This window comes from Elephas maximus, chromosome 3 (assembly GCF_024166365.1).
Source record: "Elephas maximus indicus isolate mEleMax1 chromosome 3, mEleMax1 primary haplotype, whole genome shotgun sequence".
NCBI lineage: Eukaryota > Metazoa > Chordata > Mammalia > Proboscidea > Elephantidae > Elephas > Elephas maximus.
In genome coordinates, this window is record NC_064821.1 from 73,933,203 (window position 1) to 74,005,078 (window position 71,876).

Here is a 71,876-nt window from a genome sequence, read left to right on the forward strand (position 1 = left end):
ATGGGTGATTTTTACTTTGTGTGTCTTGACTGTATTTTCTGACTTTTCTATCATGGGCTTGTTATAAGGGGAAATAATTTACTTAGAAAAGCAACACATTTTAAATGAGCAAACTGTTTTGACCAACAATTCCACTTGCAGGAGTTAACTCCACAGAACACATAGAAAGATGAATGATAGTAGGTGAAGGTGTTCATTTTCTTTTTGTGAAAGAAAATTATATGTTTTGTTTATGCATCACCAAAAACTCCTGAAAATGCAGGTGTACCCAACTGGTAACAGCTATTGACTCCTGGGTGTGGGATGAGGGGACTCTGCTTTCTTCTCTTGTATTTATTTGAATTTTTTTTTTTTTTTTTTGCAATGAGCATCAGTTTTTTTATAATTAAAAAATAAAAGCAAACAATCAAACAACTTTCCTAGTCTTTGCTGGCTGTTCTTGGTTCTCCCTGCCCAGAATCTGGCTGGGGGTGGTCAAGGGGCCTTGCCATGGGGGCTCAGCTTTCGTCTGACCATCTTAGAGAGGGGCTACCGCTGGTTTATAAGATCCCCCCTCAACTTGCAGATGGGGTGATCTCATGATTCCAGCTTTGAGAGAAGCTGGTTCCAGCCTGCAAACATTTTTCAGTGCCATCTTTGTAGCCGGCAGGCAGAACCATGGGGCATGACCCTTCCCTCAAGATGCTCATGGGCTAGAGCAGGGGGAGACCCAAAGTACTTCAGGGACCCAGAACAGTGACACCTGCTGGGACAGCTTCTCCTTGAGTGGAACTTGAAGGATGAGTCAGATTTCAACAGGAAGCCCAGGGAGAGCCAGTACAGTCTAGGGAGAGGGAAGAGTATTACAAAGGCAGGTGTTGTTAAGGACACTAAATATGGTTAACATCTCCATTCTGGGGTACTAATAGTCCAAGCTCTGATTCTTACATTGTACACACAGTTTCTTCCTCCTCCAGAGGTGTGTCTGCCATTCACCTGTGGAGGGTGTGGGTGAGGCGTGAGGACCTGAAGCTTGGGTCAAGAGCAGGGACTAGATTGGCTTGATCACCAGCAGTCACTGTCAGTTTCTACCTGGTCTGTGTCCACACAGTTACAGCTGCTGTAACGCTCCCAGTATGGAGCCATAGACATTCCCCCTTTCCTTCCACTCCCCTCAGTCTTTCCCCACTGCTTGTCATGGTACCTGGAATCCCACTGCTGGTCACTTTTCTGGGAGTGGTTCCTACCATGAATATACATAGGTCAGGGAGGGAATGACATCTCAAACCATAAGCCAGTTATCCTGAGGAACGCAGGAGGGGTAAATTTTGATGGCAGAGTGAAAGGGGTAAGCAAGGCCTTCCAGGAGTGACAGAGAGAGCCTCCAAAGAGGAAGAGGGATGGTGAAGTGGGGGTGGGTACTGTTAGGCAAACCCCACGAGGCTACCTCAAGCTAGAGCCTTAGAACCAGGGGTTGTCCTGTAGCTCAGGGCCACCTATTCCTTTCGCTGAACCAACGAGGAACAGAGACATTGAAGGTGGAGACAAGGGAGCTGTCCAGGGTCACGGGTGAGTCAGGGTGGGAGCCAGGGCCCACACCAGGTTTAGCAAGGCCAGCCCAGGTCTTGACCCACAGCCCCACACCTGTGAGAGGCACACATGTCCTGCCATTGCTGGGACCTGTCAGGGCCTCTCCCAGGTGGCAGCAGATTGCTGGGCCTGGGAACCTTGTTCTTGCTTGGTAGGTCTGGCAGCTTGCTCAGAGAGGGGCTTCAGCCTGGGGGGTGTGGTAGGCAGAGGGAGCAGACCCAGAGGATCAGCCTATAGGGATGAGGGGGCACAGGGCCTCTTTTCTGGGAAAAAGACTCCAAAGTCCCCAACCACTGAGGTCCCAAGCTGACTCAAGTTCAGTGGGATCAGGGGACCCCCTTGAGCCCTCGCTTCTAATGCCCTTGCCTACCTATGACTCCCTGTGGCTCCAGCAACTTCCCTGGGCTGAGACTTTGTCCCTGCTGTGGCTGGTGCCTCCTGTAGCTGTGGTGCTGGCTCTGGATCCTGTTGCCAGCAAGGGAGGTACCAGGCATGGGGAGGCACCAACCCGTCCTGCCCAGAGGAGGGCCAGAGGGGCCCAGGTCAATTCTCCTTTTTCCTTGGGGAAGAGGACAGGGGAAGGCACCCAGCTCTTTGTGCCTGGACTGTGGGGGCCCTGGCCACTCACCTCTCTCTGCCCAGGTTCCAGGTTCCCAAGGGATGGGAGGAGACACCAGAACCCACAGGGGGAAGATTGGAGGTGGCATGAACAGAACCAATAGCTGTGAGTCAGGAGACCAGGGTCTGGGCCTGACTAGGTGACCATGGGATGGTGTCTTCCTGTCTGTCTCAGTTTTATCTGTAAAATGACAGGACTGAGATTGGTGGTCTGTAATGCTGACTAGCACGCCCAACTGGGCTAAGACTCTGCCCCAGGGAGGACTTTCTGACTCCACCACCCCTTCATCCCTGCAGTCCCCAACTCCAATAGGCACACCGTCCCCACTGATGGGCATGCAGCCCCCCACCATTCCCTTTGTTCTTCTTAGACATGGGGGCCCTTCTGCTCTGAGCCTGTTCTTCTTCGCCTTGCTCTGCCTACCTCCTGTCTGCCTTTGTGCTCCTTTTCCTTGCTAGGCCCTCTGAGCTGGCCGTTCTCTCTCCCCTGAGGGCTGACTGGGATGCAGGACACCTGGGTTCTGGTCCGAGCTCAACCACATGCTGTATGACCTTGAGCTAGAAACTAGCCCTCTCTGGGCCTTAGGAGTGTGTGGAAGAATCCCCCAGGCCCCTCAGCACTCAGATTTGGTCACATTGAGGTCCACAGTTTTGGGGAGCTCACCAGGACCTGGGGCTCTGTGCCTCATCTCCAGCCTCCTGAGAAGTGCCCCCCCCCCCCGCCCGGGTTGGGAGGCTCTCAAGCTTCTGGTCCAAAGATTTGACCCTTCCTTGCTTCATCAAATTCCTGAGACGAGGTAGGGGGGATTTTGTAATGGTCAGAAATATGACAGAATTCACGCTACTTTGGTGAATACTGCCTGAGGGTTTTAAAAGCTTTTGAGTGGCCATCTAAGACACTCCACTGGTCTCACCCTGCCTGGAGCAAGGAAGAATGAAGAAAACCAAAGACACAAGGGAAAGATTAGTCCAAAGGACTAATGGGTCACAACTACGACAGCCTCCACCAGACTGAGTCCAGCACAACTAGATGGTGCCTTGCTACCCTCTCTGATTGCCCTGACAGGGATTACATTCAAGGGTCCTGGACAGAGCTGGAGAAAAATGTAGAACAAAATTGTAACTCACACACACACACACAAAAAGAGACCAGACTTACTGGTCTGACAGAGAATGGAGAAACCCCAATAGTATGGTGCCCGTACACGCTTATAGCTCAGTAATGAACTCACTCCTGAAGTTCACTCTTCAGCCAAAGATTAGACAGGCCCATAAAACAAAACAAGACTTAATAGGCACACCAGCCCACGGGCAAAGACAAGAAGGCAGGAGGAGACAGAAAAGCTGGTAACGGGGAACGTGAAGTCGAGAAGAGGAGAGTGTTGACATGTCGTGGGGTTGGTAACCAGTGTCACAAAATAACGTGTATTTTTTAATGAGAAACTAGTTTGCTCTGTAAACCTTCATCTAAGATACAATAACTGTCAAAATCTTGAAATTAGATAAAAGACTGATCTACTCTATCTAGGGTTTTAAAAAAAAAAACCTCAAATAATTTTGAAGCTAGAAAAGGAAAACAAAGAAAAATGAGCACATTTCAAAATAAAACTCTCCTCCCCACCCGCCATTTTTTTGAGGCTGTGCCTCCTGACTATATCTGACCATATCTATCTCTTCCTGCCCTACCTCTCACGCCCTCTTCCCTTATGTGGTTTAGGATTCCCCAGGGGAGACTGGGTAGAATCATCAGTGTCCCAGAATAAGGAGAATAACTCCACCCCCAGTCCATGTAAGGAAACCCTGGTGGCGTAGTTGCAAGTAGTACGGCTGCAAGCCAAAAGGTCGGCAGTTCAAATCCACCAGGCGCTCCTTGTAAACTCTACGGGGCAGTCCTACTCTGTTCTACAGGGTCGCTATGAGTTGGAATTGACTTGATGGCAACGGGTTCGGCTCGGTTCGGTACCCCATGAGAAGCCCCTGACGTGGGCCTTTGCGTCTGACCTCCTGGTGGTTCACTTTCCTTTGGCACGGTTCACTTGCAGTGGTGAAGGCAGGAGAGGCAGGCCGGCTGGGGGAAGCAGGACTGCTGCCCAGGTGTGGGCAGTCAGCCTCCCAGCCTCCCGGGATGGCCTCTCCAGCATCTGAGCCCAGCTCTGTGCTGCCGGGAGCTCTTCTCTCTGTTGTTTTCTGTCCCAGCTGCCATTCCAGAGAGGACAGGGAACTAATGGCCTTGTTAGGTGCTGAGAAGGCTGATTCCCAGCCTTGCTGAGTACTGGCTGTGGGTCCTCTGGGAAGCGATGTTTTCCCTACTCCAATACCGAGATTGTTAGATAAGGTGTAAAAAGCGCTAACGCTTCTGCTGACCACAAACAGGGATCCTGCATGGAGTTATCGTCTTTCTATCAGTTCTTTCCGGCCTGAGAAAGATCCCTGCTGACCCTTCTCTCCTCCCTGAGGCTAGGCTGCTTTTGTCTCTCCTCTTTGCTGAGTTAAATGTGGGGTTTCTGGCATCAGCCTTCCAACCCCAGATTTTTCCTTCAGGGATTCTCTGGACATTTACACAAACATACCTCTTGGAGAAATCCTGATTTCCTAGAGGCCCCAGAAGGGTATGCAAGTTATACCCATAGGGTTACCTCTAGCCATCACTTCTTGGACCTGGCACTGAGGTGGAGAGGGGAGAGGGAAGGAAGGACTTGGGGGCTCACCTCCCAGAAGGAATAGACAGTCTGCTGAGCTTACTCGACATCCATTCTAACTTCCTTCCAGTGTGTCTTTTGTACTCCTGAGACTGGAGGGGCATGGCTTTGGGAGGGGGTCGGGGGGAGTTGCAGGGATCTGAGCGCACAGGAGGAGCTTGAAGATACTCTAGTCTCAGAATCACCCCCATCACTTCTCTGTAACCCGGGGTGTTCTTCATCAGGCAATCAGAGATCCCTCCTGCCCCATCTTCCTAGAGCCTCAAACAAGTCAATGCCTGGGGTTGTTCCTCTCTTTTCTCCCCACCTCCACCTTTTTTTTCCAGGCCATAGGGGAAGACCCACGTGGTGCCGGAGAGAGCACCAAGTCTAACCTCCCTCACTCTGCAGATGAAGAAACTGAGGAATGGACCTTCAGGGTACGAGGTGAGTCAGGGGAGAGCCAAGATAGGCTCAGGACCGCTGCTTTCATGGATGCTGCCCCGCACTACAGGGACACTGATGGCTCTTCCGTTTACAGTGTGCACAGCCTGTGTATCCACATGCTGGGCCTTGCCTGGGTCTGGCCAGGCTGCCACCCCATCGGTCACAGGTGGGATGGACCTCATTCCACATAGCAGACCGAGGGGCCCTCCTGGCCTGTTGTTGTTAGCTGCTGTGGAGTCAGCCCCGAACTCCTGGTGACCCCGTGCACAATGGAATAAAAACGGTGCCCGGTCCTGAACTACCCCCATGATCAGTTGCGAATTGGACCCTTGTGATCCACAGAGTTTTCATTGGCTGATTGTTGGAAGTAGATAACCAGGTCTTTCTTCCTAATCTGTCTTAATCTGGAAGCTCTGCATGTTCAACATCATAGCAACATGCAAGCCTTCACTGACAGATTGGTGGTGCATCGGTTGGGAATCAAACCCAAGTCTCCGGCATGGAAGGCGAGAATTCTATCACTGAACCACCACAGCACCCTCTCGTTGGCTGCCATTGAGTAGGCCCTCAACTCATGGCGACCCCTGCACAGCGGACCCTCAACTCATGGCGACCCCTGCACAGCGGACCCTCAACTCATGGCGACCCCTGCACAGCGGACCCTCAACTCATGGCAACCGCTACACAGTGGACCCAAGTGCTGCTTGGTCCTGTGCCACTCCCGTGATCAGTTGTAGATAACCATTGTGATAGGTCTCCTGGCCTAGATGGCCCTATACCCCTCACAGGACACAAGATAAACTTCTTAGGGTCAGAGCCAGCCCAGAGGTTCAGAAAACACACACAGCTCCAGGCATGATTCGGGGAGGTAGCTGGAGGGAGAGGGAGGGCCTGTCTAAGCGCAGTGCACTTTACAGATTACCAACAAATCATAGGTTGGTGTTATTATCCCCATTTTCCAGATGTGAAAACTGATACCTAGAAAGGGCAAGTCTTTTTTTTCTAAACCCACATAGTGGTGAAGCCTGGATTTGAGCCCAGGTCTTTGTGGCTCCAGAGCCCAGGTTCTTGCAACTGGCCTGCTCCAGAGACTATCACCACCTTCCCCCAGGCAAAAAACTGATAGTCTTCCCTGGCTGGTAAATTTCAGACAGGGTTGTGATGTGAGTGGTGCCTCAGAACTCAGTTCTAATCCAAGCTCCATCGCTTACCAGTGTGGGATCCAGAACTGTAGACAAGTCATGTCCTCTCTCTGAACCTTGTTTCTCCTTCTCTGTAAAATGGGCACAATACCATCTACCTGGGTTACTTTGTGAATTAGCCATGCTCATGTATGTACGCTGCCCCGGACAAAGTAGGCAGACCTTTGTGTCTGTCAAAATGAACGGAACTGACCACTGACATTCTATAACTTTAATTTAATAAAAATTCATTATAACTCACAAAATGGGTAACATTTTAAATAAAAATACTGTTGGGAGTGACCCAGAGATCTGGTAGCTAAAGTGGTGGGGTGAGGATTCTTCCTGCCCAGGGGAGGTCCCAGTGGACAGCAGTTGTGAGGTGGGGGCTCCCCAGGAACAGTTATTCCCTTGGAGTTGATGTGGCCAGAGACCCCAAGTGCAGAATCTAGACTCCAGGACTAGAAAGAAAGGCCAAGGCTGAGGAGACATTTTGGCTTGGTTCTGCAGGCTCATTCCTCAGTGCCTGTCCATGGGCAAGAGCCATAGAACAGGACACCTTGAGGCTCTGTTGCCTCAAAACCAAAGACTAGAGGTGAACTCCAGTCTTTCCTGGGTTCTTCATGGTTGGATACTGCAGCAAAAACCAAGGATGAGCTTGCTCAACATCCATTCTAACCTTCTTTAGCTTGCCTTTTATACTGCTGAGACTGGAAAGATAAAAGCTACATTTCCCAGACTCCCTTGCAGCTAAGGTTCTGAATCTGACTTAGGTTTCCCTAAACAGAATCCCTGCAGAGATTTGGATTTGAGAACTGAGTTCAGTGGGAGAGAGGCAGGCCTCAGAACATCCATTTGCTGGTGTGAATGGTGGCAGAGGAGGCACAGTTCTGCAGACAGTGGCTTCCTGATTCCGTGGCTTCCTGCAGACCAGGGCAACTTTCCTGGTCACAATACAGACATGAGGAATCTGGGGGCTGGGAGTCGTTGCTGGAAATTCACCAATGAGCCTGCTCCTCCAGCCCTTCCAATGATCTTTCAAGTCTCCAGGGACCTGGTAATAAATCCTTTGTCTGTTTAAACTAGCTAAAGGGGCTCCTGTTGTCTTCAACAGAATTTTAGCTGAAACATATATCAAGTCTGAGGAGGGATCCCAGCTAACAGCCCCTCCCACTGATCAGGTCTTGACTAAAACAACTGCTCCCAACAGCCTCCCCACACCCGAGCCTTGTCACGGAGGCCAGGCTGGTGAGGGCTGGCTGGACCCTTGTCGAGAGGGACTTTGATCATCCAGTGATGCTTGTTCTGCAAGTGCCCTTGGGCAAATGAGCTGTGCGGCAGCCTCAGGGTGTGCTATCAACCTGTCCTTTGGCCTGTGGGCAGGAAGGTGGTGGCACAGTGACTGTCACATGTGTGCCCAACCACTGGGTGCCTTCTGCAGGTTAGCACCCTCTCATAGCATCATCTCTGACCTGCAGGTCGGCGGGAAAAGTAGGAACCATGTAGCTCATGGTATGGGGATGACAGGGGAGGGTGGTTCTCAGAAAGCCCTAGAACCAGCTACTCTGGGCTGGGGTCAAGGGTAAAATGGCCCATCACCAGCTTGGTGAGGTCCATCGCCAGCAAGTCTTAGGCCACAGAGCATATGAGGGTTCTGTGACTGTTTCGAGCTGCCATCTGCTGGCACCACCTTGACATATCCTGAGTCCAGGGCACCTGGGCAGGAGGGAGACATAGGGAGAGCTCCCTGCCCCTGAGACAACGGGGATGAGGGTTGGGCATCGGTTGACCAGAGAAGGAGGATGTCACATCCTTGGATAATGCTGCCTCCCCGTCAAGGTCACAGTTACAGAACATGAGTGCTGGAAGAGAGCTTAGGAATCACGGAGTGTAACCTCCACTTTCCAGACAGGCAAATGGAGACTGAAGGGTAAACTGGCCTGAGGTCTCAGCATGGCCAAACCAGGCTGGACTCCAGGCCTTCTGTCTCCTGGGCAGGGCTCTTACTGGTGGCTGTGGCCCTGGGAGGCTGTGGCCTTGCTCGGTCCATGCTAGATGCGGATGGTGTTGATCCGCAGTGGCTGCACGTTCTTGCCATTGGCATGGCTCTGGCCGGGGCTGAAGTAGGAGCAGAGCTTGCCTGGAAACTTCTCGCGGAAGGTGTAGAGCCAGGACATGTCATCAGCATTGTAGAAGATGAGGAGGCCTTGGTCGTAGTCCAGGAAGACGCCCACCTTGTCGAGCTTGTCGCGGACATTGAGCCTCGTCCAGGGCTCTGTGCAGGCACTATACTGGTTGCCATCGTGCATGACGATGCAGTAGAAGCCACGGCTAGGCTGGATCTGGATGCTGCCCTTGCGGCTTGCAGCCTCGTGGGCCAGCCCAATCACCCACTGGGTCTTCTCTGCCACCACCACCTCCCAGTAGTGGACGCCGCTGCTGAAGGCCTCGGAGCCCAGCACCGACACCTCAACGTCGAAGCGCTTTGGCGAGTCCTGTAGCGGCTGTGGGTGCAGGTTGCCATAGGCCACGATGGTACAGTCATCAGACAGGATCAGGCGCTGGTGGGCGGTGCCTGGGTCCAGGGTCAGGGCGGCTGGCACTGTGGGGAAGGAAGAGATGATGAGTGGAGAGAAGGCTGTGGACCCACTATGTGGTGCCTTTCTGAAGGCAGGGTTCTGGTCCTCAGGAGGCCACTGACTTGCTGTTTGACCCTGAACACAACCCTGCCCTCCAGGTGGAAGAGTGATGGCTGAAGTCCTTCCAGATGTAAACCTGGCTCCAGGGAGCAGGGGCGATGGCTCCTTGTTCACAGCCCTGTCTTCTAGTCGATCTCTCACTCTCCACCTTCCTCTCGGGTCCAGTGCCTTTGCTCAGGCTGTTCCCTCCCATCTCCTCTCTGCTTGTTGTAATTACCCCATGAAGCTCACTTCAAATGGTCCATCCTCTGAGTCCACCCTCAGATCCAGCTCTCTCTTTGAAACTCCTTAACTTTGCTTTTGCTCCTCTCCTGATATGGGGTATAGCCTTCTGTGTCCCCTCATTTGCACCAGAAGGGCAAACCACAAAAAACCAAACCCGTTGCCATCAAATTATAGTGACCCTATAGGACAGAGCAGAACTGCCCCATAAGGTTTCCAAGGAGTAGCTGATGGATTTGAACTGCTGACCTTTTTTGGTCAGTAGCCATAGCTCTTAACTACCGTGACACCGGAAGGGCAGGAACCATGTATTGTCCAGCTGGGTCCTCCCTCATGTGCCCAGTGCCTAGCAGAGTACCTGCCATGGGACAGGTTACTGGAAAGTCTTGCCAAATTAAATTGACCCTGTTTGTTTTGCTCTTTGGGAAGATACAGGCTGAGCCACCTGGCTCTGGGCTGGCCACGCAGGCTTAGCAGGTCTGGCTCCCAAAGTCTCACGAGCCCTTGTCACTGCCTCTGTTTATTCTTTCCCCTCTGAGGGAGCTGATGACCAGCCAGAAGGAGAAGGGGGAACCTGGGATTGGCTCTCGTTAGCCTGGCTGACCATTTCCAGGCACCAGAGCAAGACAAGGGGAGGAAAAGTGGGGGGAAGGAATCCTGCCACCAGTTCCCTCTGAAACGCGCTCTCTGGTTCTCCCTTACCTGGTAGAGCAAAGCCATGGTTACATGTGCCTGGAGAATTACCCCGTACTTCAATCACCCCTGTTGGCTGCATACATACATGGAAACAAGATGCTTCAATGACGGCGACTGTCTCCAACAGGGAAAAACAACCAGTCCCTGAACTGTGCCCCTGTTCATACACCCCTTAGCAAACTGAGTCAATTTAGTTTTGCATTTTACCTCCTCTTTCCTGTTCTTAGAACTTGGAGGGCTGTGCAGAAACAATTAGCTCTATGAATAGAGGGGTCAACGAAACACAATTCTCTGTCCAGGGACATAGAGGAGGGGGAACCATGAGAAGAAAGGCACTAGGCTAATGGAGGAACGTCTCGCCCTATAGTCTGACTGATTACAGGACAGCCTGTCGGAGTCAGAAATCTCCTGCCCCTTGGAATATGGAGAACTCCCACAGTGGGGTGGGAGGTGGGGTGTTGATGGAATATGAGAGGTGTGCGTGAGGAAGACTGAAGCACGTAATTAGATACAGACAGGACCACCCTTATGCGGCTACGGTGGGAGGTGGGTTATACTCGGGTGTCTATATCAGAGGCTCCTGATGAAGAGGGGCAGAGCAGGCCCATGGCCAAGATGTCCAGGATGATTTGAAGAGACCAGAAACAGGTGAAATTATGGCTCAGGGCAGAGGATCAGGGGAGACTAGCAAGCAGGAACTCTGGAGCCGCCTCAGAATCTTAAGCCTATGTAGGGCCACACAGGACACTTCTAGATGCCACCGACAAGTGAGGAGGGTGCTCTAGGAGGCAGCTAAGTGGGTTCTCAGGGGCTCAGTGATTGAGCTGGCTGAAAATGAGCCTGCAGGAGGAAGGACACCCTGAGGGCACTGAGCGCCAGCTCTTGGGGAGTTAAATGACACTGTCAGAAGCCTGGGGGACTGGATGAGGGCAGGGCCCTACCCCTCATTGGGCAGTTCTAGGAGCCTTGGTGAGGCAGTGATTAAGTGCTTGGCTACCAACCAAAAGGTCAGGGGTTTGAACCCAGCAGCAGCTCTGTGGGAGAAAGATGTGGCACTCTGCTTCCTTAAAGATTTACAGCCTTAGAAACCCTATGGGGCAGTTCTACTGTCTTATAGGGTCGCTGTGAGTTGGAATTGACTTCAAGGCAATGCGTTTGGGTTTTTTTTTTTAGGGGCGGGACCTGCTGTAACTGGGCTGTGCTGGCATTGTGGGCAGGACTAGGGGCAGGGCCTGATTTCCAGTGAAAAAGGCCCCACCTCCCATGGGGCAGGGCCTGGCACTCTCATTAGATGGGGGCATGGCCTGGCTCTCAGAAGGCTTTTACACCCCAGGGGTGAGGCTGGGGCAGGGCCTGACACTCTGGCTGCGGGCCACCTCACCACAGACAGAGGGTCCTGTCTTCCCGCCCTTCTCCAGCCTTTCAGAGACAGGGTTGGCAGGAGTAAAAGCCTTCAGACCAGCGGGACACAGAAGAGGGGATGGCAGCGCCCTTCCCGCTCTGAGAAGCCAGTGTCTGTGCAGGGGCACACCCAGCCTCTGACCTCAGGGAAGGTGACACACAACATCAAAAGGCATTCAGGAAGGAGCAGACACTGCTGAGGCCTCAGGAAATGTCTTCCAGTAGCAGAGAACTCCCTCCTGGTTCATAGCCCCAGATGCCATCGCCATTACCATTACCAAGGGAGTGGCTTGTGCTTCTTTGTCCTCAAAGACTCAGCTTCAAGCCTGCAGAGGCCTGACAGGACAGGAAATGCTGTCAGCTCTTTCCGCTGACTAGGCCTTTAAGGAATTTGGTCCCTCAGGCCTTCCGCCCACTCAGGCCCTCAGCAGCACAGTTTGGGCATTCCCAAGCCACCTTCATACCCACTGAATTACTCATGTGAGCATCATAGTAGCCCCAGAGGCACAAATTATTGTACCAATTTTTCAGAAGAGGAAACTGAGGCTCGAAGAAGCCTTCCTCTGAATTAAGTGGCTTGCTCAAGGAGCTACTGGGGTGCAAACAGTTGGAGCCTGGGCTGGGGTCTCATCACACCATGTTCTTTCCATTATGTGCCCCCAGAAAGCCTATTTAGCAAGACCCAGGAACCATCCGATGCATCAAGATAATAATAACAGGTATCAAGCACTTACTAAGTTCCAGGATTAATATTTACAAATAAATGATTTTATTTAATTCTCACACCTATGGTGGGAGACAAATGCAACTATCTCTGTTTTACAGATGAGGAAGCTGAGGCTTAGAGAGGTGAGTGATTTGCTGTGGGTCACTCAGCTAGGCAGTAAACACACTAGGACTCATAATGACTGGATTCAGGTAAGCAGGGGGAGAGGAGAAGGCAGCCCAGGAGTGGGAGGTGGCAGGAGCAAGGGGAGCAGTGTCTGGTGTCCTTGGGACAATGGGCTGCCTGGCTTGGTTGGGGAGGAAGTCTGTGCCTGAGAGCTGGGGTGATCAGGCTGGATAGGTAGAGAAGTTTCCGATGTCAGTCTGAGGGGGAGGGTGGGGCAGGGGAGAGGCAGGGGAGTGGCAGGTGCTAGACAGGGTTCTCAGGTGACCCAGTAGGAAGCCTGAGTTGGCGGGGGGACCAGGAGACTGCTAGAATCTATGGGCTAGGACCCTGGGGACACCTTCCCCTCCCATCTGAACATAAAGGCCCTTGGTGCTGGCAGAGGAGCCAGAGTGGCTTCACAGGCCCCACAGCCAAAGGAAGGGGCCCAGCCCAGCAGGCTGCTATTCTCTGAACTCCCCAGGGGCTGCTGTCCTCGGCAGGATGTTCAGGGCACACACTACTGCTCCCTTAACCTCTCTCCTGAAGGCAGCTTTCTCTGGGGCAGTGGTTCTCAACTAGGCACTTCTGCCTCCAGAGGACATTTGTCAGTATCTGGAGACATTTTTCACTGTCATCTCCCTGGAAAGGTGAAGTAATCAGAATAGATTTCCCACCAGCTCCCAGCCCAGCACTGTCCCATCTGCTTAGATGCCCACTGATTCTGCCTCCCTGGGACTGGAAGATGAAGTGTCTGGACTCCTAGCAGACCTTGTCCTTCCAGCGGTGCAGCAGATCCCACCCTGGGGCAGCAGTCAAGGCCGTCATAGTAGCAACTCTCTCCTTTATCCTCTGTTCTGCCCTCTCTACAGAGTTTTTCCCATCAGCCCACAAATGGGCTGTTATTTATTCAATTTTAAAAAACAGCTGTGGCCATATTTTTTCTCTCTTGCCCTTAAAAGCATTGTCTGCACCTGGTGTCTCCACTTCCTCTCCTCCCATTCTCTCTTGGATGGGCTCCCATCAGGCTCTTCACCCCTATCACTCCACCAAAACAGCTGTTCCTTTTTCAAGGTCACCAAGGACCTCGTGTTGCTAAACCTGGAGAATGGTTAGTTCTTGGTTCTCCTGCACTTGGCTTAGCAGCCTTTGACATCACTGACCACTCCTGGAAGGACTTTCTCTGACTGGGTTCCAGGACATGCCCAGGTTTCCCTCCTACCTTTCTGGCTGCTCCTTCTCATCTTCTTGGCTGGGTCTTCCTCCCCTCCCTGACTTCTAGAAATGACCTGAGGCTCCAGATGCTAGCGTGACCCTCTTTTCTCTCTACTCTCACTCCCTTTTGGGTCTCACTCCCTAGATGATCTCATCCAGGCTCATTGCTAACGATGCCGTACTCCAGGTTTGTCATTCGAACTATCTTCTCAACATGAGCGCTTAGAAATTTAATAGTCATCACAAACCTCACAGGTTTAAAACTGAACTCTTGACCTCACCTCTAAAACCTGCTCCTCCCTTGCCTTTCCCATCCTGGTTAATGGTAACTCCATCCTTCCAGGCGTCTAGACTAAAAACCTTGTACTGTAGTCATCTTTGTCTTCTGTCTTTCTCTTACATCTGAGATCCTGTCCATTAGCAAATCCTAATTGGCTCTACCTTCAAAATATATGCTAAATCCAGCCATTTCTCACCACCTCCACTGCTACCACCCTTGTCCCCGGCCACCATCATCTCTCATCTGGATTGTAGCAGTAATTTCCTAACTGGTTTCCCAGCCTCCACCCTTGTCCTCCTTCATTCTATTCTCCACCCAGCAGCCAGAGGGATCCTTCAAAACCTTAAGTCAGCTCATGTCATGCCACAGCCCTCAGCCTTCCAGTTGCTCCTATCTTGCTCGGCGTAAAAGTCAAGGTTCTCACACTGGCCTACAGGCTCTCATGGCCTCCCTCTCTGAATTATTATTATTATTGAGGGTGGGAGGCCTACCCTCCCTCTCTCCTTCACTCACTCTACTCCTGCTGCACTGGTCTTCTTACTGTTCTTTGAACAGGTCAGACACACTCCTGCCTCAGGGCCCTTCCACGTGGCTTTGCCACTGCCAGAAACAATCTGCCTTCAGATACCCACATGGCTCACTCTCCTTCCTTCAGTCTCAATGAGGTCTTCTAACTGGACCCTCTATCTGTCTTTATCCTACCTCAACATTCCCTAACCTCCCTCCTTAGCCTTTATCATAATCTAATAAACTATTTACACCTCTCTTATGCCCTAGGATGTAAGATCCATGAGGGCAGAGATTTTTGCCTGTTTTGCTCACTGCCGTCTCTCCATCAGTTAGAACAGTGCCTGGCATAAGGCAGGTGGTTGATATATACTGTATGTATAGGATGAATAAATGAACTGGCCAGGGCCTCAGTCTCTTCATTGGGAGAATGGGCATACTAATGGAGCTGACCCCATGAGGTTTTTATGAGGGTTCATTGAGCTGAGTGATTGTGCAGGTGCCCAGCACAGGTCCTGGAACACAGTAGGTACTCAGCAAGGGGCTGTTCTCACCCCTCTGCCTTGCCCCTGTGCTGTGGGCTGAGACAGGCTGGGACAGGCCCCACCTGGCTCCAACCCATGGCAATCCTCGCCTCTCCCTGGGCACTCTCAGAGAGTAGCAGGCAGGGTCTTACCTGGGTGGATGTCTTGGAACAGGGACTTCCAGATGGTGTACTGCAGGGGACCCGTGTACTTGGAGGTTGGAAAGTCTTCGTATGTTAGGTTGGTCTCGTGGATCTTCCCCTTGAGCCTAGGAGGAAAGCAGGAGAGCAGGCTGCATTTGGGGGTGGATTCCTGTTTCCATACTTATTGCTGAATGTGTTAACCATTTGCACCACACAGGGGACTGGAAGGGCTATAACAATACAAAGCCTTTATATAATAATAAAAATATTATTACTTATTAGATATAATATAAATATTATTATAAATAAATAACATATAGCATAAGTAATACACTTAATATAAAAATAGTTGCATAATGTAAATAGCATAGTATATTTACACCTTCTCCTCACTTACCGACTATCTCCTTACCCAACATTTCGCATTTACGACCATAGTTAAAAATCTACTATCCGAATATTTTGTGCATTAATGACAAATGTGTGAGGCAACAGTAACACTGGCTGTGACAGTTAAGGTTATGTGTCAGCTTGGCTGAGCCATGATTCTCAAGTGGCTTGGCAGTTATGTAATAATCCAGTCACCTCCATTTTGTGATCTGATGTGGTCCTCCTCCATTTTTGCATAACAACGATTTTGCATAATGTCCTGGTCTTTGGAACCTAACCATGTCGATAAGTGAGGAGAGGGAGTATAAACAATATGATTATAAATATATGTAATATATAAATATATAAATCCTTTAGCTCAGGCTCTGGCACACAGCAGGTGCCCCATAAATATTTGACGACGGTTTGAATGAATGAAGCCTCTGCTAACCGCGCATCTGCCTCCACTCCCACCACCCTGCATGGCTGGGGGAGGGGATGCCTGCTGGGGAAGGCCCTGGCGGGTGGGCACTTACCGCTCAGACACCGAGGCCACCCCGGCTAGGAAGGCGTGCCGGTCGGTTTCAGCCAGCCGCTCCTGCAGGATCTGCGCGCCCTCCTGCACTTTGCGCAGCTGCTGGCTATAGCGCTGGACTTTCTGCTCTATGTCGGTCAGCGTGCGGGCCGTGTCTGCCTCCAGCTCCTCCAGCATGGCCTTCTGCCGCTCACGCAGCAGCCGGTGCAGCCGCTCGAAGGCCTCACCGATGGTGGTCCGCAGGCTCTTGGTGGAAGACTGTGGGGAACAGTCATCAGGGGTTAGGGCAGGGGGAGTGGGCGGGGGAAGCCCTGGCTGAGAGGAGGAAACCGAGACCCTGACAGGAAAAGAGGAGAGAGCGGGAAAGGGCACATTTGGTGGAGGGGATGGGGCATGAAAAAACACGGCAATACGAAAGGACATGGCGTGGCCAGAGACAGCAAATAGTTCTATGTGGCCCATTAGGAAACTAAGAAGATGATCCAGGTGAAATAATGAAGCTTGAATTAGAGGTCTAGCAGAGAAAGGGAAACAGTTTGAAAGATACTTCAGGAGGGAGACTCTTGGTGATTGGCCAGCTGTAGGGGTGCAGGAGAGAAAGGTGTCAAGGATGATGCTGAGGTTTCTGGCTTGGGGTGGGAGGGATGGGGAAGCTGGGGTGAGGAGTAGGGGACAGGGAGAAGATGCTGAGTTCAGTCTGGGGTACAATGAAGTCTTTGTTTTTAAAAAATCACCCATGGGGCTCAAGGAAAGACGACAGGGGGCTCACCACTGTCAGACAGCTTTATAAGCTACCGGGCCACCTTGGAGGACACTTGTGCCACCCCACTACCCCTGAGACCACCGCTGGCTAAGGAAGGAGAGCTGGAGGTTAGGGCCCTTTCTGGAGAAGGTAAACATGGACTTCTGTGGTTCTGTTTGCCCCTATGGCACTGCCAGGCCCAGGAGGGGACAGAGTGGCGATAGCCTGGAAAAGAATTTTGGCTCTGGGTCTCTAGCTGTGGCAACCTTAGATGCCTAAGATCTCTGAGCCTCAGTAATCTTCTCTGTAAAATGGGTAACAAAAGCTACATTTCAGGGTTATGGTGAAGATTAAACAAGGGAACATTTATAAAACACGTAGCACTTTTTGAGTTGCAGAGAAAGAGCTTGGTTATTAAAAAGGGATCCATTCTAACGGGCATATCCCAGAAGTCTTCACTGAGGTGGCTTCTAAGCTGGGGCCTGAAGGATGTGCAAGACCTCAGCTGGGGCTGGGAGAGCAGGTAGAGGAAACAGCACATGTAAAGGCTTAGAGTCAGGACGACAGCTGCAGCCGTGTGTGGGGCCTGCCTCTGCAATTTCACTTTGTGGGATTCTGGCCGGGAGTTCACAAAGTCAGAGACCCCGCTGTGTTCAGTGCCCAGTGCTCTGTGGGAGGCTTGACAAAGGCTCAATTAGGGCCTGTTCCCTCCCTGCCGCACTGCCGGCCTGCAGGAAGAAGTGTTGGCAGGAGGCCAGCCTCCTTGCGCATGCCCGCCCAGAGCGCCAGGCAGACAAAGAAGGGTGGAGAGGCTGGGATGCACAGCCAGACCGCTCTGGCCTCCCTGAGCCCCTCACCCAGGGGCCTGTGGCTCCTGTGGTGGGGGTGGCACATTGCTGGTGGTGAAATGGGGCCTGTCCTCCCACATTATCAGGAGCTTCCTGCCAAAGGCCCCTAAATCCCATGGTCTCCCTGTCTGGTTCTGCCTCATCGACTCTGCAGCAGTGTTTAGCCAACTGGCCACCCTCTACTAACAGGAAGTTCTGGTTCAGTTCCCACCTCTGTGGCTGCCTCTCTGTGCCTCCCATGTTCCTTTGGGCTTGCCCGGCACACCCCTCCCATTCTCCCCTCCATGCCTGCCCTTATCTTCTACACCCACTGCTTTAAGGTAAACACCAGAGTCCACCTTGATAGCCCTGCATGTCTCCTGAGCAGTACACTCATCTTCCCAACTGCCTCCTCAACACATCCCCCTGGGGTTCCATGGGGTCCCATGGGATGTAGGGCTGAGGAAGACATTCCCACCTATGAGGGACTCATTGACTAGCTGGGGAGGAAGAGGTTGGTGGAGAAAAACAATGGGGCTGGAAGAAGAAGAGAACACTGGGGAGAAGAAACAGACCATTAAAACAAAACAAAAAAAAAACCCAAAAAACAACAAAACCCATTGCCGTTGAGTTGATTCCGACCCATAGCGACCCTCTAGGAAGAGTAGCACTGCTCCATAGGGTTTCCAAGGCTGTAATCTTTGCTGAAGCAGACTGCCATATGTTTCTCCCGTGCAGCAGCTGGCGGATTTAAACGGCCGAACTTTTGGTTAGCCATCAAGTGCTTAACCACTGCACCATCAGAATCACCAGACAGGTGGGGAAATGGAGGCTGTGATGTCTCCCCAACTTACTCGATTCAGAAGTCAACTCCATGTCTTTGCCAACAAACTCACCACCAGAGTATCCTTCTGGTGCAAACTAGGTCACAGCTGATGCTGTGTTTGGGAACCTTTCTTGGCTCCTTGATGACTAGTAAAATGCTGAATGCCTTAGCCTAGCATTCAAAGCCCTTCTCAATCTGACCCCAACTTACCTCCCTAGAGCCACTGCATTGTAATTCTATTTGCCTGGAATGATCCCCCAAACCCTTTATTCAACTCGCAAACTCCTACTCATCCTGCAAGACCCAGATCAAAAGCTACCTCCTTTTTGATTCCTACCCTAACTTTTTCAGGGAGTTGGATGCTCCCAGAGCATTTTGCAAACACTCTAATATGCTGTCCCACATTTTATGAGTGCCTCCTGGGTGGGAATGATGTCTTCTTAGACCTGCACCACTCATAGCCATTACAGGGCCTGGCACAAATCTGGCAGTCAGGAACTGCTTGAGGGGGGAAGGAGGGAAGGAGGAAAGGAAGGAAGGGTCTTGCTCAAGACTGCTTTGCAGAGATAGGTGCAGGCTCCATCCTCTTCCGAGGTTGGGGGCCCAGTGTCCTCAGGACAAGGAAGGATGGGTGTGGAAAGAGGGAGAGACAGGGAGAGGGCAACTCAGAAGTGCAACCTCAGAGTGACAGCCATCCCAGGAGCCCTAAGCATGTCCCAGTTGGGTCCTCCCAACCTATCTGGCTTGCTCGCCACGAAGCCATAGATCTTGCTGAGGGCATTCCAGGGGGACAGCCTAGCATGAGGCTGGAATATGACAGACTGGCTCTGACAGACCTGGATGGTATGCTTCCAATTTGTCACTTACTAGCTTTGGGGTCTCAGGCTTGTCCCTCAAACTCTCTGCCACCAGCAAAGTAGGGATAACATTTTCTACCCCCAAAGGTGATTTTTTTCCACTCATTTATTCAAACAACTATTTATTGTGTGCCAGGCACTGTGCTAGGTCCTGGGGAGTCCTGCCGTTGTGGGGGTGACATTCTGTGGGTTTCTGTGATACGTGGGAAATAGTTCCCAGTAGACTATTCCCACCTATGAGAAAGACTCAGCTCAGTTGCTGTGTGCCATTTACTTTTGTTCTTTCTAGGGCAGAGCCACCTGCACCCCACCCCCGACCCTTCACTGCCATGGCTGGGAAAGCAGCCCTCAGCCCAGCTTGCCACATCCCTGGAAACAGGAGGAACTGGGGCCATTTCAGAAAAACACTCTGCTAAGAATGCATCACCCCACCAGGGCTGACCAAGGAAAACACAGGGTCTGAGGAGGGAGATCAGACGGGCCCCAAGGCTGGGCCACTGGAGGGGCAGGCGCCGCAGGAAAGCCAAGTCAGGCACCAGGTGAAATATGACCTCCAAAGCATCCATAGGCATTTCTTGTATAAACACCCCAGTCCAGACAGGAAGCGGGGCTGGGGGAGCTGGAGGGGGAGGTGGCCCCACAGGACCCCCCAGAGGCAGACAGATGGACAGGAAAGCGGGGGAGGAAGAGGTCAGTGGAGAAAAAACAATGGGGGGCGGGGGAGATGGGGAGAAGAGAATGCTGAGAAGAAACAGACCAAAATCTTTCCCTCTTATTCAGACACGGACTTCCATTTGCTTCTCATCACCTGAGAAGTGTGGAATCACCAGACAGATGGGGAAACTGAGGCTTTCAGAAGCAACTGAACCGGAGTCCTGGGACTGCTTCTCATCTGTTGCCCGACAAGGGTCCTGCCCAGAGGCACTCAGGAATGTTCTCTGAAGGAATATTTGTCCTGACCTTCCTGAGACCCCACAGCGGGTCAGTAGCCAAGTTGGGGCAAAGATTTGGGTCACTGATGGCCTCTCCGGGCCCCAGGGTGACCTCCAGAGGCCCAGAACATTCTTAAGGCTCTGTTCTGGCTGCTGCTGGCATCACACCTCTGCTAACAGAGTGGAGCCAGACTTAAATTGCCCTACAGCTTAGCAGCTGGGCCCTGGCTCCCAGTTCTTGTTCTAGAAAGACCGGGCAGAAATCAAAGCAAGTTAGTGAGATATCTGTGGGGGAAACTCAGAGGGGGCCCCTCAGAAGTGTGCTAGGATCCAAAACTTCCAGACTGAAAGGAGCTGAGGAGAGGCCCCATTGTACAGATGGGAAGACTGGGGGCCCAGAAAAATATGCCATTTACAAAGTCACATAATGAGTTTAGTGGCTGGATCAGAACTCACACCCTCCACTCAGGTCAAGGAAAAAAGCTTTTATTTTCGAACCACTGTAGTAGAGAGAAAAGGAGGCCTGGTGGTGTGGTAGTTAAGCACTCAGCTGCTAACCAAAAGGTTGGTGGTTTGAAACCATTAGCCACTCACAAGAGAAAGATGTGGTAGTATGCTTCTGTAAAGATTCCAGCCTAGGAAACCCTATGCGGCAGTTCTACTCTATCCTATGGGGTCGCTATGAGTCGGAATTGATTTGATAGCAATGGTTTTGGTTTTGGGTTTTTGTAGTAGAGGCTGCAGGGTTTGGCCCTACTTTTCAGAGTCTATATCCCCAACTAGATCAATAAGCAACATCATGATAAACGGAGAAAACAACGAAGTTGTCAAGGATTTCATTTTATTTGGATCCACAATCAACGCCCATGGAAGCAACAGTCAAAAAGTCAAATGATGTATCGAGTTGGGCAAATCTGCTGCAAAAGACCTTTTTAAAGTGTTCAAAATCAAAGATGTCACTTTAAAGACCAAGGTGTGCCTGACTCAAGCCATGATGTTTTCAATTGCCTCATATGCATGTGAAAGCTGGACAATGAATAAGGAAGATGGAAGAAGAATTGACACCTTTGAATTATGGTGGTGGAAAAGAATATTGAATATACCATGGCCTGCCAAAATAATAAACAAATCTGTCTCGGAAGTACAGCCAGAATGCTCCTTAGAGTCGAGGTTGGTGAGGCTTGTCTCACATACTTTGGACATGTTATCGGGGGCATCAGTCCCCAGAGAAGGACATCATGCTTGGTAAAGTAGCGGGTCAGCAAAAAAGAGGAAGACCCACAACGAAGTGGATTGACACAGTGGCTGGTGCAGAACCATGCAGTGTTTTGTTCAGTTGTACACAGGGTGGCTATGAGTGGAAACCCATTCCACTGCACCTAACAACAACATATCCCTATGGCCTGAGGTAAAGAAGGGATATGGCACCCCCACAAGCCAGGAGAAGGGCCTGAGAGATGAACTGCGAAGTAACATGCCCAGGGTTGGCTCCTCAGGCAATGGGTATGTTTAATAAGGGGGTTGGAAAAAGAGACTGGGTACATACTCCCAGCCGTGCAGGGGTCAGGGGGCTTCCAGAGGGTCCCTAGTGCCAATGCCAACTTCCACCCAAAGTGGGAAGGGAGAAAGGACCCCCAGTCACCTTGGCCTTGGAGGTCCCCACCCTTAACCCAGGCACCAGCCCCAAATCCTTGCCCTCTGTTGCCTGGGGCTGGGCCCCATTTACCTTCAGGGAAGCCCCACCCTGGGCCGCTGACCCCACAGGTCCCGCCCCCCCACGCCAGGTTTGGTCTGCGAAGCTCCGCTCCCACGCAGGCCCGAGGCCCCGCCCCCACCTCCGCGGGCCCGGCCCCGCGCCCAGACCAGGCTCACCTTGGTCTCTGCCACCTGGCGCTTGAGCAGCTGCAGCGCCTCCGTGTGCTCCCTCTCGCTGTCCTGAAGGGCCTGAAGCTGTTCCTTCAGCTCTCTCTGCAACACACACAAGGCCGGGATGGGGACGAGGGCCAAACCTGGCCCAGGCCGCGAACTGGGGCATCGGCCTCCTAAACATGTCCAGAATTCGTCCCAATCTTTCCAGCTTTCACTTTAAGTTTTGCAACACCCTCCTCTCTGGCTGTCCTGGGAGCTCTGTCTCTCTCTCCCAGTCCACCTCGATACGCTGCCCGCCCTGATACGGCTGCGTGGATCCCTGCTTAGAATCCTGGTGGAAGCAAAGAACCACCGTTCATTGCTACTACTAACTGCCATTATTCTCTCTCTAGGCACTGTTCTCAGCCCTCTGCTTGTATTAATTCATTCAGTCCTCTCAATAATCCTGAGGCACTATTATTAGCTCTATCTTCTGATGGAAGAGCAGGTACAGAGAGGCCAAGAAACCTGTCCTAAAGCGAATGTAAGGGTGAAGCCAGAACTGGCGCCGAGGCAGTCTGGTTCTGGAGACCATGATCTTAACACCAGGTAACAAGTTTTCTACAATGATGACACCCATGGTGAACAACAACAACGAAAATCCATGATAAACAAAATATTAGAAATTTAAATAAGGACAGAATCAGTATTCCCGATTTTTCCTTTTGCCTCAGTTTCCAACATGGCTCAGTATGGATGGCACTGTCACTGATCTTGTCTTTATTTAAAAATTTGATATTTGGTTTATCTTGGATTTTTTTTTTTTTTTTTGCATTCATTTAGATTGAAAAAAAACAAGAACACATTAAATGTTATTCATCTGGATTACCGAGTTTTTTGGTGCCCGCGTAAATCCTACACCTGAAAGCGAGTGCCTCGCTCTCCTTGCCCTAGTTCCATCTGTCTCCATCACCTTCCCCTCCCGCACAGCAGCCATTCACCCAAAGAGGCTTTCTTCCTGTTGCTCCATCATCTCGAGCTTGTGTTTCAGCTCTAAGACTCTGCACTTGCTGTTCCCCCTGCCTGGTGCACTCCGCTCTCTGATCTTCAGGTGATTCCTTTGTATCATTAATGTCTCAGTTCAGAAGCCACCTCCTCAAACAGGTCTTGCCTGAGGACTGTTTCACACTCTTCATAGCACCTGCCACTGTATGAAAGGACCTTGCTCACTTATTCGACTTCTTGTGTATTGCTCATCTTCCCCACTAAGATGTGAATTTTATGAGGGCAGGAATCTTGTCTGCCTCGTCCACTGCTCTATTCCCGGTGCCTAGAATAGTGCCCAGCACACAGTAAGTCCTCAGTAAATTTATTTGTCAAATGAAAGAATGCGGTGTGGAGTTGGGCGCTCCCCAGCACAGGGTCCAGCCATCTGTATGTATCAGGCATCTAGCCCATTGTAGCATGTTCTTCCTCCATCCCCATACTAGTCCATGAGTCCTCCAGGGTGAGCCCTTAATGTGCCCTCTCCATATCCCCCCACCCAGGAACAGCCTGGCACTGAGATGGGGTTCAAGGAAGTTTGCTTTTTAAATGGGTTTCCATGGAAATATTTAGCTCTGGCCAGGGCCTGGTTTCCCTAGTCAGCCTGGGCTGTGAGTGGTGCCAGGGAGGCTGACTTACCTGTTCACACTCTCACCCCCACACTGCCCACTCATTCATCTTGTAAGAGCAGGCAGGGCCCTCCAAAAACATCTAGTTCTTCTAGTTTTACATCATTCACTCAACACTCATTCATTTAACAAATATTTATTAAGCACCTATTATGGGGGCACTGGGGATACAGTAGTGAACAAGACAGACACAGTCCTTGCCCTCAGGGATCTTCCAGTCTAGTGGGGAAGACAGACCATAAACAAAGAAAATAATAAAAGAACCAGATAATCACCAATCATGGTGTGTGCTGTAGAGAAAATAAGGCAGTGTAAGGGGGGGTGGTGGTGGTCAGGGAAGGCTTATCTGAGGTGACAACACTGTTGCTAAAGGACAAGGACGAGCTGGCCATGAAAATAGGGGTAAGATAGAAAAATGGGAGCAGTTGTTTTGTGAGAACGGAAAGCTTGTGCAGACATAATGGCTGGAACTCTGGCAGCCATCTCAGAACATGAGGCAACCTTAAAGATGGAAGTCATGTGCTGAAGAGGGGCAAGAGGAGCAGAAAGAAGAAAGAGCCTGGATCCCTGATGCTTGTGGGGCAGCCACACCATCACTGAATTCAGTGATGTGCTGGGAAGCCAGATCTCTGAGGAAAAAAAAAAAAAAAAGCCCTCATTTGTTGCATTTGCCAATTTCCTTGGTGTAAATGCTTCCACAATGGCCAATTTTAAGCTACCAATGTGAGGTCATTGAACATGGAGTTGGCAAGAGATGCCCACAATCAGCTCTCAGGAGCCAGTGGGAGCTGGCTCCAACACATCACTATGTGGATTCTTTTCCTACAGACTTGTTTAACATGAGAAACATATCTCCGTCTAATTGCAGGTTCATAAGTCAGGTCTCTATGACAAACAGCTGAAAGTCTTCCATAATAGAGGGATTCACGTGCCTACTGGAGTTGACGACTCTGTTCACCTAAGAGTACAGAAGAACTGCTCCCCAGGCCCTTCTTGCTGGCCAGCCTGGGGGCCTACCCAGCTTAGACAGAACCTGAGATGCAGCTGTTTGAGGAGGACAGCCAAGTGCTACCATCTCCCTCCCTTGGTGGTCTCCACGAGTCCATGTTAGGCCCAGGCGCCCAGGCAGCTCTTCAGCTATTTTGAGAACACTGCCCCGGAGGCCACGTTCCTCACGTTGCTCAGGACACCCAAGGGACTTGGACAAATTCCTCCTTGCCTTCGGGGCTGGAGAACAACAAGAGCTGGCCTGCCCTCTCTCCTGGAGCCCGGGAGCTACAAAACACTCATTCGCCCGTTCCACAAACGTGTGCTGAGACCTCTTGGGCCTCACATGGTACTGCGTCAGGGCCAGGGAGAGGGATGATGCCCCAGGCGGCATGCAGACGAGCTGTGGAGACAGACAAGGACGCAGACACTTACATCACAGTACATGCTGGAATAGTGGTTGTGAGCTGATGTCGAGTCAGCCCCTGACTCATGGCGACCCCATGCACAATGGAATGAAATGCCCCCGGCTTGCGCCATCTCTGCGATTGGTTGTGGATCAGAATGTTGTGATCCATAAGGTTTTCACTGGCTGATTTTCAGAAGTAGATTGCCAGGCCTTTCTTCCTAGTCTGCCTTAGTCTGGAAGCTTTGCTGAAACCTGTTCAGCCTCATAGCAACATGCAAGCCTATACTGACAGATGGGTGATGGCCATGCATGAGGTGCATGAGCTGGGAAGCGAACCCAGGTCTCCCACATGGAAGGTAAGAATTGTACCTCTGAACCACCACTGCCCCCATGGAATAGTGTTAAGGGACCAAACCTGCTCCTCCTCCTATGTTCCCCATCTCAATGACGGGCACTCCCCCACTGCAATCCAAGGCAGAACTCTGGGCATCTTCCTTGACACCACCTCCTGCCAGTCCAATCGACCATTAAGTTCTGCTCTGGGATCTGTCCTCTCCTCTCTACACCCACTACCCCTGGTTGGGTTTTCATCACTTCTTTTCTGGACTTTGGCCTCAGGCTCCTCCCTGCACCTGTAGTCCTCCAAAAGAACCACACAGCAGCTAGCGTGATCTTTCTAAAGGAAAGAGCTGCCCATGCACCCCTCTGCAGGATTTCTGTTGCCTGGGAAGAAGACTACTGTCTTAGCTTGGCATTCAAGGACCTTCAGAACTGGCCCTGACCTTCTTCTACAGCCTTATCTCTTGGCCAGACCTACTGTCTAATACGGTAGCCATTAGCCACCATGTGGCTATTAAAATTAAACAAAATAAAAAATTCACTTCCTCAGTTGCACTGGCCACATTTCAAGTACTCAAGAGCCACATGTAGCTAGTAACTAGTGGCTACTGTATAGGACAGCACAGATATAGAACATTTCCATTATCCTAGTAAGTTCTACCGGGCAGCACCTCTCTAGATGCACTAACCATCTTGCAGTGCTCTCCTCCAGGCTTTTGCACATGCTCACCAACATGTTTTTTCTCTACTTGTTGAACTCTTACTCAACATTTAAGGCCCAGATCAAATGTCACCTCCATTAAGAATCCCTATCCCAAACTCCCTACACTGCCCTCAGACAACCAGTCCTCTGCATGTCCCATACCCTACGCTTTCACCATCATTGCACACATTGCATCTTCACTGCAAGGTTACCTGTCAATCCCCCGACTAGATAGTGCTCTCATGAGGGAAGGGATGGTGTCTGATAGATTTTCATACTCAGTACCTAGGGCAGGGCCAGGCATAGAGCAGCGTTGGTAAGGGTTTGCCGAATGAACCTGTCCAGGGAAGAAGCTGGGCTGTGGTCCGCCTGTGTGGTCACCTGTGGAAGGGTGGGAGGGGAGAGAGGGCCCCAAGCAGACCGCTCTCTCCAGGTGGGCTAAGTACAGACCCTTGAGAGAACATCTAGCTTAGGAAAACCAAACCCAGAATCCATATAGCAGGATGTAGGAGGCACCCTGAGCTCTGTCCCTACAAGGGACTCCTTCCAGGCCTGGGATCAGACAGACTTGGGTTAGGAGGCTGGCTCTGCTACCCACTAGCTGTGTGACCCTGGGCATGCCACCTAACCTTTCTGTGCCTCAGTCCCTCATCTGCAAAATGAGGGTAATAATACTTCCTGGGAGTTTTTAGCCTCAGTGAGCACAGAGTCTGGCATACACTGGGTGCTCTGGAGATGGAGTGGTCACCATGTACCAAATGAGGCTTCTCAGTTACCTCTCTATAGCCACACCCTTCACTGTGTCCAGGCTCCTCCCTGCCTCCTCAGATGACAGAGCAGGAAGGGACCCCAGGGATCATCTGGCCCAACCCTCTAGATTTTCAGAACAGGAAACGGAGGTCCAAGAAAAGGACTGGCTGGTCCACAGCCACACAGCTTGACAGAAGAGAACAAACTGGAAAACCTGCTCCCAGCAGAGAGAGGTCAGACAGAAGACGGGAACCTGCTTATAAACCTGAGTGATGGCATAACCCCAAGGAAGGCCAAGGAGGCTTCGGACCAGAGGAGCCAGAGCTGGGCGTGGTTTGGGTTTGAGTTTCACAGGTGTCATATCACCCAATTTTCACAACAACTCCAAGAGGTTGGTGCCATCATTACCCCATCTCATAAAGGGGAAGACTGAGGCTCAGAGAGGCTATGCAGCTTGCCTAAGCTCACACAGCTAGTAAGAGGCAGAGGTAGGCTCTGAGTCCACTCTGCCTCCCAATCAATTCAATGCAGCAACTGTTTCTGAGCACTCAGGTTGAATGGTCATGTTTTGCACTGGCCACTAGGAGGGCTGAAGACACAGTCCTTATCCTGGGGGAGCTCACAGGTAGTGGGTAGACAGAAACGTGAGTAGGTAGAATATAAGGGGGAACAGGATAAACATGGAAGGACTTCCTAGGATCAAATCCAGCTGCCCACCACCTGGATATGTTTGTGACAATCTCCCTCCACCTCAGTTTCCAAATCTGTACAGTGGGGTTTATAATAGCACCTACTTCATAGGGTTGTTGTGAGGATAAGTGACTTAATTCATGACCTGGCATGATACGCAGGGTGTGCTCAGTCAATCTTAGTTGTTGGCATCATCAAATAGTGATTATAATTGTATATGAAATAGGGACTCTGAACTGGAGGAGGTTCAAGGAGAGAGTTTATTTCTGTTGGGAGGCTCAGGGAAGACAAATGGGGCCAGGGCATTCCAGGTGGAGGGAACTTGTTGGGGGAGGGGCCCACCTGGTGTGTGCAGGAAGTGGAGTTCAGTACAGGGTGAGAGTGGAACAGGTGGGCTGAGTCACAAGCCAGAAAGGCCAGTTGGGGCTAGCTGGGGCAGGGGTGGGAGGTGGAGGAGGCCTTGAACGTCGTCAGCCTCGTGGAGTTAGACTCTGAAAAGCCTCATCCGAGCTAGGGGCAGGGCTGGTGGAGGAGCCTGGGGAGGGACACACCGCAGGGGCAGAGCCACAGCTCTCTGACCCTCCCTCCCCAGAGGGGGCGGGGTCATGGCTGCTGCAGAGCTGCACACATAATATGCAAACATGCCAACTGAGAGGTTCTGGGGCTTATGTTGGTTTGGGGAGGCCAGGATAGGGTCAGCAGCAGGGGGAGGACAGACAGCCAGGGCTCAGATGGTCCCCCAAGCCCAGGCCTCTCCTGCCTGGCCACCCCTCTCCCCAACCCGGAAATAAAGCTGCTGCCAGAAACGATCTCTGGTTTTGGGTACTCTTCTGCACCCTAACCCCTTCATCAAGCAGTGGTGCCCAGGGGAGACAGCATGAACTCTGGAGTCAGAAAAACCTCCGTTTGGATCCTGGCTGTGTGACCTTGGGGCCCATTTCTCAAGCCTCATCTATAATATGGGGCTAAGGGCTACATCATGGGATATGAAGAGGACTAAAAGAGATGACATCTGTGAAAGGCCCAGCACTGTGTTTGGGACACAGTGGGTGCTCAAGGCTCCCCCTTTCTGTGTCTCTGTACTACTCTCTCCCTCTCTGACCCAAGGATGCCAGCAGCCTTGACACTGTCACTGAACTTGTCTGTCCTTTTTCCTTCTCCCAAATCCTCTTATACTCCCAAAGCCCCAGATGCCCCTGCACCTCATGATAGACCTGAATTCGTCCATATCTTTGAGCCCTAACCCTCCCTGTCCATTTTGGAGCCTCCCAGTCTCTGACAACACTCCTAGCTGCCCCTCCTGTCTCCACGCTCTCCCCTCCAGTCCAGCTTCCACCCTGCTCCAGGGTGCACTTTCCTGCAGATCTGACCACATCACGCTCCGCTGTTCCCCCGCATCTTCAGGATCAAGTCCAAGGTCCTTGTGGGGCCAGGGGGTCCATTCAAGGCCATTCATGAGCTGGTCCAGCCTCATTTTCCTGTTCTCACCTGCCCTTCCAGCCACCATGTATCACTTAAACATGTGCTCCCCTCCTTGCCTGTCCTTGGTCAGGCTCAGATAACTGAGTCCACGTTCCAGTTTCAGTGACACTTAATGGTTGTATGACCTTTAGCATAGTTTCTGATCCTCAGTTTCCTTATCTGTAAAATGGGGGTAATGAGACCCACCCCATAGGGTAGCTGTGAGGATTAATAAGATAGAGTGCCTGCCAAAGTACATAGCCCGGACCCTGGCACAATATGCACCCAGGAAATGCTGATTGTGGATGTTTTTGTTCCCTCTGCTTGTAATGCCTTCTCTTTCCACTCCCTGGCCCAAAGTACTTGGCATATCTGTCAGGACTCAGCTCAACTCTCAGCTCCAGGAAGGCCTGGGACAACACTCAGTTACAGCCAGAGCAGCCTGTTTGCAACCTAGCAGTCTACTAGATTAAGGCCAGGTCTAGTCTGGCCCTCTCCTGGGTCCAAGACAGGGCCTGGCCCTCAGTAGCCACAGCAGGAACATTGACTGGATACATTATTGGATGAATCCATGAGTTCAAGACTGAAACCACCTCCAGATTCCCCACAGCTGCCCAGAGCATTCAAGCAGAGCTCAGAGTCAGCATCCAAGCAGAGCTCAAGGTCAGGCAGGTAAATGATGCTGCTAAGAGTTGGGAGACCTGAGCTCTGGTCTGACCTTGGGTAAGTCAGTTTCCCCATTTGTAAAGTGGGGAGAGGGTTGAACTGGGTAGTTTCTGAGGTCCCTCTTCACTTGGATGCTCCCTGAGTCACAGCGTTGATGAAGAGGTTGAGTTCTGAGCCAGACACACCCAAATTTTAATCCCAGCTCTGCCTCCTACTTGCAGTGTGATCTTGGGCAAGTGACTGAGCCTCTTAGCTTCAGTGTGTTCATCTGTAAAATGGTGCTGATCATAGTCCCACTCAGGAAGTAGGGAAAGGAAAAAAGGCTGTCATGAGGGTTAAATGCCTATCACATAGTGCCTGGCTCTGATTTTTTAGTTTTTCTTAGAGTTATTATTATTATTTGTTATCACTCCCTACCAGATCCTTTTCTCTGTATAAAATAAACATCCCAGGACCCCCAACTTCAACCACATGTTTCTGCACTGTGGCCTGTGCTCAGCCGAGGTGTCCTAGATGAACAGGGACACCTGTGAAGAGAGAAGTGGCGATGACAACAGCCAGCCCTGGGTCTAACCCACAACCAGCCTCGCCCCTGTGGAGGCTGCTGTTTGCCCATAAATCCTGCCCTTTCCTGGGGAAAAATAACAGCAGAAGCTGCTTCCCTGGGACAAAGATAACCCGGCGGCCTTTCTGCTCACAGTACAAAATAAAGTGCCTTCGCCTCTGTCATCTATTTGAATAGGCAGCAAGTTTCTCCCTGTCTTTATGCAAAAAGTGGGGAGTCTTGTTCTTGTTTCCATTTCCCGCATTGGGAAAAAGGTGCAGTGAAGGCAACGCCTGCCACTTAGCTGGAAGAAGGCAGATGCAGGATTTGAACCTGTTCCTGGAAGCCTGCTCTTTCCTGTTGTGGCTGCCTTGTGTCTCTGGATCACACACTCTGCTCCAGGCTGATGCACCACTCTTTTCCTTGGCACGAAGGAGGCTTTGGGAGAGGCTCCAATGGTCACATGAGGCCTGGAGGAGGGGACTGAGACTGAAACTGATCCCCTCTCTGGGGGGTTTGGAACCTGAGAAGGCCAGAGAGCCAGATAACAAGCCAGACCAAGATGATCCCAGCCACCTGCCCTCGGCACATCAGCTGGCACAGACAGATTGTACCCTTAGCCCAGCCCTGATACAAAGACAGGCAGGGTGGGTGAGAGACAGCTACCTAGCCCTCAGAGATGGCTCAGAGGTTATGAGTGGCCCAATCAGACTGGGTTCAAATCCTGACTCTGCTGTTTACCTGGCTCACTTAATTCCTCTGAGCCTGGTCCCTCATCTGTAAAATGAACAAATAACAGTAACCACTCGATATGGTGCTATGAAGATTAGGTGAGGTGCTTCAAGGAAAGGGCTCAGCATAGTCCCAAGCATGGGGCAAGAACTCAGAAGCCTCAAGCCCCTCTTAGATGGGTGCCCCTCCCTCCCCTTTGCTCTGAGGCCCAAGTGCTCAGCAGGGCACCTGGCACAAAATGGAAAACCTGCTGCCATGTACTGAGTGCCTACTGTGTGCCAGGCACAGTACTAGGCACTTCTGACATAGCATCCCTAACCCTTACTACATCCTTCCCAGGAATGTCCTATTATCCCGTTTTGTAGATGAGCACTTGGGGGCTTAGAGACGTGAGGTGACTTGTCCAAGGACACACAGCTTATATGTGATGATGCCAGGATCTGGCCCAGTGTTGGAGTCTGAAGTATCAGGCAGTTCTGCCTGGCAGGTCAGGGAAAGCTTCACAGATGAGACAATGTTTGAACTAAGCCTTGAAAGAGAAATAGGACTTGTTTAGGCTGGGATTCTCAACCAGGGGTGATTTGACCCCCAGGGGACATTTGGCAATGTCTGTAGACATTTTTCGTTGCCCCAACTTGGTGGGGGTGGGGGGGGCGAGGGGGCAGGGCAGTCAGTGCTATTGGCATCTAGTGAGTAGAGGCTAGGGATGCTGCTAAATATCCTACAATGCACAGGACAGCCCCCCACAACAAACAATGAACTGGTCCAAAATGTCACTGGTGCTGAGTATGATGTAACACACTGCAGTTGTCATTTATTGAGGGCTTACTATGTGCCAGGTGCAGTATTAAGTTCTTACAAATGCCATCTTTTTTAATCCTAACCCCGTTACTCCCATGCTGCCAGTGAGGGACCTGAGGTCAGAGATGGTAAATGACTTTCCCAAGGTCACATAGCCAGTAAATGGCAGAACCAGGATTGGAGCTGCCTAAGTACAAAGCCAGAGCTCTTAACCCTTCTGTTTAAAGGTTTATAATAAATATAAAATGTATATTTTGCTGCCTCCAGGGTTTACAATAAATATAAAAGCTGCAGGCCAACTGTTGGGAGACTCCAGGCCAAGTCCAAGCCCAGCCGCCTCTGGTTTTTGAGGCCTTGGTCAAGGTCCCCTCCCTCCCCCACTGCTGTTTTCCCATCTGTCAAGTGAGGGTTGCACCAGACAATCCCCAAGGCCCTGCTGGCTCTGAGTCTATAATTCTCCAGGAGAAAGGCCCAAGTCCAGGCTCCTGGATCCCTGCGGACAGACCCACCCGCTGCTGGGGGAGGAGAGGGTGAGAGGGGCAGGGTCAGCCTCTTTCCCAGTGCATAAATACCTAATGAGCCCTGCCTCCACACCAGGAGGGAGAAGCCGGTGGGAGGAGCCTCAAAGGTCACCCAGGAGCCTTATCTCCCCCAGAGGGAGGCAGGTTTCTCAGCCATCTCCTTGCCAAGCCCTGTGCCTCAGATGCCCCAAAAGCAAGGCCTCCTTCTCAGACAAGAGAGGTGAGTCTGGGCATCCATCCATCCAGCTGGGCACCTGAGCTCTCACAGGTAGAAAAAGAAAGGATGGGAACATGTGGTGACCCAGTCTGTATCATGTGCCAGGCACCTCAAATAGAAGGTTCATCTCAGGTTAGCTTCATGATAATCCTGGTAGGGAGGAATCATCGTGACACCCATTTTAGAGATGAGCACATCAAGGCATACATGAAGTGATTGCCAAGTTATGCCGACAGTGACGAAGGCAAGTTCAGAACCCTGGTATGTCTGGGCCCAGAGCTGGGGCACTAGAGGATAAGTGGCAGTCCTGTTTTGCTCTCCCCCTAAGAATAAAAGTGTTCCAATAATATTTGGAGAAAACATATGTTCAGTTTCACTTGCATTCCCCAGGATGTGGAATGGAGTGCAAACAAAACAAAACACAATAACTCAGCTTTCTTGGCTTGCAGACAGGGGAACCAAGGCTCTGAAGGCAAAGGCCACTCCAGTTAGAAAGTCAGACAGGATGAGGAGAGGGTGAACGGCAGGGGAGAGATCTCGCCTGGGTTAAGGCTGTGCTTTCTAGGCCTGGCTCTGTCACTGGCAGTGTGGCTTTGGTCAGTCACATCACCTGTCCAGATCTCAGTTTCCACATCTATATAATGAAGAAGTTGGACAAATGCTTTCAGACAGAGTCCTTTCAAACTCTCGCAACCTACATTTAAACCTGTCAAAGGTTCTCTCCTCCTCCCTGTTTACATGACTTCCCAGATGGGGAGATGAGGACACCAGTGCCTGGCACAAGGGATGACGCTAGGGGTAGAAGGCTGCTGCCAGTCTTGTGCAAGGCAAAAATGGATGAATCTAGAGCCCCTGACCATTGTCCACCCTCTGATGGGTCCTCTATCCTCAGGGAGCCAGACTGAAAGGGAATCAGTCATGGTTTCAGGATGAAAAAGACAGGAAGGGGGCAATGGTGAACATGGGGTCATTTCTCCTGGGACCAACACCTGTCTCCATGGATGTCTGCTGGGCGCAGACAGACTCACAGAGATTCAGATATAAGGGGGAGGGAAGCCCTACAACACCGGGAGAAAGGAGTTATTTAGCTCCTGCTTAAGCATCTTGGAGACTGGAAAACTCACTACCTTCCATGTTGACCCACTCCATTTTCATAAAATATTTGAGCCAAGAACCTTTGCCTCCAAATGTTCACAGTCCAGGCCAGCTTGGGCCAGGATGGGTCATTCATTCATTTATTCATTCAACAAACCTTTACTGGTGTGTACTATGGGCTAGGCCTTGTGCCAAGCTCTGGGGAATAAGAGACTTTCCCTGTCCTCGGGGCACTAAGTTCTATGCTGGTATCCGAAGGGCATGGATGCAAGGCTGCTGGATTTAAACAGTCTAGCTGGAGAAAAAGATTCCAGGCTCAAATAAGCTAGAGAACCATTGTATTAAATACAGCTAAATCAGTTTCTTTGCTAGAACATTTCTCCAATGCTTTAATATGCAAATATATGCTGAGAGTCCTCTAATGGAGTACAGGCAATATACTATATTTCCCAAATGTAGCTGATCTTGGAACACTTCTTTTTAAAATGTCATACTTATTAATAGAAAGCATATGAGGAAATGCAGCTGTGATGCCGTTTGGCCGGAGGAGCTTGTGGAAAGCTTCACAAAGAGGACATTTAAGCAGGGCCTTGAGCGTTGCGTGGAAACCTTGGTGGTGTAGTGGTTAAGTGCTAAGGCTGTTAACCAAATGGTCAGCAGTTTGAATCCACCAGGCTCTCCTTAGAAACTCTATGGAGCAGTTCTACTCTGTCCTACAGGGTCGCTAAGAGTCGGAATTGACTTGACAGCAACAGGTTTGGTTTGAGGGCTGAGTAGGAGTTCTTCAGTGACAATAGGAGGGCTTAAGGGAGACCAGTTACAATCCTATGCTGACTTTTCTCCAGTTACTCAACATGTAGTGTTTCACTTAGTCCTCAAAGGTCCTGATGTGGGTGGCAGAGCTAAGGAGGTCATCAAAAGCCCCTGGAGACTCCTAGAGAATCACCTCACCTCTGGGCCTTATTGCCTCAATCTTAAATCTTCAAGTTCTGGCCCTGCTCTCAAGTTGCTTCTGGTTTAAATCCCATATCGTTTTCACACCTTCTGCACTTGATCTCAGCCTTAAAACAAAAGAAAAAACCCCCTCATATACCTTGGCCCAGCCCTTAGCACCCAGACCCTCCCTCTTAGCAGTTTCCTGACCCTAACTTACACCCCTCTCTCAGGCTTTACCCGGTGTCATCTGCCCTGGTACTGATTCTGACCTCTAGGTCCTGATGGAGGCCCCGCCCCATCCTACCTCCAAGTCTGCTAGGTCTCTACTACCTGGTATAGTCCCTATCCACCGTCGGACCGCGGCCCCGCCCTTGGTCTCGCCTGACGGCATTTCCAGCTCCATTTCTGAAAGCAGAGGTGTCCTCAACTCTATCCTGAACCATTCTGGTGCTGCACCTGTCCCCAGGTCCAGCCCCCACGACCCCTGACAGTGACTCTGCTCTTGCACAGCTCTGATGCAGCCCCAGCCGGGTACCTGATTCAGCTCTGATTTTGTCTCCACGCTCCCAACCATCCCTGACCGCCCCCACTCCAGGTCTATCGCAGACCGGGACTGCCCAAGGCCCCGCCTCTAGTGCCCCGCCCCCAGCCGCAGCCCGCCCCCTGGTCGCAGCCCCGCCCCGCCCCGCCCCTATTAACTCTGATAGGGCCCTGACCCGGCCGTCGGCCCCGCCCCCAGTCAATTCTGACTGGGTCTCGCCGGCGATCCAGCCCTGACCCGGCTCCCGGGCCGGCCCCGCCCCCGCCCCAGGCCGCCAGGGCCGCGCACCTGCAGCTCCTCGAAGGCATCGTCGATGCCGGTGACCTGGTGCTGCTCGTGCAGCGCCGGCTCGTCGCAGAAGAAGCAGAGCAGCGCGCGGTCCGTCAGGCAGAAGAGCTTGACCTTGTCGTGCGCCTGGCAGGGTCGCGCGGCGCGACGCGCGTTGAGGATGGCGTCCAGCGGGAAGGCGCTGTAGCGCTCCACGATGTTGGCCAGCTTGAGGCTGGGCGCGAGCGCGGGCTCGGCGAACGTGCGCCGGCACTCGGGGCAGTCGCGGGCGCCCTGCGCCTCCTGCCGCACCCAGTGCTCGGTGATGCAGCGGCGGCAGAAGTAGTGCTCGCAGCCCAGGCTCACCGGGTCCTGGTAGATGCTCAGGCAGATGGAGCAGAGCAGCTCGTCCTTGAGGCTGCACGCCATGGCGCCGGGGGCGGCGGAGCAGGGGGCCCGAGAGGCGGGGGGCGGCTGAGAGCGCGGCGTGGACGGGGCAGCACGTAGGGGTAGGTGCGGGCAAGAGGCCCAGAGAAGCTGGGGCAGGAGCTCTCGGGAGTGGAAAGGGGTGCTGTCGGGCAGGGGGACTCGGAGATACGAGCTCGGGGAGTAGGGGCTACCGGGAACCCGAGTCCAGGAGGGTGGGCTCGAGGTAGTGGGTAACCCAGAGCGATGGGTGCTGGAGGGAGAGGGCCGTGGATGCCTGAGAGATGGGGCTCCTGGCGAGGAGGTTTTAGGGGAGGGGACAGTCCGAAGGGATGAGTGCTGGGAGAAGGGGATCCAGGAGGGGGGCGGAGGCCTTGGGGGGCTTGAAATCCCAGGATGGGAGCGGTGGGGGGAGGGGGAGAGAACAGAGATGGGTGGTTGTGGGAGAAGGGGAAGCCAGGCCGAGCCGCGCGGCTGCCGTGCTGGACACAGTAGAGGAGGGATGCGAGTCCACTCAGTGACCCGATCCTGGCCCCAGGCCCAGGCCCTAGCGGCCCCTTACCCTGGCCGACTCAGCTGCCACAGCTCCGGCCCCAGCGCAGCCTCCCAACCCGGAACCAGCCGAGCGGGAGCAGCCGGTGGCCGCGGCTCCCTCCCCGCCCCCGTGGGCCGGGCCCGCGCGACTCCGCCCCCGCAGCGGGCGGGGGTGGGCCTCCAGCCCGAGGGACCCTCCCCCCTCCTGTCTCCGCCTCCACCATCCTTCTTCTTGGGGACCGAAACCCAGCTGTTCCTTCCGCATCTGCGCGTGGAACTGCATCCAGGTCTCTTATGGGTCCCAGAGGTGGGTGGGGGGCTGATAGTGTGAGGAGACAAGGAGTAAACAAGGAGCATCTTCCTGGATCGTTGCTTTGAAGGTGTGGGGAAAAGAATATTTCGTATTAAAACAAACAAGGATATGTCGCGTAATCTCCATAAAATATTTTTGCATAAAACATGCAGATAAAAACTCGAGAAATGCTTACTTAAAGCAAGTTCAAGTCACCGTACACTCCCAGGCCCTGATATCCCATTTCCTCATTGCTTTCTTCAAGGGTCCTTGGGAGAGAAGTTTGGAAAGCCCTGGTCCTAGCTAATGCCTGACCCAAGGAGTGTCCTCCATTCTGCAAACACTGCTGGAGTGCTATGTTTATGTGAGGGTGGGGGTGAGCGGGAGGTGGAGCAGGAGGGAGAAAGAGTAATAGGAGACCTTGTCTTGTGTGCCAGATGGAGAGGGGATAAGGGACTTCTGGGCAGAGGGGCAGCGTGTGTGAACACATAGAGGTGTGAAGGGAGAGGGCACATTTGGGGGAAATGCAAGTAGTTCTGTACTGTTGGGGGTGAGGTGGGGAAGGATTTGGGGTCAGGTGGAGGGCCTTGAGGGCCATAGTTAAGAATTTCCTGAAGACATTGGACTTCCAAGCAGGGGAACAACCTGGTCAGATTTGGGTTTCAAGAAGTCACAGAAATGCTGATTATCCTAGCAAGGTGAAAGCAGGGATCCTTTCTGATGTGTCTGCATATGCAAAGTGCCTGGCACACAATAAAGGTGTGTAGCTGAATCACAGCAGAGAAGACCAGGGTTGCAGCAGGAGAGAGTAGGCTCCAGTTAGGATGGTGTTGTCATAGTCCCTGTAGGAAGTGAGACCTGAACTGGGACCATGACAGTCGGTAAGGAAAGAAGCCCAGGGTATTGAAAGTATAGACGCTATACAATTTACTGATGGGTTGATGTGGGGTAAGGAAGAAGAGGCATTAAGGGTAGCTCCCCAGTTTCTGCCTCCTCCAGAAATGTCTTCCCCGAGTTAAACATTATTGTACAACTTAAACAGTTCTAAGCTTTAGTCATCTGCTGTTTACATGTTCTCTATCACACCATCACCTGGTCCAGTGTCTCCATCCTTGCCAGGAAAAAGTTGGTTGTTCATCCAACAGCCGTTCCTCGACTTTTCCTTGCAGTTGCAGCTGTGATTTTGTTCAGTTGTCCCTCTCCCTGATGTGGCCAACAGAAGGCTGATCCCAGCCCAGTTCCAGGAGTGAGTCCTGTTTGGCCCGAGCCCATCTCAATGGTCCCATTCCTCCTGCCAGTAATGGTTTGGGCATGGACATGTCATGTAGGTCTGGCCTGAAAAACCAGAGGGAAAGCCTATGGTGAACAGGGGTAAAGAGACAGGTTCTGGAAAGGGCCTCTTCACTTTCAAAAGCAGTCTGCCCCCTTTTGCTAGGTGTGGATGTGTTTGGTAGTGATGTTGTTGGCGAAGATTCCACAGTTGTGCAGCCTGGAGCTGGGCCAAATCTGGGCCCTCAGTTCTATCCAATGGTCTTTATAAATGGCCCAGCCCAGCTCCTTCTCTCAGTCTCTCTTCTAGCATTTCAAACCATTGCTTCTCTCCTCAAGCCCCATAGAGACACCCCTGCTCCTTTCTCAGTGGGTGATCCTGCTCCCCACTCCATCAAGAAAGTAGAGCCTCTCCAGGGGTTCTTCTCAACTTCCAGTTCCCGTCAGCCTATCTGCTTAGCTATAGAAATGCCTTAAGTCCTTTGTGAAATGAGGCAGAATGTAAAATAAACAAATGGGTGAAGTAAATGCATCTACAACTTCATTTGTCCTCACCCCTTTCCTCTGGTCTCAGAGGATGAAGTGTGCCTTCTGTTCAAGACTAATTCCTCCTCCTGGGCCCTGGTCTAATCCCCTCAGGCCTCCTTGAGACCCGACTCCTTCAATTATCCCCTCTTGACTGTATTTTTGTCTCCTTTCTCATCATTGGCTACTTTCCTGCAGCCTATAAACATGCTCGTTTCTCTTAAAACAACACTCTGTACAGCTCCTTCCCACCCCTCCACCCCCACCCAGTTTAGCTACCATCTCATTTCTTGCCTTTCTCTAGCCCAGCTTATTGAAAGAATTGTCTGCACATCCTCCCCTGCCATTCATCAGCCCGCTGCAGCCTGGCTCTGGTCCCCACCACTCCACTGAACTCACTAATGATCTCCTAATTGCCAGTTAAAAATAGCGTCTAATGCACGGTTGCTGCTGTAGAGAAACAAACAAAAAAAAGAGAGAAAAATAAAAGGAAATCTGAGATATTCATGATGCCGCTACTCAGAAAGATCTATTGTTAATACTTGGTTTATATCCTTATAGACTTTTCTCACATATTATAATATGCATACACACACACACACACACTATAGAAAGAGGGAGAGAGAGAGGGAGAGGAGGAAGGCAGAGGGAAGAGAGAGATATTTTAGTATAAATTAGTTTTCTCTCTGAATCAGTGTTTCCCAAAGCATGGTCCTTGAACCACATGTGCCTCAGCGTGGGTTCTTCCAGGAGCAGACCTTGAGATAAGGGTTGGAGTGAAAATTGTTTATTTGGGAAATACAAGTAATGCTGTTAGGGAAGTGGGAAAGTGATACAGGGAAAGGAAGGCAGCCTCATAAGAGTGTACTATTAAGTCAGCTATCACAGAAGGAAACTGAAGATTTATCCTGCAGGGAAACTCTAGGAAATGGTACAAAAACACATGCCTCAGAATGATTGCATCCAAAGGGCAAGGGAGCTGAAGTATTTATACACCATTTTGAGTGTTGAGGCTTCTCCCCAGGGGCATTTGATTCCTTCGCTGTTATGACCTGTGATGTGCACATCAGCTTTTTTCAGTTCTGGGGAAAAGATCCCTCAGTCGTAAATACAGAGAGCGGCAGTTGGAAGTCTTGGGAGTGCACTGACAGGTTAAGGGACAAAGGTGGGGCATTGACAGTATCTGTTACAATCCAGCCCTTGCACCCACTCAGATCAACTTGTACCCCATATTAAGTGTTGGGTTCTGTCACTGCTTCTTCAAGGTGGTGACCAGTCCTAATATATTAAAAAAGAGAAAAAGAAGACAACAGGAAGGGTAGTGGGACAGGCTACAGGCCTCACTACTGTAGTTGGTCCTGAGGCTGTAACTGATGCTGTCATGGATTGAATTGTGTCCCTCAAAAATATCTGTCGACTTGGCTAGGTCATGGTTCCTTTGTATGATTATATGATTGTCTACCGTGTGGTCATCTGATATGATTTCCCTATATGTTGTAAATCCTATCACTATGATGTGATAAGATGGATTAGTAGCAGTTATATTGATGAGGTCTACAAGATTAAGTAGTGTCTTAAGCCAATCTCTTGAGATACAAAAGAGAGAAGCAAGCAGAGACATAGGAACCTCATACACCAAGACAGTGGTGCCAGGAGCAGAGCATGTCCTTTGGACCTGAGGTTCTTGTGCTGAGATGCTCCCAGAGACCAAGGGGAGGCTGATGACAAGGACCTTCCTCCAGAGCTGACAGAGAGAGGAAGCCTTCCCCTGGAGCTGACACCCTGAATTTGGACTTGTAGCCCACTAGACAGTAAGAGAATAAAATTCTCTTTGTTAAAGCCATCCTCCACTTGTATTTCTGTTATAGCAGCACTAGATGACTAAGACAGATGCACATTATCTTCCTTTTCTACCGTCGATTCTAGATGCCCTTCACCTGGACTAGGAGACATCACCTACTCACGTTAGTTCGTAACATCTTCCTTTGCCTGCTGGAGTACTGGCATGAGAAGCCCAAAATTATCAGGTGGCAGTAAAACCTGCTCCCTGGTTAGTAGTTTTCTCCATACTTTCTGGGAACTAGAACCTCTAGTTCAACAGAGACTAAAGCCATGTGGGTGGGAAGCACAAATTGACCAAGCAGGTCACTGGGAATAAAGGTGAGAGGAGACACTTCCTTGGCTCCTAGATTCATGTATTCTACCTGTTAGGGATATAGCATATATATGATGGCTGTTGGTTCAGAGTATATACATATATCTCAAGGACAGCATCTCAATCGTATCTTCAAGCTTATACCATCACTGTGCCTTCAAGTGGCCATTCCAGCATTCTCCCAATATGTTGGCGTCTGGGTGATATATGGTAGCCAAAAAAAAAAACTAAACCATAACAAACAAACAAAAACTAAACCCACCGCCGTTGAGTCGATTCTAACTCACAGTGACCCTATAGGACAGAGTAGAACTGCCCCCCAGGGTTTCCAAGGAGCAGCTGGTGGAATTGAACTGCTAACCTTTTGTTTAGTAACTACAGCTCTTAACCACTATGCCACCATGGTTTCCCAATATATGGTAGGACCAGTGGATATCATGGCCATGTACCCATTGTCACACATTCTCCATAGTCTGTGAGACGTCAGCTAGTGGTGCTGGCCAAGACATTGTAGACAGAGAAGGCAAACTTTTACCCAGAATATGTATCAATCCCATGAGGCCATAGAAGAATCATGGCCCCTTCAGGGTGGTTGGCTCTAAGGTAATCAACCTGTCACCATGTGTCTGGTTTCTGTCCTTGAGGAATAGCACCATATTGAGAACTCAGCATCATCTCTGCTGTGATGGATTGGACATTTAGTAGTGGCAATAGATGAGCCTTGGTGAGGGGGAGATGCCTTCTTCGTTCATGGGCCCGTTGTGCAAGTTCTGGGGTAGCCGAGGAGTCATTTCCATTAGGTGAGCCACCCCATCAACCTAGCTGCTCAGTGCCTCGTTTGCGACGGGCACTTCCTGGTACACAGTGACATAAGACAAAGATATTTTGTATCTTCTCCCAGAGATTAATCTGCATGCTTCTTCCTCGGATCTCTTTAACTCCAGTGTTTCAATCTTGTACTTTGCAGGTCCCTGATCAACCAGCTAAGCCATTCACCACTGCTCAGGAATCATTACCTCAGGCCACTTCTCCTTCTACACCAAGTTGATGGCTCAATGCACTGGTTGAAGTTCTGCCTCCTGGGAGAATTTCCCCTCACCACTGTTCTTCAGAGTACCAAAACTAAAACCAAACCCACTGTCATCGAGTCAATTCCAACTCATAGCGACCCTATAGGACAGAGTAGAACTGCCCCATCGAGTTTCCAAGGAGCGCCTGGTGGATTCGAACTGCCAACCTCTTGGTTAGCAGCTGTAGCACTTAACCTCTACACCACCAGGGTTTCCATATCAGAGTACAGCAAGTGTCAATTCTTGACTTGTACCAAACCATTTATAACGAGGCCCAAGCTTATTCCCCCTCTGTCAGCTAGTCAGAAGGAATCACCCATGAATCTCTAGATGTAAGCTAAGGGAGAGGCTCCAATGCAAACAGAGTTTTCAACATGAGGAACTGGGCCTACTTATGTAATTTATTTGGGCTCCCTGGTCCTGCTCAGGCCTGATACTGAGTGTACCATTTCCATTCCACAATGGATTGCTTTTGCAACTTCCTGACTTTATGACTTAATATGTCTGATAGCACATGACTTACAATGAGCAACTCTGGTCACATGGTCTGTTGACTTCCCATGGTCAATGGCTCAGCCTCTATTAGAACCTAACAGCATGACAGGCATTGCTTTTCAAATGTTGAATGGTTATCTGCTGCAGAGAGCATGTCCTTACTCTAGAACTCTAGATGTCTGCACTGAAACTCTCCTACTAGGCCTTGTCAAAGGCTCCATATAGTATCCTTATTACCATAAATACTTCTGTCACCATGGGATCTGTAAAGTCATATGGTCCAAGTGGCAGGGCTTCTTGTTACACAGCCTGAGCCTGCTGTATATCTCTTTCTTGCTCTGGGCCCACTCAACAATGGCAGCCTTCTGGATCACTCAATAAATGGATTGGAGTAGTATTCCCACATGAGATATATGCAGTTGCCAAATTCCAGAAAAACCTACTGAGGGCCTCTTTCTTGGTGCTAGGAGGCGAAAGACACAATTACTTGTCTATGGCTTTGGAAAGATACAATTACTTGTCCTTACATGTCCTAGATTGTTGAATCCCTAAACACTTTACTGTTGGGTCACACTCCTGAGTCTGTTTATCTCCTACCCTCTTGTGTATGTGCCTTAGAGGGCAACCAGAGTATTTGGCACTTCCTGTTCCCCATGATGTCATAAACTAATTAACATGATGTCATAAACATGGAGAACCAGTTTGATGTCTAAGGAATATCAGGCACGATATTGTGACAGAGTAGGAAAGTTAACATAGCTCTGGGGCAAGATCTTGAATGTATACTGCTGTCCTAAGTAAATGCTAACTGCTTCTGATCCTCCTTCCTGAAAAGCATTGGGAAAAAAATAAAAGAAAAATGCGTTTGCCAGAACAATTGCTGTATACCAAGTGCCAGAGGGTGTCTTGGTCTGTTTTGGTAAAGATACCACATCTGGCACAGCAGCTGCAATTGAGGTTACAACTAAGTTAAATTAATGGTAGTACACCATCAACCACCATGTTCTTTTTTTTTTTTTTTTTTGCAGTGGCCAGTCTGGTGAATTAAATGGGGATATGACGGAACCACCCTCTGCATTCTTTAAATCTTTGAGAGTGGAACTAATCTCTGTTAATCACTGCAGTGTGCAGTATTGCTTCTAATTTACTATCTTGTCTAGGTAATATATGTGCAATTTCAGATGCATCTACTTGGCCTCCTTACCATCATAGATCTTTCTCTACAGATCAAAGAACTAATGTGAGGCTTCAGCCAGCTGTTATGTTTACTCATCCCAATTAAGTATTTAGGGATGGGGAAATGATTACAGGGTGGGTCTGCAGACCCACTGAATGCACTATGAGATGGGCTTTGGCCAAGACTCCATTTAAATGCTCCTTCTCTAACAGAGGATCATGGTGGCATATTGGATCCCCTGGTTTCAGTGTCAGCCCAGATCCTGAATCCAAAAATCATTAAAATATCTGGATATTCTTCATCCTCCAGTGTGCAGTTACTCTGGTAGATGACCATAGGTTCCTTTGGGGGAAATCGATTCTGTATATACTTGCTATAGCATTGTGGGATCCTTTCCCAAAGGAATTCAGCCTCTGCCTTGAACAACAGGCTCTGAATCTGGGAACAACCTTCAGCATAAAAAAATGGGTGAGTGATAGTGATTTTCCATTGTGATGGCTCACATCAGCCATCAAATCACATACTCATGATCTGTTTTGTTTATATTGATCAACGATACTCTTATTGGTTGCCCATTGATCACACCCTTACTCCAAGGTCTATTAGCTATCTCACAGATCCCTGAAGGCAAGGGTCCCTTGGCTGACTTTACGGCTTTGCTGCCCATTATGATAATTCCATCTACCTTGCCTCTGATGATTAAGTTCTGCCACCTGGCCTCTGCTATTCTGGAATTCTATTGTCAACATTAATACTAGGCAGTCCGGTTTGGTTCAATAGCAGCCTTCCCTACGGTCCACCTTGCTTAGGATGGACAGTACCACTGAGCTCCTCGATGATGTCAGCACCCCCTTCACAAGCTCCTTTGTTATTGCTTCAGTGAAGGGAGTGTCCTTTGGGAAAATAGTTGGTGGGTTCTCTGGTTTTAGGTAATAAATTTCTTCCAGCAGGCCCACTTCTCTGAATTTTTAAATTATTTTCTCTAGTTCTGGCAGTTCTGCCATTTCCACATTGTTTATTGTAGCTGTTCTTTCTGACAGTTGTTAAGCGATTGTCTCTTAGTGGCAAACCTAGTCTTCCACACCCTATTGCAAAAACTCACATTTCAGCTTTGCTAGTTGCTCCTTAAGGCACTGGGTCACTGGGTTAGTTGTTCCTTATTATACTTTGCCAATAGGGAATACATGAGGGAGAATGCAAAGCGAAGGAGGAACTTGCTTTCTATTGGTTACCTGTTGGCTTCCTGTTCCTGTGAGCATCACCTTAGCAACGCTTCTTCACTCTGGCATCAGCAGTAGCTTCTCTTAGCAGCAGCTGAATCCAATTTGTATTGTGTTTTTCCAACACTTTGTAGCACCAGTCAGCTGGTGCCCCTCTTCAGAGGTCTCAGTTTCGGTTCCTGGGAATCCCTCTTCTAAGCTCCTAAATTTTCATAATTTCACCCTCTTACCTCGTTTCACCACCACTGGGTATGGTATCTGCTTCCTGTAATTGCTCCCTTTGTGATAACTTTGTTGTTATTTTTGTGAGTTGCTGTAGAGTTGGCTCCGACTTGTGGTAACCTCATGCATAATAGAACAAACTGTTTTCCAGTCCTGTGTCATCTTCGTGGTCATTGGTGTGTTTGAGTCCATTGTTGTGGTTAGTGTATCAGTATATCTCATGGAGGGTTTCCCTTGTTTTTGCTGATCCTCTGCTTTACCAAACATGATGTCCTTTCCTAGTGATTGGTCTTTGCTGATGATGTGTCCAAAATAAGTGAGCGGAAGTCTCACCATCCTTGCTTCTAAGAAGTATTCTAGTTGTATTTCTTCTGAGACTGATTTGTTCATTCTTCTGGCAGTTCATGGTATCTTCAATGTTCTTCACCAACACCACAAGTTGAATGCATTGATTCTTCTGTCTTCCTTTTTCATTTATTGTTCAGCTTTCACATGCATATGGGACGTTTGAAAAAACCATGGCTTGGGTCTGGTGCATCTTAGTCATCAAAGTGTCATCTTTGCTTTTTAAAACTTTAAAGAGGACTTTTGCAGCAGATTTGCCTGCTACAATATGTATAACTCAGTACTTTTTTTTTTTTACCTTTTCAGTTACTTAATGACTTTATACCTGCTTAGTAATACCTTATATTACAGTCCCTCTCTTTAAGTAAATGGTGTTGTTTCTATCTCCTGATTGGAAGCTGATCATTGTTTTTTCCCCAAATTTCAAGGAGCATCCCAGCTTCAGGTATCCTTGCTGGTATGATAAATTGAGAGGCCCAAGAGTGTGTCTCCATATCAACAAACTTCTCTTATCCAGCCCTATATTCCTTTCGTCCCTCCCGGTTCAGTACCCTCAGTATCCATTCCCCAGGCATGTTTGACAATTTTCTGTTGGTTCATATTAACCAGGTCCTACAGAGCTTTTAGTAAAAATTCCTTTTCTCTAAGAAGAGATAGTACTTTCTCAGTGGTGCAGTGCTGAGATTTGGCCCTAGCAATCATCCTAGAAGTCAAAGAGGAGATAGAAGCAGGTTGTGAAGAGGACGAGTATCATCTTGCAAGGTAACTGCCTTCAGTGAGGCCTCTGCATAATCCCCAGGCAAAGGGAGGGAACCTACTATCCTTTATTAAAGCAGTGTAGGACACTTCCCCCATTATCATCATCAGATCCTGAACTTGATTTTCATCCCTATCTGCCCTCCAGCTGCAGGAGATTAGAGGCTTTCCAAATGCTGTCATAGAGGTTTTCTGGCTTTTATACCATGCCCTGAGTTAGCGGCTGGCTAGTTTGAGTCTATAATTTTCTTCCTTCACCACATCAATGGTAGTTAACAACAACCAATAAACTCCATCAGTTCTTTCAATTATTGCCTCCACATCTCCAAGATGTCGAGACTGCGTCTTACATACTTTGGACATGTTGTCAGGAAGGATCTGTCCCTGGAGAAGGACGTCATGCTTGGTAGAGAGTCAGCGAAAGAGAGGAAGACCCTCAATGATTGACTCAGTGGCTGGAACAATGGCCTTAGGGGGAGGCTTTCTCTCTCTGTTGGCTCTGGAGGAAGGTCCTTATCCTCAATCTTCCCCTGCTCAAGAAGCTTCTCAGGTGCAGGGATCCCGGGTCCAAAGGACATGCTCTGCTCCTGGCACTGCTTTCTTCATGGTGTGAGGTCCCCCTGTCTCTCTGCTTACTTCTCTCTTTCATATCTCAAGAGACTGCCTCAAGACACAATCCAATCTTGTAGATTGAGTCCTGCCTCTCTAACACAACTGCCACCCATCCTCCCTCGTTAACATCACAGAGGCAGGATTTACAACATATAGGAAAGTCATACAATACCGGGATTCATGGCCCAGCCCAATTGGTACATACGTTTTTGGGGGACATAATTCAATCCATGACATAGACTATAAGTTAAAGATGTATACTATCTATGCTTAAAGCAACCACTAATAAAATACAATAAATTGTTATAGCTAATATGCCAACGAAGGAGATAAAATGTTATCATAAAAAAATTCAACCCAAAAGAAGGCAGGAAGAAAAAAAAAAAAGAGAAAAAATGGAACAAATAACAGGTGGGACATATACAGAAAGAAAAAAAAAGCCAGGTGGTAGATTTAAATCCAACTACATCCGTAATCCTATTAAATGTAAAAACATCTAAGTACCCCAGTTGAAAAGCAGAGATTGTCAGATTAGATTAAAAAGCAAGGCACAATTACATGTTACTTACAAGAAACCCACTTCAAATATTAAGACACAGATAGGTTAAAAGTAAAAGGATGGAAAAGATATACCATGCTAATCAAAGGAAAGCCACTCTAAGGAAAGTAGATTTCAGGGCAAAGAATACTTTTAGGAATTAAGTGGGTTATTTCATAATGATAAAGGGGGTCAATTAATCAGGAGGACATAGAAACCCTAAACATTTCTGCACCTGATAACAGAGCTCTGAAATACATGAGGCAAAAACTGATAGAACTGCAAGGAGAAATGGGCAAATACACAATTATAGAAGATGCCAATGCCCTCCCTCGAAAACTGATAGGAAAAGTAGACACAAACCAATAAGGGTACAGAAGATTTGAACAACACTATCAACCAACTTGACCTAATAGACATTTTAGAATACTTCATCCGTCATCAACAGAATACACATAATTTTCAGCTTACACAGAACACTTAACAAAATAAGCCATATTCTGGCCCATGAATTTAGGAGAACTCAAGCCATGTATTTTCTGACAATAATGGAATTAAATTAGTAGATAGAGATCTGGAAAATCCCCAAATATTCATAAACTAACACTGCTTCTGGTGGTGCAGTGGTTAAAGCTCTCAGCTGCTAAGTAAAAGGTCAGCTGTTTGAAACCACCAGTTCCTCTGAGGGAGAAAGATATATCAGTCTGCTTCCATAAAGATTTATAGCCTTGGAAACCCTATGGGGTAATTCTACCCTGTCCTATAGTGTCACTATGACTTGGAATTGACTCAATGGCAGTGGGTAAATAACCTACGGGATAAAGAAGAAATCCAAAGACAAACTGAAAAGTATTTTTAATGTAATGAAAATGCAGCATATTAAAATTTGTGGAATACTGCTAAAGCAGTATGTAGAAGAAATTTGTAGCAATAAATGCCTGTATTAGGAAGAAAAGTCTCAAATTAGTCACATCTGCTGTCACTTTAAGAGATTAGAAAAAGAACAAATTAAACCCAAAGAAAAGAAATCAATATAAGAACAAAATTCAGTGAAATAGAAAACAAAAACAATAGAGAAAAATAAATGAAACCAAAAGCTGGTTCGTTGAGAAGGTTTAAAAACTGATGAACCTCTATTCAGACTAATCGGAAAAAAAGAAAGGACACAAATGATTAATATTAGGAATGACAGAGGTGACTTCACTGTGGATTCTACAGATATGGGAATAGTATGAACAACTTTATAATAATAAATTTAACCACTGAGATGAAATAAACAAATTCTTTGTAAGACACAAACTACCAAGCTCACTCAGGAAGAAATAAATAACCTGAATAGCTCTACATCTATTAAATAAATTGAATTTGTTATTAAACACCTTCCCACAAAGAAAACTCCAGGTCCTGGTGACTTCACTGAGGAATTCTACCAAACATATAAGGAAAAAATAACATCAATACTACACGAAATCTTTCATAAAACTGAAGAGGAGGGAATACTTGGCAATTAATTGTATGAGACCAGCATTGCTTTTATACCCAAGTCAGGCAAAGACATTATAAGAAAAGAAAACTGTAAACAAATATCCCTCATGAACCTAGATGCAAAAATTCTTTTAAAAACTTTAGCAAATCGAATTCAACAATATAAAAAAGGGTAATGCATCTTGAACAAAATGCGAGGTTAATTTAAGATTTAAAAAGCAACCAGTATAATTCACCATATTAACAGACTGAGAAAGAAAAGCCATATGATCATCTTAATAGATGTAGGGAAAGCGTTTGACAAAATCAAACATCCATTCCTAATAAAAACTCTCAATGTGTTAAGAATAGTAGGAAAGTTCCTCGACGCAATAAAGGGCATATATGAAAAACCAAAGCTAACTACTTAATGGTGAAAAACAGAATGCTTTCCTCCCTAAGATCAAAATCAAGGCAAGGATGTCAGCTCTCATTACTTTTACTCAACATTGTACAGGACGTTTTTGCCAGCACTACTGGAACGAATAAGAGATTTTAGTAAGGTTTAAAGGATGCAAGATTAATATGCAAGAATCTATTGTGCTTCTTTATACTATCAACAATCCACCATGCATCTGTCTGTTGCACTGTGGTGGCTTGCATGTTGCTGTGATACTGGACACTTTGCCACCTGTATTTCAAATACCAGCAGGATTACCCGTGGTGGACAGGTTTCAGTGGAGCTTCCAGACTAAGACAGATTAGGAAGAAGGACCTAGCAGTCTACTTCTGAAAAAATTGGCCAGTGAAAACCTCGTGAATAGCACCAGAACATTGTCTGATATAGTGCCAGGATATGAGCCCCTCAGATTGGAAGGCACTCAAAAGACGACGGGGAAGAGCTGCCTCCTCAAAGTAGAGCTGACCTTAGTGGTGCGGATGGAATCAAGCTTTTGGGACCTTCATTTGCTGATGCGGCACGACTCAAAATGAGAACAGCTTCAAACATCCATTAATAATCAGAATTTGGTCTTCGGTCATTAGTGTTTAATGCCTCAAATCTATACATGAGATGGTCTCCAATTCATACGAAGTATGAATCTAGAAAAATTGGAAGTCATCAAAAATGAAATGGAACACATAAAGATTGTTATCCTAGGTATTAGTGAACTGAAATGGATTGGTATTGGCCATTTTGAATCAGACAACCACATGGTCTACTACACCAGGAATGACAAATTGAAGAGGAATGGCATCGTGTTCATCATCAAAAAGAACATTTCAAGATCTATTCTGAAGTACAACGCTATAGGATAATACCCATACCCCTACAAAGAAGACCAGTTAGTATGGCTATTACTCCAATTTATGTACCAACCACTAATGTTAAAGGTGAGGAAGTTGAAGATTTTTACCAACTTCTGCAGTCTGAAACTGATCATATGTACAATCAAGATGCATTGATAATTACTGGTTATTGGAATGGGAAAGTTGGAAACAAAGAAGAGGGATTGGTAGTTGGAAAATATGGCCTTGGTGATAGAAATGACACCAGAGACTGAATGATAGAATTTTGCAAGAACAATGACTTCTTCATTGCAAATATCTTTTTTCAACAATATAAGTGATGACTATACATATGGACCTCACAGGATGGAAAACACAGGATTCAAACTGACTACGTCTGTGGAAACACACAATGGAGAAGCTCAATATCATCAGTTAGAACAAGGCCAGGGGCTGGCTACAGAACAGACCAGCAATAGCTCATATGCAAGTTCAAGTTGAAGCTGAAGAAAATTAAGTCCATGAGAGCCAAAATATGACCTTGAGTGTATCTTACCTAAATTTGGAGATCGTCTCAAGTATAGATTTGATGCATTGAACACTAATGACCGAAGACCAGATGAGTTGTGTGATGACATCAAGGACATAATATACAAAGAAAGCAAAAGGTCATTAAAAAGACAGGACAGAAAGAAAAGACCAAAACAGATGTCAGAAGAGATTCGGAAACTTGCTCTTGAACATAGAGTAGTTAAAATAAAAGGAAGAAATGAAGAAGTAGAAGAGCTGAACAAAGGCAACACGAGAAGACAAAGTGAAATATTATAATGAAATGTGCAAAACGTTGGATTTGGAAAACCAAAAAGGAAGAACACACTTGACATTTCTTAAGCTGAAAGAACTGAAGAAAAAATTCTAGCCTAGAGTTGCAATTTTGAAGGATTCTATGGGTAAAATATTGAGTGACACAGAAAGCATCAAAAGCATATGGAAGGAATACACAGAGTCACTGTACCAAAAAGAATTGGCCGATATTCAACCATTTCAGGGGTTGCATATGATCAAGAACTGATGGTATTGAAGCAAGAAGTCCAAACTACACTGGAGACATTGGCGTAAAACAAGGCTCCAGGAATTGGTGGAACACCAAGTGAGATGTTTAAACAAAGGGATGGAGCACTAGAGGTGCTCACTCATCTATGCCAAGAAATTTGGAAGACAGCTACTGGGCCAACTGACTGGAAGAGATCTATATTTGTGTACATTCCAAAGAAAGGTGATCCAACAGAATGCAGAAATTATATAACAATATCATTAATATCACAAGCAAGTAAAATTTTGCTGAAGATCATTCAAAAGCAGTTGCAGCAATACATCAACAGGGAATTACCAGAATTTCAAGCCAGATTCAGAAGAGAACATGGAAGGAGGGATATCATTGCTGATGTCAGATGGATTCTTGGCTGATAGAGAATACTAGAAAGATGTTTATCTGTGTTTTATTGGCTATGCAAAGGCATTCAACTGTGTGGATCATATCAAATTATGGCTAACATTGCAAAGAATGGGAATTCCAGAACATTTAATTGTGCTCATGAGAAAACTATACATAGACCAACATGCAGTTACTTGAACAGAACAAGGGGATACGGAGTGGTTTAAAATCAGGAAAAGTGTATGTCATCTTACTTATTTACCCTATTTATTCAGTTTGTATGCTGAACAAATAATCTGAGAAGCTGGACTGTATGAAGAAGAAGGTGACATCCAGATTGGTGGAAGACTCATCAACAACCTATAATATGCAGATGACACAGCCTTGAGTGCTGAAAGTGAAGAGGACTTGAAGCACTTACTGATGAAAATCAAAGACTGCAGCCTTTAGAACGAATTACACCTCAACATAAAGAAAACAAAACTCCTCACAGTTGGACCAATAAGCAACATCACAATAAATAGAGAAAATATTGACGTTTTCAAGGATTTCACTTTACTTGGATCCACAATCAACGCCCATGGAAGCAACAGTCAGAAAATCAAATGGCGTATTGCTTTGGCCCAATCTGCTGCAAAAGGCCTCTTTTAAGCGTTAAAAAGCAAAGATGTCACTTTGAGGACTAAAGTGCACCTGACTCAAGCCATGATTTTTTTTTTAATTTTTATTGTCCTTTAAGTGAAAGTTTACAAATCAAGTTGGACTGTCATACAAAAATTTATAAACACCTTACTATATACTCCTAATTGCTCTCCCCCTAAAGAGACAGCACATTCCTTCCCTCCTCTATTTCTTTTCATGTCTATTCGGCCAGCTTCTGACCCTCTCTACCCTCTCATCTCCCCTTCAGACAGGAGATGCCAACATAGTCTCATGTGTCTACTTGATCCAAGAAGCTAATTCTTTACCAGTATCATTGTCTATCCCATAGTCAAGTCCAATGCCTGTCTGAAGAGTTAGCTTTAGGAATGGTTCCTGTCTTGGGCTAACAGGAGGTCTGGGGACTGTGACCTCTGAGGTCATTCTAGTCTCAGTCAGACTCAAGCCATGATATTTTTAATTGCCTCATATGGGTGCGAAAGCTGGACAACAAATAAGGAAGACCAAAGAAGGATTAATGCCTTTGAATTATGGTGTTGGTGAAGAATATTGAGTATACCATGGGCTGCCAGAAGAAAGAACAAGCCTGTCTCTGGAGAAGTACAGCCAGAGTGTTCCTTGGAAGTGAGGATGGTAAGACTTCGTCTCCTGTGCTTTGGACGTGTTATCAGGAGGGCTCAGTCCCTGGAGAAGGGCATCAAGCTTGGTAAAGTAGGTCAACAAAAAACAGGAAAACTCTCAATGAGATGGATTGACACAGTGGCTGCAATAATGGGCTCAAGCACAACAACTATTGTGAGGATGGTGCAGGACTGGGGAGTGTTTTGTTCTGTTTTACGTAGGGTCGCTATGAGTCAGAACCAACTCCACGTCACCTAACAACAACAACAATCAGAAAGGAAAACTTAAATACGTCATTTACAATAGCTTAAAAATGTATGAAATTTAAAAAAATTGCACTTTAGGTGAAAATTTACAGGGCAAAATAATTTCTCATTAAACAATCAATACACAAATTGTTTTGTGACATTGGTTGCCAACTCCGAGATGTGTCAACCCTCTCCCCTTCTCCACCCTGGTGTCCCTGTTTCCATTCATCAAGTTTTGCTGTCCCTTTATGCCTTCTTGTCTTTGCTTTGGGGGTGGGTGCCCAGTTAGTCTTGTACACATGATTGAACTATGAAGCACGTTCCTGACATGTGTTTTGCTTGCCTCATAGACCTGTTTAATCTTTGGCTGAAGAGTGAACCTCCAGAGTGATATCAGTACTGAGCTAAAAGGGTGCCTGGGGGCCATACTCTTGGGGTTTCTCCATTCTTTGTCAGACCAGCAAGTCTGGTTTTCTTTTGTGAACTTGAATTTTGTTCCAAGTTTTTCTCCCACTCTGTCTGGGGCACTCTATTGTGATCCTTGTCAGAGCAGTCAGTGATGGTAGCCAGGCACCATCTAGTAGTTCTGAGCTCAGTATTGTAGAGGTTGTAGGAGTTGTGGTCCATTAGTCCTTTGGACTAATCTTTCCCTAGTGTCTTTTGTTTCCTTGGTTCCAGCTGGGATAGGACCAGTAGATGTATCTTAGATGACTGTTTGCAGGCTTTTAAGACCCCAGACGCTACTCACCACAGTCGGGTGTAGAACATTTTCTTTATAAACTATGTTATGCCAGTTGAGCTAGATGTCCTCTGAGACCGTGATCCACAGCCCTCAACCCACTAATTCGATCCCTCAGGGAGCCTGGATGTGTCTGTGAGGCTTCTATAACTTTGCCTTGCTCAAGTTGTGCTGACTTTCCCAGTATTGTGTACTGTCTTACCCTTTAAAAATGTATGAAATATTTAGGGATAAATCTGATAAAATATGTGCAAGACCTTTACACTGAATGCTATAAAGCTTTGCTGAGAGAAATTAAAGAAAATGTAAATGAATGCTCTTAGATTAGAAGATTCAATATTGTTAAGATGTCAGTTCTCCTCGAATTCATCTATAGATTCAATGGACTCCTAAAGAAAATACCAGCTAACTTTTTGGGGGTAGAAATTGACAATCTAATTAAAAACTTTATATAAAAATGCAAAGCACCTAAAACAGTCAAAACGACTTTGAAAAAGACGAAAGTTGAAGTACTTATACTTGCTGACTTCAAAACACATTATAAAGCTACAGTAATTAAGACTATGTAGCACTGGTATCAACATAAATAGATGAATGGAACAGAGTAGAGATTTCAGAAATAGACTCACACACAGTCAGTTGATTTTTCTAGAAATATGTGAAGGCAATTCAGCTGAGAAAGGATCATCTTTTCAACAAATAGTGCTAGAACAATTGGATATCTGTAGGGAAAAAACTGGAATGATATCATGGACATCATACATGAAGAAAGCAAAAGATCATTAAAAAGACTGGAGAGAAAGAAAATACCAAAATGATTATCAGAAGAAACTGAAACTTTCTCTTGAATGTAGACTAGTTAAAGCGAATGAAAGAAATGATGAAATAAAAGAGCTGAACGGAAGATTTCAAAGGGCAGCTTGAGAAGGCAAAGTAAGCTATTACAATGAAATGTGCAAAGACCTATTGAACAATATCATTAATATGATACACAAGTAAAATTTAAAAAAACATTTTTTTTATTGTGCTTTAGGAGAAGGTTTACAGCTCAAGTTAATTTCTCATTCAAAAATTTATGCACATGTTGTTTTGTAACATTAGTTGCAATCCCCACAATGTGACAACACACTCCCTCTTTCCACTCCTGGTTCTCTGTGTGTATTGGACCAGTTCCTCTCCCTTCCTGCCTTCTCATTCTGCTTTTGGACAGGAGCTGCCCATTTGGTCTCATATATCCGACTGAACTAAGAAGGACTTTCCCCACATGAAGTATTTTTTGTTTTATAGCCCTGTCTAATCTTTGTCTGAAGAGTGGGCTTTGGGAATGATTTCAGTTCTGGGTTAACAGTGCATGAGGGGGCCATGGTTTTGAGGGCTTCTCCAGTCTCTGTCAGGCCACTGAGCCTAGTCTTTTTATGTGAATTTGAGTTCTGTTCTACATTTTTCTCCTGCTCTGTCTGGGACTCTGTTGTGTTCCCTGCCAGGGCAGTCATTGTTGGTAACCAGGTACCATCTAGTTCTTCTGGTTTCAGCCTGGTGGAGTCTCTGGTTCATGTGGCCGTTTAGTCCTTGGGCTAATATTTTCCTTGTGTCTTCGGTTTTCTTCATTCTTCTTTGCTTCAAGTGAGATGGGACCAACTGATACATCTTAGATGTCTGCTTGCAAGCTTTTAAGACCCCAGATGTCACTCACCAAAATGGGATGTGGAATGTTTTCTTAGTAAACTTTGTTATGCTAATTGACCTAGATGTTCCCCAAAACTATGGTCCTCAGGCCCTAGCCCAAGCTACACTGTCCCCCACAGTGTTTGGATGTGCCCAGGAAACTTCTTAGCTTTTGCTTTGGTCCAGCTGTGCTGACTTCCCCTGTATTGTGTGTTGTCCTTCCCTTCACTGAGGTTGATCCTTGTCTACTATCCAGTTAGTGATTTCCCTTTCTCCTCCCTCCCAACCCTCGTAACCGTCAAAGAATGTTTTTTTCTGAGTTTAAACCTTTTCCTGAGTTCTTATAATAGTGGTCTCATACAATATTTGTCATTTCATGACTGATTAATTTCACTCAGCATAATGCCTTCCAGATTCATCCATGTGAACTATTACGCGGATTCATCACTGTCCTTTATTGTTGCATAGTATTCCTTTGTGTGCATGTACCATAATTTCTTTATCCATTTATCTGTTGATGGGCATTTAGGTTGTTTCCAACTTTTTGCTATTGTGCTACAATGAATGTGGATGTGCATATGTCTATTCATGTGACGGCTCTTATTTCTCTTGGGTATATTCCTAGAAGTGGGATTGCTGGATCCTATGGTATTTCTATTTCTAGCTTTTTAAGGAAGCGCCAAATCGTTTTTTCCAAAGTGACTGTACCATTTTACCTTCCCACCAGAAGTACATAAGAGTTCCAGTCTCTCCACAACCTCTCTGACATTTGTTATTTTGTGGGCTTTTTTGAATTAGTGCCAGTCTTGTTGGGGTGAGATGGTATCTCATTGTAGGCAAGTAAAATTTTGCTGGAGATTATTCAAAAATAGTTGAAGCAGTACATCAACAGGGAACTGCCAAAAATTCAAGCTAGATTCAGAAAAGGACATGGAATGAGGAATATCATTGCTGATGTCAGATGGGTCTTGGCTGAAAGCAGAGTATACCAGAAAGATGTTTACCTGTGTTTTATTGACTATGCAAAGCATTTGACTCTGTGGATCACAATAAATTATGGATAACATTGTGAAGAATGGGAATTCCAGAACACTTAACTGTGTTCATGAGGAACCTGTACATAGACCAAGAGGCAGTTGTTTGAACAGAACAAGGGGATTCTGAGTGGTTTAAAATCAGGAAAGGTGTGTGTCGGGGTTGTATCCTTTCACCATATTTATTCAATCTGTATGCTGAGCAAATAATCTGAGAAGCTGGACTATATGAAGAAGGATGGGGGATCACAATTGGAGGAAGACTCATTAACAATCTGCGATATGCAGATGACACAACCCTGATTGCTGAAAGTGAAGAGGACTTGAAGCACTTATTGATGAAGATCAAAGACCACAGCCTTCCGTATGGATTACATCTCAACATAAAGAAAACAAAACTCCTCACAACTGAACCAATAAGCAATATTATGATAAGTGGAGAAAATATTGAAGTTGTCAAGGATTTCATTTTACTTGGATCTAGAGCCAGCGCCCATGGAAGCAGAAATCAAAACAACACATTGCATTGGACAGATCTGCTGCAAAATACCTCTTTCAAGTGTCAAAAAGCAAAGATGTCACTTTGAGGACTAAAGTGTGCCTGAACCAAGCCATGGTATTTTCAATTACTTCGTATGCATGGGAAACCTGGACAGTGAATAAGGAAGACTGAAAGAATTGAAACATTTGAATTATGGTATTGGCAAAGAATATTGAATATACCATGGACTACCAGAAGAAAGAACAAGCCTGTCTTGAAAGAAGTACAGCCAGAATGCTCCTTAGAAGTGAGGATGGCAAGATTTCATCTCGTGTAATTTGGGCATGTTATCAGGAGGGACCAGTCCCTGGAGCAGGACATCATGCTTGGGGTGAGCGAAAAAGAGGAAAACCCTCAATGAGATGGATTGACAGAGTGGCTGCAACAATGGGCTCAAACACAGCAAGGATTGTGAGGATGGTGTAGGACTGGGCAGTGTTTCATTCTGTTGTACACAGGGTCACAATGAGTCAGAACTGACTCAATGGCACCTAACAACAATAGGAAAAAACTAAAACTAAAATTAAAAACCCACATCAATTTTGAGCCATAACTGGAAATGGACCATAGACTTAAATTTAAAACCTAAAACTAAAACTCCAATCCGAGCAGAAAATATAGGAAAAGACCTCTATAACCTTGGATCAAGCAAAGATTTCTTGGATAGAACACTGAAATAAAAAATTGGACACTATGTAAGGAAAAAATTCATAAACTGGATGTCATCAAGATTAAGAACTTCTGTTCTTTGAAAGCCACTGTTAAGAGAATGAAAAGACAAACCAGAGACTTGGAGAAAATATTTGCAAATCACACTTCTGATAAATACATAAAGAACTCTCCAAACTCGATAAGGAAATACAGTTTCTCCCAAAATATGTGAAAGATTTGCACAGACATTTCATCAAAGAAGATATGTAGATTGCAAATAAGCACATTTAAAAATGCACATCATCACTAGTCATCAATAAAATGCAAATTTAAACCATAACTACCTGTCTATTACAGCATCTAAAACCATACCAAGTGTTAGTGAGGATGTGGAGCAGTTAGCCATTCTTAAACTGCTAGCGGGGTTGTCAAACCCAGTGTTAGCCATTGTGAAAAACAGGTCACAGTTTCTTAAAAATTTAAACATACACCTACCATATGACTCAGCCATTCTACTCCTAGGTATTGACCCAAGAGAAATTAAAGCCCATGTCCATATGATTTATACACAAATGTTCATCACTGCTTTACTTGCAATAGCCGCAAACTGGAAATGACCCAAATGTCCACCAACAAGTTAATGTATAAACAAATTGTGGTATACTCATACAATGGGATAAACCATTGATACATGCAACAATAACCAACTGCTGTTGAGTCGATTCAGACTCATAGAGACCCTACAGGGCAGAGTAGAACTTCCCCACAGGGTTTCCAAGGAGCACCTGGTAGATTTGAACTGCTGATCTTTTGGTTAGCAGCCATAGCTCTTAACCACTACACCACCAGGGTTTCCTGCAACAAGGTTAAATCTAAAAATAACTCTGTTGAGTGAAGGAAGACAGATAAAAAAAGCACATACTGAATGATTCCATTTATATAAAATTGTAGAAAATGCAAATGAATCTATAGTGACACAAAGCAGATCACTGGTTGCCTGTGGGGCAGGGAGTAGAGGGAAGGATGAGGGATTAAAAGAGGTCATGCAAAAATGGCTTTGTGGAGGCATCATTACCAGCATCAACAGCCCAAGGCTGATGGTTATGCGGTGGAAGTCAGACATACCTCTACCCTCCAACCTTTTTACCAATTCTGACACTATTTGTCCCTCTCATGGCACTCTCTGCTTCTCTGCTGGGTTCGATTATCCATTGCAATGGTCACACAGGATTCACAGACCATACTCACAGTTATGGCATTTATTAGGGAAGTAACAGGTTACAATCCAGGATCAGGAGTAACGCAGTTCTTTGGTCAGGACAGCTTCTCAGCCTTGCCCACAGGAAGGCCTCTATCTCTTGGCCCTTTGGTCCGGTCTCTGCCCTGCTTAGGCAAGTATACAAAGCTCTTTAGCTCTGCCAATAAGAGCTCAGAGCCACCCCACTCCACCAGCAAGCCTCCGGCTCAAAAGCGCTCAGCTCTCTTGTTCCATGTGTTGGCACACCCACTGTAGCTGCCTTGCTAGGTGGTCCAGGAAGCCCACTGAACTGTCTTGCATTGGCTTCCTGGTTCTGCTGCTGCCATTTTTCTGCTGCTGCCTCTCACCATCTTACCCCATCTCCAGTGTTACAGCTCCCTTTCTATCTTCTGCATCTAGGAGGATCTCAGTGCAGGGACACCTGGGTCCAAAGGATGTGCTCCACTCCAGCTCTTCTTTCTTGAAAGTGATAAGGTCCCTCATTTCCACCTCTGGGATGGTTCATTTTAAGCCTAGCAGGAAGGCAAAATTTACCCAACTCCTCATTAGGGTTCCATACACCTTATTTTCATGGTTCCACCCCCATAAAGGCCCCATGTACCTTATTTGCAGTATTAGCGAGCTGTCCAATTCCTTTGGTGGGCCACAAGCACCTTATTTGCATGGTCCCACCCAATCATTTGGTGGTAGTTACAAGAGCATGGCAAGAAAGACCATATAAAGGCGATCTATCTCACTGCAAGTCAAGAGGAAACTTTGGGGGGTGAGGGATATGTTCATTATTTTGATTATGGTGACGATTTCATGGGTGTATACATATGTCAAAACTTGTAAAAATTGTTCACTTTAAATACATGCAGTTCACTGTATGTCAATTATACCTCAAAGTTGCTAGAAAAAAATCTCAGACAGAAAGCATGGGAGGCAAGAAGTAATGGCGAGCAGGTGTATGTTGAATCTAAGTAAGTATTGATAGTAATGATAATCATGTTAATAATTACTACTTTTTGAGGGTTTTGAAACAAGATAGAATGAAAACGCCGGACATTGCATTGAATGGGAGAAGTCTAGGGGTTTTACTTAAGTTTAGAAGAAATACAACTGGAATGCTCCACAGAAGCAAGGATGGCAAGAATATGGTTTGCTCACTTTGGACACATCAGCAGGAAAGACCAATTTTTGAAAAAGGACATTATATTTGGTAAAATAGAGGGTCAGCAGAAACAAGGGAAACCCTGAATGAAATGGATTGGCACAATAGCCACACCAGTGGGCTCAAACATACCAACGATCATGAAGCTGGCACGAGACCGGGCAACATTTTGTTTTGTCATACATAAGGTCGCCAGGAGTCGGAGTCAACTAGAGGGCAACTAAGAACAACAACAATAGACGTTAAGTGTGCATTATGTATACTTATTTTTCATTCAGTGAAGAAACAAAGGGAGGAGATAAAATATCAATTCAAAAGAAGATAAGAAATAATAAAAAAAGAAGCAAAGAAAAAGTATGGTAAACAGAAAGACACTGAAGTCATGAGAAGTACGAGCAGTACGGGTAGTACGAATAGTTTAACACACTTTAAAAAACCCTGTGGGAGTCAAGGAAGGCTTCCTGGAGGAGAGGACATTTATTTAAAGTGGTTTTAAAGAATGAACAGAAGGCGCCCACGTAGTGAAGGCAGGAGGATTATAATAGAGGAAATTGGATGAGCAAATGCACAGGAAAGTAAAAGCACAAGGTGGAGCTAACTCATGGAATGTGACCCCAGTGCATGTGGACAGGAGGCTGCAAATGTAGGTTGGGGCAATATCACTGAATGCCTTGAATGAGGGCGATGGGGAACCTAGCAGACGTGACACGGTCAGAGTAGTATTTTGGAAGAATCTCTCTGGGGCAGTGTAGAAGATGAATTGTTGAGGCAGTACTGGAAGTAGGGAATCCGTGAGGAAGACTGAGGGGAGGCCGTGGGGATGGCGAGAAGGGGACACCCACTCCTTCTGCAGTTCAGCTCCTGGTCAGCATCAGTGACAGGCCCTTCAGTACAAAGATGTTCCTGGGGAGCCGTGACTTCCTGGCTCAGTGAAGAGGTGAGAGAGAAAGAGAGAAGATACAGAGAGGGAGAGAGAGAGAAATACTAGGCATCTAACTCTCCCAGTTTAGAGATGAGATAACTGATTTGGAGAGAATTGCTCTTTCAGCAAATCCATGGCAGCCTTATATCTGTGGAAATACGCTGTTTAAAAATGTCCTAACGTCTGACCTTCAGACCCACCTTATGAACTGACAGCAGCAAGGAAAGAGCCCTCCCTGCCTTGGGGTCTGAAGGCCTGGGTTCTAGTGCTGACTATGTAGCCTGGCCAAGTCCAGCCTCAAAGTAAGTGTGTTGGACCAGCAGGTTCTTCCAACTCTGACTGCCCAGGACTCGCTCCAGGCAACTTCACTCTAAGTCAGGAAGCAGATCCAGCTCCAGGCGTCCCTGTCCTACCTCAGTGCCCTAGGCTACTAGCATGTCTTCCTAGTAGGGCCACCCACCATCACCACTACTGGGGAGTCCAGATGAATTGTTGTGAGTGCCCGTTTCCCAACACCCTTTAGAACAGAAGTCATTAGTTTTTAATCTGGCAGGTGGACATGTTGTCTCACTTTTAATTTCTTGGCTATTAGTGAAATTGATCATTGTTTATTGACGATTTGGATGTTTTCTTTTATGAAATGGCCTATTTATATCCTTTGTTTATTTTTCTGTTGAGAACATTTGCTTGTTTCTTGTTGCTTTTTAAGTGCTCTTTGTATATTAGGGATTTAACCTGAGATCATCTGGTTTCTCAGGGTCCCTGGATTCGGGCAATGTAATCTGGGAAGTCAGATTCCCAAGAGACTGGAGCTGTTCTGCCTCTGGTCAGTGGGGGGCAGCAGTGGGCAAGATTCACTTCCAGACTGGATATACAGGCCTGAACACGTGCGCAGGGACACACACCCTACAAAGCCTTCCAGAGAGTGTCACAGGGGACTCTTGGTCCACTGACTCTTAAGGGGTCCCAACACAGATGATTTCTCCAAGTCTCTAGAGGGGAAACCTTGGTGGCAAAGCGGTTAAGAGCTGCTGCTGCTAACCAAAAGGTGGGCAGTATGAATCCACCAGGCTCTTCTTGGAAGCTCTATGGGACCCATTCTACTCTGTCCTACAGGGTCGCTATGAGTCGGAATCACTTGACGGCAGTGGGTTTGGTTTTTTTTTTTTTTGGTGAGTTGGTCTCTAGAGACAGCTCTGAATAGTGAAGAGAACCAGGCTCTGAAGTCAGACTGGAGTTCAAAATCCAGCTAGGTCACCTCCTGGCTGTACGTTGGGCACAACCTTCTTGACCTCTCTTCTTCTCAATTTCTTCATCTGTAAATGGGTCCAGAATAATACCTTACAGGGTATGGTGAAGGTAAAGTGAATTGAAGAACATCGTAGCCTGGCGTTTTTTAGGTGCTCAGCGAGTTGGGCCTTCCCAGCCCACCACCCAACCCCATCGGCCACTCACTTATTTGCTGAGCAGAGAGAAGATTAACTCCTGCTGCCACAGCTGTTTCGTTCCTTCCCAAGCCTCTCCCTACCTTTGGTCAGTTCCATGTCTAAGGAAGTTCCCCTTTGGACTGTGTGCAGGGAGAGTGCAGAGGAGACCAATGAGGAGGGGGAGAGCTTATGAGAACCTGCTCAGGGCAGTGGAGGAGGAAGACTTGGAGGAGGAGGCACTGTGGGAGGGACACCTTTCCAAGTCAGGAAGGGCCAGTACCTGGTGATCGATGGGACAGGCATGCTTGAGGGGGCCTCTCAGGATTCATGGCTAGGGGTCACTAAGAAAAGAAGTGTCCTGCTTGCACTGAGCTGAGTTTGAGGTGCTAGAGGGACTTGTAGGCCCCTCCCGGCAGTGGGAAATCTTGGTTCTGGCCTCATCTCTCCCCTTCTCCGCACCCTTTCTCCCTATTAATCTGGGCCTATCCCTACCCAGAGAGCAGAGCTGCTCTGGACCTAATACAGACAGAGAGGACTGCCTCCTTTCTTGCTTCTCTCCTGCCTGCCCCCCCCACCTCCAGTTTCCCCAACTCTCCCTAGATCCCACATCCGGAGAGGGGGACAAGGAAAGCCCTTTTCCCCGGCTCAGGGCCTCCCACCCCTCCCTCATGCTGGGAGAAAGGCAGGCCCCAAGGGCCCCTGGCTCGGAATGGGAAACTGGAAAAATGGGTTTCTGATGGGCACAACTGTGGCCTGGGGGTGATGAATCATCTGAGTCAGCAGAGGGCAGAGGGCAGCAGAGCAGGAGAGCAGGGGGCTGGGCCAGGCCCTGAGGCTGTAGGCTTTTGGGTCCTGAGAGGTGGGCAGGTAAGAGGAGGTGAGGTCCTGGCACTCCACAATGTGGGGGTGGAGTGGGGAAGACGGGGTGGTCTCGGAGTTTCCGTCATCTCTAACGTGGTCCCAGGAGTAAGGCAGGATCTCAGACTTTCATTCCATTGTTTATATTAATTATGACGGCAACAACAGCTCCATTTACAGTTTGTGAACTATATGCCGAGCCTCCTGCTCAACTCTTTACAAACATTATTTATTTAATCCTCAATTATTTTATTGTCAATCTCCATTGTACAGATGAGGACACTGAAGAGGCTAAGCCACTCGGCTCAGGCCACACCAAGGAGTCACAACAGAGACCTCTGTTAGCCTCCAGATGCTGAGGGCTGGTCTCTTTGTCCCCCACCATCACCCCACCCCTGGCCCCACAAGTCATCACTGGACTATGTCCTGTGCCCATCAGAATACTGGTCCTCAGGGTGGGCCTGGGGAAGGTGAGAGGCCAGGCTTTAAGGAGTTTGACCTGCAGCATCACGGGTTTGGGTTTTCCACGATTCAGCCAGATCCTGATTATGTAACTTGAGTGAGTCCTTCTGCTTTCTGGCCCTCAGTTTCCCTGTCTATGCAACAAAGTCGGTGGTTCTCTACCGGAGGCCCCAGGTACCTAGAAGTCCTTGGATCCATATAATTGAAGTGAGGATGCCCACAGGGTGATGGGAACACTCACTCACCTTTAGGTTCACCCTCACCACTCTTTCCCAATGCTGAAGGTTTCATGGGGAGGAAAGAATGGAACTGGTTGGTGCTAGGTGGGGAACATGACAGAGACCTCACAGACTGGCAGGGTGAGGACCAGCAGGGGGGTGGCCGGGCTGGGGAGTTCCTTAAAGATGTTGTTTTGTGGAGAAGGGGCAGGGAAGTGGGTGTGTTTGAGGGGGTGGGTGCTGGCAGGCAGTCCCAGTAGTATGTATGTGTTGGGGTGGGTAGGCCTGGGGCTCCCCTCTTATCCAGCCTGAGGTAGCAGTGGGTGGTGGGTGTGGCTTCCGGAGTTATCTGTCTTTCAGGAATGTTTGTGTCTTTAGCAAACCCCAGCAGACAGCATGGGAATGGGGTATGGGCCAAGGCTTGTCCTGGCTGTGGGTGGGGGCCCCAGGGACGGCCCCTACAGGGCAGGCTTGGGCTGAGGCCAGGTTTGGGGTGGGGCTGGCCAAGGAATCTGCACAGGGAACAGCGGCATCTGAGGCCCTGCCCCATGCCCTAAGCTGACTTTTCATCCCTGTTATCAGGCTCATTTCCAGCTTCACCTTTCCTCCCCACCCTGGTCCCAGTTCCCCAGAATGAAATTCAAGGATTGCTATGGCCTTCATTATGTCCTTGTTTATCAAAGCATGGATTTAAGGCAAACTATACCAGCCATTTCTTTTCATGATCTTATTTAATCTTCATAACCTACCCAATAAAGTATATATATTTAAATCGGAGCCCTGGTGGTGAAGTGGTTAACAGCTCAGGCTGTTAACCAAAAGGTCAACAGTTCCCTATGGGGCAGTTCTACTCTGCCCTACAGGGTCGCTATGAGTTGGAATCAACTCAAGGGCACATAACAACAACACAACAATATTTAAATCACTAGCTTATAGATGGGGAAAATAAGTCTCTGAGAGTTTAAGGGACTTATCCAATGCCACATGGTTAAATTTCAGTGCCAGGTCTGGAATCCAGGTGTCTGATGCCAAAGCTGGTTCACTTTTCATTTCACTAAGATGGAGGATCAGAGGAACTAGCACCTGGTCCTTACTCCTAAATTGAGTGGTGTCCAGTCGGTTCCTAGAGGAATAAATGGATAGATAATCCTACACAGCATGAGTGTTGGGGCAGTAAGATGCCGAGGGTAAGAGCACTGGATGTGTGATGGCTGTCCTTTCTTCTACTGTAGACCACTTCCTAAATGAGTGGGACATGACTATAGTCTTTCCAGGCTTAAATCATTCCAGTGAAGGAGGAGGAGAAGGAGGAGAGAAAAAGGGAGACAGAGAGAAAAGAAGGAGTTCATTCTGATGACGATATCCGGTGTCTGGATCCAGCTGTCTGAGGCCAGTTCCATCTGCCTTTCTCAAGGGTGTCAGACAACAATTTCCCATTTCTGTTTGAGCCATTTTAACATTTAAAAACATGTAAATGGCTTCAGGCTGAAACTCTCGACCTTTATCCCCCAAACTTATGCCTTCTCCCATTTTTCCCCATCTTGGTACATGACTCCACCATCCACACAGTTGCTCAATTCCTTTTCTTACCCACCCCTCAATACCCAGCCCAGAAACAAGCTCTGTCAATTCTAGCTCCAAAATATATCTCAACTCCAACTATTTCTCTTCATTTGCACTGCCACCCTTGTTCAGGCCACCATCACATCTCAACTGGATTACTGCAAATAGTCTTATTACGGGTCTCCCTGCTTCAGTCCTTGTTCCCTCATAAATATTTCTCCACATAGTAGCCAGAATGATCTTTCAAAAGCATAAATCAGACCAAGCCACTCCTTTGCTTAAATTTCATCAATAATTTCCCACTTCACTTGGAATGCAATTCATATTCTTTGCCAGGGATTCTAATATCTGACTCTTATCTATATTGTAATGTCATCTTGCCTTCTTTGTATTCAACAATCCTGCCTAGGTCATTTTTGCCACAGAGCACTTACATTTGCTGTTTACTCTGTCTGGAAGAATCTACGTCTTCACATGGCTGTTTCTATCTCATCATTTATGCTGGGCCTCAGGTGTCACTGCGCGTAGAGGCCTTCCTTGACCATCCTAGCTAAAGCAGCATACACTTCCCACTCCCAACCCAAATCATAATCTATTCTATTATCCTGTGTACCTTCTTCCTTAAGCACTTTCACAACTTGTAATTTTGGGTGAACTGGACATAGACTAGTTATCATAAAGACTGAAGATCAACTATGAATCAGCTCAATCCCTGACTGCATTAAGGTGATCTGCCCTTACTGCTTATGAGAAGCAAAAGTGTATTCTCTCTTGAGAAAGATAACAGGACCCAGAGCTTCAAATTATCTCTACATTTTTAATTTACGGTGTCAAATTTTAATCAAAAGTTACCAAATGTCTTAGGCTATATTCTCTAAAGAAGCAAAACCAGTAAAACATACAAATATGTATATGTATATATATATTTATATCAAGGAAGTGGCTCATGCAGTTGTAGAGGCTGGAAAGTCCCAAGTCCTTGGGTCAGGCTGGAGGCTTCTCCTGACCCATGTAGCTGCAGGGGCTAGAAAACCCACGGTCGGCAGGTTAGACAGCAGGCTCTTGTTCACAGACTGTGGAGATGGACAAATTCCAAGACAGGCAGGCAAGTTGGCAGGTAAGCTGCTAGCTGAAGTATCAAGAATTGGAGGTCGAAGAACAGGAGCCAGCTGCAGGATCCAGAGTGACCAAAAGCCCATGAGCCTTGCCAGAAAGTCTACCTATACTGGATGTAGGCCACACCCCAAGGAAACTCCCTTTCAACTGATTGGCTACTCACAGCAGATCCCATCATGGAGGTGATCACATTATATCAGCTCACATCATGGAATTGATTACATCATTATTGTTATTGTTGTTAGGCGCTGACGAGTCAGTTCTGACTCATAGTGACCCTATGCACAACAGAACAAAACACTGCCCAGTCCTGTACCATCCTAACAATTGTTGCTATATTTAAGCCTATTGTTGCAGCCACTGTGTCAATCCATCTAATTGAAGATCTTCCTCTTTTTCGCTGGTCCTCTACTCTACCAAGCATGATGTCCTTCTCTAGGGACTGATCCCTTCTGATAACATGTCCAAAGTATGTGAGACGTAGTCTTGCCATCTTTGCATCTAAGAAGAATTCTGGTTATACTACTTCCAAGACGGATTTGTTCATTCTTTTGGTAGTCTATGGTATATCCAATACTCTTCACCAATGCCACAATTCAAAGGTATCAATTCTTCTTTGGTCTTCCTTCTTCATCATCCAGCTTTCGTATATGAGGTGATTGAAAACATCATGGCTTGGGTCAGGGGCACCTTAGTCTGCACCAAAGGTGACATCTTTGCTTTTGAACAATTTAAAGAGGCTACTAGCAGATTTGCCCAATGCAATGTGCATCTTTTGATTTCTGGACTGCTGCTTCCATGAATGTTGATTGTGGATCCAAGTAAAAAGAAATCCTTTATAGCCTCAATCTTGTCTCTGTTTATCATGATGTTGCTTATTGGTCCAGTTATGAGGGTTTTCGTCTTCTTTATGTTGAGGTGTAATCCATACTGAAGGCTGTGGTCTTTGATCTTCATCAGTAACTGCTTCAAGTCTTCTCCACTTTCAGCAAGCAAGGCTGTGTCATCCGCATAACACAGGTTATTAACGGGTCTTCCTCCAATTCTGATACCCCATTCTTCTTTTAATGTACATCACTATATGACTGCCAAACTACATCATAACTGCCAAACCACTGAGAATCATGGCTCAGCCAAGTTGACACGCAACCATAACAATCACACCAAACATACAAAAAGACATGAATTGGACAAAAAATCAAGAGAACATATAAAAGAAATAGATCCACAGGAGACCCAAATATTGGCATTGTCAGACTTTTAAATAACAGTGATTGATCTGGTCAACATATTAAATGAAAAGATGGAGAAACAAAGACTGGAAACTATGACAATTATAAAAAATAAATTCTAGAATTAAAATGTATAATATTTGGAATGAAGAAATCAATATATGGATTTGACAGTAGATTAGACACAATTGAAGAGAGAATTAGTAAACTGAAAACTGTCCAAACCGAAGCATTAAAAAAAATACAGAAAAGAGCTTAAGAGACATATGAAGCACAGTGAAAATGTCTACAATACGTGTAATTGGAGGAAGAATGAGAGAAAAAAGAAAATATGACAGAAGCAATATTTGAAGAGGCAATGATTGAGAATTTCCAAAACCAAAGAAAGATATACAAACACTAAAGTCATAGGATGCATGAACTTATATAGAATGAACAGAAAGAAAACCATATTTAAGCTCAGAAGTAAAATTTCTGAGAATCAAAGACAAAGTGAAAATCATGAAAATAGCCAGGAAACTGGCAAAACCAAACCCCTTGCCATCAAGTCGATTCTGACTCATAGCGACCCTACAGGACAGAGTAGAACTGCCCCATAGGGTTTCCAAGGAGGACCTGATGAATTTGAACTGCTGACCTTTTGGTTAGCAGCCGTAGCTCCTAACCACTACACCAGGGTGGGGATATTGATATTACCTTAAAATAGCCACATTAATATAGCTGACTTCTTAACAGAAACCATGTAGAACACAGGACAATGGGATGAGTGATAGCCTCAAATTGCTAAAGTACTGCCAATCCAGAATTCTATATCCATTACTACAATGATCTCATCTCTTCTACTTTCCCCTTCACTCATTCAATTCCAGTCATCCTGGCTTGTTATTCATTGTACATTTCAGATACGTTTACACTATAGGCTCTTTGCACTGGCTATTTCTTCTATCTGATCCATTCTTCCCTCAGATATCTATCTATGTGGCTATTGCCTTCACCATTTTCAAATCTTCTATCAAATGGCGCCATTTCAGTAAGATCTACCTTGATCACCCTATTTAAAACTGTAACACACTTACTTCTCCTGGCACTCCTGATCCCTCTTCTCTGAATTATATTTTTCTATACATTCTCACCTTCTGACATATTATATACTTATTTATAATGTTTTTTGTTGATCTCCCTTGACTTAGAGGTAAGCTGATAAACAAGGCATTCATTTAAAATGTATTTTGAAATAACTCCAGTTGTTTCTATCAGGAAGGTCATTCAGAATGTTTAGTTTGTCATTACCCCGGAAACAGAAATCCCACTTCATTACTTGTTTGCCTTTGTTTGGATTTATTTCCTTGTCTTTTATTGTAAAATAAGACTATATAAATAATAACTGATATGTGTTTAAGTATGGATGTTTTCAGTTGCAGGTTATAGGAAACCCAACTACAAACAGCTTAATTAAAGAGCAAGAACATTTATTTTCTTACATAAATAGTCATCCGGAGATAAATATTCTCCACTCTCAGCTCAGTGTTGACATTAATTTGCTTTCCATTTTTGCATTCTATCATACAGGAGGCCTACTGCTATGCAGTTTCACAAGAAGATATGAAAATCACTTGCTAAAAAGGGAGTTTCTTCTTATGCACCTCTTTTTTAAGAGGTAAGATACCCATTATTTGCAGTGCTCCCTAGCAGATCTCCCTCTTGTCTCATTAACGAGGACTGCATCACTAAGCAAGGACAATGGATTTACAGGCAAGGACAGTGAATTTTTGTAATTCGTGTGGGCTGATTATAATTTGTCTGTGGTGGTAGGAAGGTTTCAGCCCCCCATGAAGCAGCTGACTGCTTGATACCTGTTACCAAGGAAGGAAGAGCTTTGGATGAGCCACCCCATGGGAACTTTTATAAAGTATCCGTGTTTATCATTTAAAAGTCACTTCACATCCTTGATGTCACTAATATTCACTTATTTTGTAGGTGAAGCTCAGAGATGTTGGGTGATTTGCTGAAGGTCACATAGCTAAGACATGTCATAATTCTGTTTGGGGTCCACCACCTCTGGCTTTCCCTGCCTGATTGTAGCTATGGTGGTTTAAAATATTGGCCACAAAACTTGGTCATAGCAGCATTGTTAATAAGAGTCAAAAGATGGAAACAATCCAAATATCCATCAGCTGATGAATGGATAAACAAAATATATATCCATACAGTGGAATATTATTCAGTTATAAAAAGAAATTAAGTACTGATGCATGCTACAACATGGATGAACCTTGAAAACATCATGCTAAGTGAAAGAAGCCAGTAACAAAAGACCACATATGATATGATTCTATTGACAGGAAACCCTGGTGGCGTAGTGGTTAAGTGCTACGCTGCTAACCAAAGGGTTGGCAGTTCGAATCCACCAGGCGCTCCTTGGAAACTCTATGGGGCAGTTCTACTCTGTCCTATAGGGTCCCTATGAGTAGGAATCGACTCGATGGCACTGGGTTTGGTTTTGGTTTTGGTTTTTATTGATATGAAATGTCCAGAAAAGGCAAATCCACAGAGGCAAAAGTACATTAGTGGTTGCCTAGGGCTTTGGGAGAGAGGTGGGATGATAGCTAAAGCATACAGGGTTTTTTTTTTTTTCAGGGAGCGGTGATGAAAATGTTCTAAAATTGATTGTGGTGATGGCCACACAACTCAGTGCATATGCTAAAAACATTGAATTGTACACTTTAGACGTGTCAGTTGTATGATACGTGAATTATACCTCAATAAAGCTATTATTTAAAAAATGGCTGCAAATTATTTGAAGCTGCTCCCATGGAGAGATGGGACCTATATCTTCTTCCCTTGAATTGAATGGGCTTGTGACTGCTTCAACCAATAGAGTTTGGCGGAGGGAGAACGTGACACTGTGTGACTTCTGAGGCTAGGCCTTTAAGCAACTTCTACCTGGTTCTCTGAGACACTGACTTTTGGGACATTCCCAACCACTGGGCTGTGAGTGAGAAGCCCAAGCCACATTGAAAGGTGACATGTAAGCCCTCCAGCAAAATTCAACTACAGCTAAGCCCAGTCTTCAGCCATCAGAGCCCAGGAGCTGAACATGTGTGCGAAAGAACCTCCAGATGATTCCAGTCCTCAGTCACTGGAGTCTTTCTAGCTCAGGCCTCAGACATCATGAAGCAGAGATAAGCCATTCCCACTGTGCCCTGTCCAAATTCCTGACCCCCAGAATCCATGAGCATAATAAAAATGTTGTTTTATACCACCATGTTGGGGTGGTTGGTCATGCAGTAATAGATTACCAGAGAGTCACCATCCTATTCTTGTCTCTGCAACTCCTAGTGTAACCCATCTGACCCATTCCCAGGTCTCACAAGGGCCCCTCAGTCAGAAGCCCTGGAAAAGCAGATGGTGCCCAGAAGTGGGGAGGGCAAAAGTCTTCCTTTTTCCCTTCACGCAATTCTTCTCTGAGGGCGTTTCCTTCATGTTATACACGGTTGAGGATTTCACCTGTGGGCTCAAATTCCTGTTTTAATCTCTAGAACACCTGCATTCATACCTGTTTGCCCTGAATCTGGAAATTGGAAAAAGGGCTCAGGTTTGTATTTATTTGCTCTTGTTTTACATAAATTTATTGGGACCTCAGTTACCCTTTGTCTCTGTCTCTTGCCCAGATGTCTCTTTTGAGCAAATGACCTCTAGATCTGACTGCTTGCCAGGCCATTCCATTCCTCCTGTGTTGTCCTACAATACTTTAAGCTCAGTGTGTCCCCGACATTTTCCCTTCAAAACCCACTCCTCTTCCTCCTGTGTCCTCCATGTCCGTAGAAGGAAAACCATCCCTCCAGTAACACAATTCTGAAACCCAGCAGTTTTCCTTCCCTTTCTATACTCACTCCTAGACCTTCTTATCCAGTACTTGGTCTTTAAATATCATCTGTGTATTGTCAGTTCCTAAATATGTATCTCCAGTCATGACCTGTCCTCTGAATATCTCCCCAGTATATCTACCTGTCTGTTTGACATCTCCGCATGGATGTCTCAAAGATATCTCAGATTTAATATATTCAGCACTAACTCCTGGCTTGCCTTCCACAAATCTGGTTCTCAGGCAGACTTCCCCTTCTCAGGAAATGTCAACTCCATTCTTCTAGTTGCCTGGACCACACATTTTGGGATTACCCTTAACACCTCTTCCACATCACACACCCAGTAAGTCAGAAAATGCTGCTGACTATTCAAAATCCATTCAGAATCCAATCACTGCCCAGTCGGACTCTACCACTCTGGAGGCCACATCATTTCTCTCCCAGATTATTGCAAATACCTCCTAATTGGTCCCCTTGCTTCCAACTTTGCATAGGTCTTTTCCC

General features: G+C 47.2%; 1 protein-coding gene across 1 annotated transcript; it reads right to left on the minus strand.

The window, feature by feature from the left end:
* Window positions 1-6,753: 6,753 nt before the first annotated feature.
* On the minus strand, window positions 6,754-36,328 carry TRIM62 (tripartite motif containing 62). The gene is made up of 5 exons (XM_049878674.1): window positions 35,338-36,328; window positions 22,009-22,104; window positions 15,954-16,210; window positions 15,058-15,173; window positions 6,754-9,095 (listed from the first exon to the last, which is right to left on the minus strand). Exons 1-5 carry the CDS (start codon window positions 35,743-35,745, stop codon window positions 8,545-8,547), a joined length of 1,428 nt encoding a protein of 475 aa, XP_049734631.1. The 5' UTR covers window positions 35,746-36,328; the 3' UTR covers window positions 6,754-8,544.
* Window positions 36,329-71,876: the final 35,548 nt, after the last annotated feature.

Coding starts and splice junctions, on each gene's coding strand:
- TRIM62 (XM_049878674.1), bottom strand. CDS start 35,745: ATGGCGTGCAGCCTCAAGGACGAGCTGCTCTGCTCCATCTGCCTGAGC. Junction 22,105..35,337: donor ATGCCTTCGAGGAGCTGCAG/GTGCGCGGCCCT, acceptor TGTGTGTTGCAG/AGAGAGCTGAAGGAACAGCT. Junction 16,211..22,008: donor GCCAGGTGGCAGAGACCAAG/GTGAGCCTGGTC, acceptor TGTTCCCCACAG/TCTTCCACCAAGAGCCTGCG.